Genomic DNA, 62,549 nt, shown 5'->3' on the forward strand with positions numbered 1-62,549 from the left:
GCGCATTTCATGAATAGCCCAAGCAGGAACCTGTTTGTTTTAGAATTAAAAGATAAAGCTGCCTGGTGGTGGTGGCTCACGACTTTAATCCCGGCACTTAGGAGGCAGAAGCTGGTGGATCTCTGTGAGTTTGAGGCCAGCCTGGTCTCCAAAGCTACACAGAGAAACCCTGCTCGAAAAACAAAAGGTAAAGCAACTTGTAGCATATGGAAACTGATAGAAGGAACATTGTTGCAGTGGGTACCCAAAGTATAATCATGGATTGACATCTCAGTCTTTCATATCCTGCCCCTTAGGTCCTCCTGCCCCTGGCCAATGTGGCGCTAATTGACTACACTCTGGAATTTCTGACGGCCTCAGGTGTGCAAGAAACATTCGTCTTTTGCTGCTGGAAGGCCGCTCAGATCAAGGAACACTTATTGTAAGACTCCACACTTTCCCTTGCATGTTTCACCATCTTTTCCCAGCCTCCCCCCCCCCCAGGATGTTTATGACAATGTTAAGATGTTGGAGGAGATAAAAAGCTACATCTAGCCAGGCACTGATGGTGCACACCTTTAGTCCCAGCACTTAGGAGGCAGAGGCAGGCTAATCTCTTTGAGTTCCAGGACAGGCTCTAAAGCTACAGAGAAGCCCTGTCTCAAAACCAAAAAAAAGGCTACATCTGTTCAGATCTCATATTAGGCTTAGTGTTTCTCTCGATTTTCCTGAGGCTTACAAAGTCTGGTCCCCTGAGTTTTGCTTTTTATCTGATAGCTGCAGTGTGGAGGTCACTAGAAGAGCATCTTTATTTTTCCACTGAATTTCTGAATACTGTCTGACCTGACCCCAAGGACAAGAACAAGCTCTTCACCCTTGTTCCCACACTGGAAAGTTCTTAACATGTGTTTGTTAAAATCCTGGGAGACTGAGTCACAGAATTTATGAGTTTGGGAAATAAAGACTATTAGCAGGCATTCTGTGGTACAAGAAAGATGGCATGAAGAAATGTGTTCCCAGGGTACTTTCATGCTCTGGATATCAGCAAGATTCTGAATTCATTTGAAGACAGGAGTTGAGGTATAGAAAGGAAATAGCCATATTTGTGTAACATATAAATCTAATGATACCAGGTGCTGAAACCATTCATTATAGTTCATAAGTCTCTTTGAAGCAAGGACGCTGGCAGGGACCCAGAAAAGTCATAGAGAAGTTTGAATGCCAAAGGGAGGTTGAAAATCAAGTCTGTGATCATTTGCTTAATTTACCATTCCTCTCACCACCTTTTCTATAGGAAATCCAAGTGGTGCCATCCTACATCCCTCAACGTTGTTCGAATAATTACATCAGAGCTATACCGGTCACTAGGAGATGTCCTCCGTGATGTTGATGCCAAAACCTTGGTGCGCTCTGACTTCCTTCTGATATATGGAGATGTCGTCTCAAATATCAATATTACCAGAGCCCTAGAAGAACACAGGTCAGGGTAGGGACAGTGGCAGGGACAAGACTTAGGGACAAGCAGAGCCCTAAGACTACTTACTCTGTCTCATGTTCTTTATAGGTTAAGACGGAAGCTAGAAAAAAATGTGTCTGTGATGACAATGATCTTCAAAGAGTCCTCCCCCAGCCACCCTACACGCTGCCATGAGGACAATGTGGTGTTAGCTGTGGATAGTACCACAAACCGGATTCTGCATTTCCAGAAGACCCAAGGCCTCCGGCGGTTTTCCTTTCCCTTGGTGAGTAGGTATCTGGGGAACCACAGGTAGGAGAGGGCTGAGTTTCCAGAAGAAGTAAGTTAGAGCCTGTGACCTCTCCCACAGAACCTGTTCCAGGGCAGTAGAGATGGAGTGGAGATTCGATATGACTTACTGGATTGTCACATCAGCATCTGCTCTCCTCAGGTGAACTCTCCAGAACAGGGCTGCACATCCAAAGACTAGAGCTCCTGGGGGGGGGGGCAATATCACCCCCTTTCAAGGCCAGGGATTATGTCTTCTTCTTTCTCGTATCTGTTGTATAGGAAAGAGGCACTATTACGCTATCCCCAGTATATTGAGAACCAAGTTTATGGGTTTGTTCTATAGCCAGTTATGGGTGTGGTGGCTCAGTCTTTGTTTCCTGGGAAAGTACTTAGCCTTAGCACACCCTGTCTCTCCCCATAGGTAGCTCAACTCTTCACAGACAATTTTGACTACCAAACTCGAGATGATTTCGTGAGAGGCTTGTTAGTGAATGAGGAGGTAAGAAGAAGCTTCCAAACCTCTAGAGGAAAGTGTTTATCTTGCTCTGGTAACTTTGGTTCTCTTTTATGTTTCATTCAGCCTTCAGAGGGAGAAAGTTAGCTAGGAAGCTGAGGAGGAACAATCTATAAAGAAAACTTGGGCCATTGCTGAGCCACAAAGAGGCACTAAAAAGGTTTAGAAGGTGTCCTGCTTTGAGACTGTCACCCTGTCTTGCTTGACTATGTGATCTTCCTTTCTCTTCCTTTAGATCCTAGGAAACCAGATCCACCTGCATGTGACAGCTAAGGAATATGGTGCCCGGGTCTCCAATCTGCACATGTACTCAGCTGTCTGTGCTGACATCATCCGTCGATGGATCTACCCTCTCACTCCAGAAGTAAACTTCACTGACAGCACTACACAGAGCTATACTCATTCCAGACACAACATCTACCGAGGGCCTCAAGTCAGCTTGGGCCACGGCAGTGTCCTGGAAGAGAATGTGCTTCTGGGGGCCGGCACTGTCATTGGCAGCAATTGCTCCATCTCCAACAGTGTCATTGGCCCTAACTGCCACATTGGTAAGCACAGGTGGGGAATCCAGCAGCAGGCCCACAGATGCAGGGCTGGAGTATGTCTCCAGAAGCTAGGAAGGGAACCAAGGGATAGTCCTTACGAATAAGGAACTAGAGTGGCTATCTTAAGAAAGGAGGAGAGAGTCTGGGGAGATTGCTCCATGGTTAAGAGCACTTGTTGCTCTTGCAGAGGATCTGGGTTTGGTTTCCAGTGTTCATGGTAGTTCACAACCATCCTTATTTCCAGGTCAGGGGGTTAACTCCTCAGGCACCAAACACAGGCATGATATGCATACATACATGCAGGCAAAACACTCTAAATTAATAGATCTTGGGGTTGGAGGTGGGAGGAGAAAGAAAGAAGAGTCTCTCTGCTTATTGGGACACACTTTTTGTTTGTTTTTCAAGTCTGCTGGCCTTGAATTTACAGAGACCCACCTGTTTTCACCTCCCAAATGCTGAGATCAAAGTCATGAGCCACACACACACACAGTGTTGGCCCTCACTTATAATCCCACCTAGAAGATGGAGGCAGGAGGATTACATGCTTGAGGCCAGCCTGGAACTATATATTGAACCCTGTATTAAGCAAAAAAGGCAGGAGGAAGGAAGTTAGTTTGGCTATAATCCCATCTACTCAGGAGGATAACATGAGTCAGGGCTTTGAGGCCAACTTGGGCAGCAACATGACCAGTCTTAAAAACAAAACAAGACAAAAAGAAAGAAAAGAAAAACAGAAAAGGGCGTACAGGAGAGTATAAGAATTTGGCAGCTAATATGTGGTCTATGACTCTTTTTTGCCGGTGTGGGATCATTGAGACAGGATTTTTCTATGTAGCCCTGGCTGTCCTGGAATTCTGTAAACCAAACCTGCCTTTTCCTGTGCCTCTTGAGTGCTGGGATTAAAGGCATGCATCACCACCACCTAGCCTAGTGAGATTCTTAAGATGACTCTTTACACTCTGGAATGTCCTCTACTATGTTTTCATTTGGAGCCAAGTGAAGAGTGAGCATGTACTACTAACCTCTGTTTAACCATTACAGTTTACAAAGGGCTTTTGCATGTATTAGTTCATTTAACCCTCAAAGAGGTGGTCTTGCCTGGGTAATATCTAATGTGAGGCGATGCTGGCTATTCTGGTTGTGGGCTCCACGTGGTCTTTTCCTTCCTTCCTTTCTCTTTTGGTTTTTTGAGACAGGATTTCTCTGTAGCTTTGTACACCAGGCTGGCCTCACACTTACAGAGATCTGCCTGTCTCTGCCTCCTGAGTGCTGGGTTTAAAAGCCACCACTGCCATGCTTCTCAGCATTCTTTTTGCTGTTCTGTAATGTGACTTTCCTCTTGACAACTCACTTTGGTTGAAGAATGTGAGACTGGTAATAGTGCCAGCCCCTTGAATCTAATAGTAAGATTCAAGATCTGTGATGCACAGAGAGATGGAATAATTTGGTTGTCCTTACAGGTGAGATGTGACTATAATAAGGTTATAGTTCATTCTGGGAAATCTTGAAGGCTCTCAGGTTAAACCATGTGTGTACTTGGGAACTTAGAGAATGGTCAGTTTGCTCTCAGGCTGATCTGGAAAGGGACTTGATGTTTCTAATGTTGGCAGGTGAATATCAGAGCCAGGTGGGAGCAGGGGCTGATGTCATGGGGCTTGGCCTCCATGAAAGACTGTTTTGGAGGTGAAACCCGAGTGACAAAAATTCTCATTCTGAGCCAGGTGACAATGTGGTACTAGACCGGGCCCACCTGTGGCAGGGAGTTCAAGTGGCTTCTGGATCACAAATACACCAGTCTCTGCTCTGTGACAAAGCTGAGGTCAAGGAACGAGTTACCCTGCAGCCACACTGTGTCCTCACTTCCCAGGTAAGGCCTGTTCCATCCTATGAGGGATCCCGGAATTGAATAGTGATTGTGGCAAGTGAAAGGGAACCACATTTCCCTATAATTAAACCTGAAATTAGGACCCAAGTTCCTTTGACCTTCTATTTAACTTACTATAAAATCAGAACAAAACAAAAAAGCATTGTTTTGATTGTCAAGATAGTTCTCGGTGCATTATTAAGTCTGGGCCACTTGGTCCTTTTTCTCTCTTAGGTGGTCGTGGGCCCAGATATCACACTGCCTGAGGGCTCGGTGATCTCTTTGCACCCTCCAGATGCAGAGGAAGATGAAGATGATGGCCAGTTTAGTGATGATTCTGGGGCTGACCAAGAAAAGGAGAAAGTGAAGTTGAAAGGTGTGAGGCTCAACAGGTGTGGGGCATCTGCGCATTTCTCTGCCCCATAGAAAAGCCTGTTTCTTTCCAGAAAAATCAGTGCTACTGTTGGGCCTTCTCAAAAGATCAATGTGTTTCCCAGGTTATAATCCCGCAGAAGTAGGCTTTGAAGGTCAGGGTTACCTCTGGAAAGCTGCAGATGTGAGCATGGAGGAAGAGGAGGAACTACGGCAGAGTCTGTGGGGTGAGCTAGACCTTATAGTTTTAAGAACTTTGAATCTGATCATTATTAGGTCCTCAGTTCATACTGATAGGACTCATACTGCTATCTGTTATTGCCTGGGTTTGGTTTATTTTTTTAACTTTGTGTGCGTGTACCATGTCAGGATAGTAAAGGTCAGGATCCACCATGTGTGCCTTTACATGCTGAGCTATCTCATTACTCCCCTCCTCTACATATCCCTTTTTTTGAAAGATAGGCTCTCTGTAACCCAGGCTAGCCTTGGGCTCGCTGTGTAGTTGAGAATGATCTTCAGCTTCTAGACCCTCCTGCATTTCCTCAGTGCTGTATTATGGCATGCATAGCACACCTGAATCTGTGTGGTACCAGCCTCTGTACATGGGGAGCAAGCACTCCATCAGCTGAGCTGTCTCTCTGACTCTGACTTTGTTTTTAGGACTCACAATCAATATGGAAGACGAGAGTGAGACTGAAAGTGAGCGGAGTGTGGATTCTGAGGAACTGGACAGCAGAGCGGGGTCCCCTCAATTGGATGACATCAAAGGTGTGAACAGAGTGGGAAATGTTACTGTTTGCTTGCTTGCATCTGCTAGCCAAAGGCTTGAGTTTCTCCCATCAGGGAGGGCTTTGCTATAAAGTCAGAACTAGATGACTTAAAGCAAAGCATTCTGGAAAGTTGAATTTCTTTCCTTTCAGTATTCCAGAATGAGGTCCTGGGAACACTGCAGCGAGGCAAAGAGGAGAATATTTCTTGTGACAATCTAGTCTTGGAGATCAACTCTCTCAAGTAAGAGTAACCCCTTCCTGTTTTCTTCTCTGGGTTGTTCTCTCCAAGTGTTTCTTCCCAGAGGAGGAGACTGGATAGGAGAAGGCCAGGAGTGTTTGGAGCAAGTAGAACATTAGCATCTAGCCTTGAGTATTTCCTCCAGTATTTCCTGCTCTTAGAGCTGAAAGGCAGTGAACCCTGGAGCCATGCTGTATTAGTTACTTCCACTCAGGGAAGGAAGGGTTTGTTTTGGCTCACAGTTTGAGAGTATGGTTCATGGTGGCAGGAGCTGGGAGCCACTGGTCACATGGCATCTGCAGCAAAACAGCAGAAGTGAATGCTGGTCTCAGCCCAAAATTCTACCCACATGTCCAGAGATTTGTCTACTGGGGTGATTTCATCACTATTAACCATAACATCTGCCAATCTCCCCACAGGTATGCCTACAACATTAGCCTAAAGGAAGTGATGCAGGTCCTGAGCCATGTGGTCCTGGAGTTCCCCCTGCAACAAATGGATTCCCTGCTTGACCCAAACCGCTACTGTGCCATGCTGCTTCCTGTAAGCAAAGACTGAAGCCAGGTGCAAGGGATTGAGTAGAGGCAGCCAAACATCTTTGCAGTGCTTGTCTTAAAAAGAAATTAGGAGTTGGTGGGCATACTATGGGATATAAGTTGCTTCTGGGTCCGTTCTCCTTGCCTTTGGAAGGTGGTTAATTTCTAGACCAGCAGTACCGGGCCCAGGGTAATACTTAATACTGAATGGTCTTTGACAGCATTCCAGGCCCCAAAAAAGATACTCAGAAATAGTACTGGCAATCAGGTATTATAGGACACATATCTATAGCTTAATGCTTCCAGGAAGTTAAGGCCAAAGGATCACTGGAGTCCAGCCAGGATAACAGCAAAATTCCATCTCAAAGACAAAGTCTAAAACAACATGAAGAATAGCCTTGGTGCTACAGAGCCCACCATGATTTGACCCAGAACAAGATTAACCCTGGCTGGGGATAGAGATTTTGAGGCAGTCAACAGCATCTATGTGACCCACTTTTCCCTTCCTGGGAAATCTCATGCTTTCCCCAGACTCTTGTTGGAACAGGTCCTAAATACCTATTACATGACTCTATAGTGCCTATGTCATCTCCCTCTTATCCTTCCACGTCAGCAATATCAGTTGTCCCTGCTGTTCAGCTTCAGGAGCACACTTAGAAATAAGTCCCATTTCCCCTTCCCCTTCTTTTCCCATAGCTGCTCAAAGCCTGGAGCCCTGTTTTTAGGAACTACATAAAGCGTGCAGCTGACCATTTGGAAGCACTGGCAGCCATTGAGGACTTCTTCTTGGAGCATGAAACTCTTATTACTTCTATGGCCAAGGTGAACACCATCCCACACTTTGTGTCCTACATGTGTGTTGAAGGAGGCCTTTGTAATCCCTACAGAAACACAGAACTGAGGCTAACTTTGGCCTACCTGAAGTTTGTTCACCACACCATCTGTCCCTATGATCATGTTTAATGCTGGTGACACAGCCATTGGAGGCTGGCCTGAGCTAACCAGGCCATTCAGCAGGAGGTCTATGGGTCATGCCCATCTCAGCACCAAAAGATCGGTTCACTCCTGTTCTTCTTTCGGGTGGGTGGTGGTGATGATGACTTGACTTGGCGTGTGTTTGTTTTCCTCAAACTGGCCTTAAACTTGTGGTACCAGTGAGTTTAGATTCCTGATCCTCCTGCCTCCACCCCCAAGTATTGGCATTACAGGCACTAACCACTCTGCCTGCTGTTTTGTCTGTTTTCAAGGGGCTCCTTGGAACATAGGAGGAAGCTGAGAGCCTGGAGGTGCTAAGGTCTCCTCTCAGTGTTAGCCATTATTGCTTTTATATCACTACTAGATCCAAGAGACCCTGAGCCTCCCCTTTGCTGACTTTCTATAGGTTCTGATGTCCTTTTACCAGCTGGAGATCTTGGCTGAGGAAACAATATTGAGCTGGTTCAGTCAAAGAGATATAACTGACAAAGGCCAGCAATTACGCAAGAATGGACAGGTATGACAGGCTGCCCTCTGCTCCTCGGATGCCCTAGTCCTCCATCTTAAATTCTGGGGGCTTTGTGATCAGAGCTGTTTGTCCAATAACAAGAACAGGGAATGCATGTTTCTCTCCCAGCAGCTCTCCCCTCTGCTTCCTTACAGCTGCAGAGATTCATCCAGTGGCTAAAAGAGGCAGAAGAGGAGTCATCCGAAGATGACTGATGGGTACTGCTGGCTCTCATGTGTGGTATTGGTTGCCCACCTAACAGATTGGGCGGAACAAGAAAGCTAGCTACAGAAGCATGAGTGACCACTACAGAATGAGACTTAACAGAATAGAAGTTGCAACTTCAGTATTCTTCCTACTGCTAGCAACCATGTGCTTCTCATCCTGACTGAAGTTGGGATGCATGAGGTTTGACTGAAAAAGACTCTGGGGAAAATCTAGACAGACCCTGCAGCTGGAGGTAGGCCAGAGGAAGCGCTTTATGCTCCAGCCTTCCCTCAGGGAACAGTAAGGAGCAGCTGTCCCTCTCTGTTGTTTGTATTTGTTAATATTAAAAAAGAGGGTGTATTGGGCTTCTCGTCAACTCTGCATCATCAGCCAGGAGAGAAAGTAAGTTTATGAGCTGACTTAGCTGCCTTTAGCCAATGCCTGGAGGAAGGGAGAAGGGCTGCAGTGACCACAAGGTGGTGCTATGCTACCTGATTAATTCCATTCCCCTGGCACACTGGAAGTGAATGGTCGAGCTGCCTTCCCAAACTCCATAGACTAGTCTGTGGTTGTAGGGTGGTGTGCCAGAGCCTATTTCCATAGGCTTTCCTGGTCTGAACACCCTCTACCCGAGGATGATGGTGACAGGCATACATGAAGCCACTGCCACTCTAGCCTTCTTCAGTTGACCCAGTACTGGTTCTGTCAGAGGTACTGGGCCAATTCTTACAGAAATCCACATGTCTTTAATCCCAGAACACTGGAGTCAGAGGCATGAAAGATCTGAATTCAAGGCCAGCTTGGTCTACAGAGTGAGTTCAGGACAGCCAGAGCTGTTACACACTAGGGGCAGTGGGAGAGTAAGGAAACCCACTTAAGAATCTTATGAATCTTATAGGACATAACTAAGGACTTTAACCTTATAGCCCAGAACTCTGCTTCAATGAACTGGAAACTGTCCCAGAAGCAAATGAAACCCAAAGCCAGGAATGGACACGCTAAGAACATAGAAATTCCTATAAAGTATGCTTTCACTTATTCTGAGAGTTTAACATGTGGCAGGAATCCTAAGTGTCCGTGTGTTCTTTCATTTGACCACCATCAACCCTGTAAAGTAGTTCTTGTCATTTTCTCACGAGATGTCTGCAGCTCATAGAAGCATAGTTTGCCACTGACCCTACAACTGGACTTTGACACTGTGCTACGCAGCTCCTGTAACCTCAACATTCTCCTTTTGTGAGGTCTCCCTGGCCTTCATACAGGGTGAATCAGTAAGTTTCTCTTTTGACACTCACCTGTAGTAAATGTCACCCCACACACACTTGGCATCATAGACAAAATAGGTGCCTTTGTTTCAGCTGAGTAGAAAGGAATAAGCTGAAGACGGGCCCACTGAACTCTATTGGAGGGGTGCAGAGGCATTTTTGAAAAGGAAAAAAAAAAAATCTTTGCATGGTAGTAACACTTGTCAGTATTCAGAAAGTCAAGAGTTCTAGGCTAGCCTGGGCTACTAGAGACCCTAGCCAGGTCCAGGGTCTAATACCTGGAGAACATACAGAGATGATGGCCTGTACCTCTCTTCCAGATATCGACATAGATTAGAAGAGACAAAACTTTAAGAAGTGACCCTTCTAGTTAGGGTAATAGAGAAAGAAGACTTCACCAAACTGTAACACTAAGTCAGCTTAGGAAGGAAGGAAAGTTAAAGCACATTCAAGCAGAGATCTCCAACTTTGTATGGAAAAGTATCTGTGAAGGAGGTGTAGGAAGGCATGCGACTCCATAAGGAATTAGATGTTGCAACATTTAAAAAAAATGGAAATGGAATAGTAAGGGCTAGAAAGAATGGCTCAGCAGTTAAGAGCACTTGTTCTTACAGAGGATCTAAGTTTGATTCCCGGCACCTACTGGGCATAACTCCAGTTCCAGAATGCATGTGATGCACAGACATACATGTGAGCAAATCACTCATTCATTTGAAATACATCTAAAGTAAAAATGTTAATGGAGGGGTTGGAGAGATGGCTCAGTGGTTAAGAGACTGACTGCTCTTCCAGAGGACCTGGGTTCAGTTCCCAGCACCCACATGGCAGCTCACAACTGTCTGTAATTTCAGTTCCAAGGTACCCAACACCCATGGCTAAACACCAATGCACATAAAACAAAAATAAAATTTAGAAAAAAAAATGTTAATGGAATAGTAAAAGGTGACTTAGAATAGATGATTCTTCCTGCTGATGTAGAGTGTTATTAAAACAAGCCAGTGTAAGGTCTAGCACAGTGGTTCCTATTGCTGCAACCACTTACAAAGAAGACTCTGTGCACACACCGTTGCCACTTATAGATAGGTGACAAGCCTCTCCTCCGCAAGATAAGGACAGTTAAGTCTGTGAGCAATGGTAGGGAGGAAATCACCAAAGAGAACTGTTTAAGAAAGTCATAAGAAACTAGCATGGAGCATGACTGTTATCCCAAGATCTGTATGGGGCTTACTACTAAGTTTCACTGTGGTAATGGAGCACTTGAGAGGTGGTCATCATTCTCAGCCATACAGAGGTCAGTCCGGCCTAATTGACATCTCATCTCAGGAAAAGTCACAAGTTCCCAGACTTAGAGGGCCAATGGGTTCCCAGCATGGTGAAAGTCCCACAGGATTTCAAGATGTCAGCCTTGATTCAGTCAGAAATATGGTTGGGACGGGGTATTAAGTTGACTTTGAAGAATTAAGGAAAACTGTGAGAGTGCTGGAACCCTGCATTTACTTGAACCTCTGGTCTAACACAACTACAGGAAGAAAAACTGGCCTTTGAATGTTGACATTTTCCTTTCCTTGACCATCCCAAAGAAAAACTCCCCCACTTTACCATCCTGCAGTGAAACTTATGTATTAGTAATCCTTTACCTAGAGTTTCCGACCTGCATTTTAGTGCCTTTAGTGAAAGCCAAGGCATAAACATTTGAAGAGTCCTCCATCATGAGACAAAAACAAAACACATAAAGGGAAACAGGAAGCTCAGGTAAAGGAGGATACTCCAAAAATCTAAACAGAAAGCTACAATTAGGATTGTGAAAACTGAAAAGAGAAAATGCTGTGTCCATAAAGAAAGATGTCATAAAGGGGGAGAATTGGAGGGAAAAAGTTCTTAGACCTCAGTCTAGCAAAATGACTGAGCTTACCACACAAGGCACCTAACCTGGGTCCAAGGGGAAAGTTCAGTCCCCAGAACCCAAAATGGACGGTGAGAACTGATCTGTAACAGCCCTGGCTATCCTGGAGACCAGACTGGTCTCAAACTCACAGAGATCACCTGCCTTTATCTCCCAAATGCTGGGATTAAAGGCATGAGGAAATCTTACAGTAAGATGAAAAATAATAACAGAAGAAAAGATACAAAGAATAAATCCAGAAAGTTTGACATCCAATAAGAATGGCAGAAAGCAAGAAAAAAGGTTAGGACAGTATCCATTCAAGACATTGTTGCATTTCTCCCAAATGCCTGGCACAGTTAATGAGGAAAGATCCCTACTAAACAAAGCCATTACATACCTCTAGTCCCAGCTTATCCCACACTGAGACAGGATGATGATTTGAGCCCAGGAATTAAAAACTAGCCTGGGCAACACAGAGTCCCAAAAATAAAAAGAATGCCCCAAGGAAGCCAAGACTTGAAATGGTATTGAACCAACCCTATATTAATGGAACTAGAAAACAAATGCCTTCAAAATTCTGAAGGGAAACTATTTTGCGCACGTGTGTGTGGGCACGTGTATAGATGTTGGGGAGCACACATGTATTAGTGTGCCTGTGGAAGCCAGGATTGTAGGAGTTAGTCTTCCTTGTGGATCCTGAGGATCAAACTCAGATTGTAACCCTCAGTCATATATTAGATAAGCAGCTCAAAAACAAGCTGGGCTTGCCAGGAGTTGGTAGCAGGTGGATCTCTGTGAGTTCAAGGCTAGCCTGGCCTACAGAGTAAGTTCCAGGGCAGCTAGGGCTGTTACACAGAGAAACTCTGTCTCCAAATACCAATTTGGGCTTTAGTGGTACAAAATCTTGTCTACATTCATAGAACCCTGGGGTGGGGACAGGGGTGGAGGATCCTTCCTTTCCAGGTATGGTGGCAGAAGCCTGTGACCCTAGGCAGGACTTCCAGTTTAAGGCCAGCCTGAGCTACATGCATTCCCAGCCACAGACAGCTGGTCTTCAAAGAACAAAATCAAAATTATGTTTTCATTCTTCCTTACAAAGAGATTTGTTAAAGGCTACAACAAGCTTTATTAAAAACAGGAATAAAGTATCCAGGAAACAAATCCAGATTGGCGGGGAAGTAAAGGGAAATCAGGAGATGTAGAAAAATCCCAGGATGACAGTTGCATAGATGGAGGCAGCAAGCATTGTGCAGCACAGCGAAAACTTGCAGGGACAAGTGAACCTGGGTTACCTAATAGATTGAAGTGGGTGAACAAAGTGCAAAGAATAAAAGTTAAAATAACCAAACAAAGAGAAGAAAATATTATGAAAGAAACAAGTAACATACCGCTTAGAAGTAAAATATTGTCAGTATTAAGTACTATCTAGTTAGCAAGTGTGACTTTAGTATTTTAAAGTAAAAGGTGGATCATCACTAGGCAATGTCTAGAATGTGTAAATCAAGAAATAGACAAGCATCATGTTACATACCTGTAACCCCAGCCCCTCCAGAAGCAGAAGCAAGAGACTAGAAAGTACAAGGCCATACTGGATTTTTTAATACTGGGTCTGGAGAAATGGCTCAACTGTTAAAGAGGGCTTGCAGATCTTACAGAGAACCTGAGTTCAATTCCCAGTATCTCCATCATCAGCTGATGGACCACAGCTTCCTGTAACTAACTCCAAGAGATTGATACCCTCCTCTGACTACCTCAGATACCTATAATATGTGCATATACACACATATCTAAATAAATCTTGCTGGGTAGTGGTGGCACACACCTTTAATCCCAGCATTTGGGAGGCAAGAGGCAGGAGGATCTCTGAATTCCAGACCAGCCTGGTCTACAGAGTGAATCTCTGTAGAGATTCACAAAGAGAACTACACAGAAACCCAGTCTTGAAATTTTAAATAGATACATTGTAGCAGGCTTTTTTGAACCACCAGCCCCCAAATCATGACTTCATATTAGTTATGAATGTTTGGTGTCCCACTAGCTCTTACAACTTAATTTAACCTGCTTTTCTTTATCTACGTTTTGCCTCAGGGCTTTTTACTTTTCTTATATTCTGTATGTCCTACTCCATGTCTGGCTGGCTGGCCTGCCCCAGGTGTCTTACTTTCTCCTTGTTCTATCCTCTTCTTATTCTGTTGACCAGCCCTACCCATCCCTCTACTGCCTAGCTATTGGCCATCCAGCTTTTTATTAGACCAATCACGTGCCTTAGGCAGACAAAGCAACACAATTTTACATTGTTAAACAAACACAGCATTAACCAATGTAGCATTTTTACATCCTTAAACAAATGCAGCATAAACAAAAGTAATAAATAAGCCAGGAGTGGTGATGCATGCATTTAATCCCAGCACTTGGGAGACAGATGCAGGGGGATCTCTGTGAGTTCGAGGCCATCCTAGTCTACAGACCAGAACAGGCTCTAAAGCTACAGAGAAACTCTACCTCGAAAAACCAAACCAAAAAAAAAAAAGTAACACCTCTTCGCCTAGTTAAAGTAATATTCCACAACAATAAATCTTGAAAACAAGTTGTAAAATTGTTTAGCTATGCATACACATTACTTGGAGAAAAAGATTAAATGAAGGCTATGAACTTAAAAACGTAAGTAACTGCTACTGGTTATGTAGCCTATAATCAAAAAATTGGTTATGTAATGAGAAAAACTATAGAGGAAGATTGATATTAGATTATAAAGGTCCTGTGTGTCGTGTTGAGGGTATTTGAAAGGTATATTTGGTAATATGAAGAGGTCTCTGAGCAGAGGAGATCCTTACATTTCAGATGACTGAACTAGGTCCTGAAATGCAGGCATGATAGCAGATGGCTATCCCAGAGCTCAGAAGCCTGAGTCAGAAGAACTCCCAGGTGTTTCAAAGCTATCACTGGTATACATTGTTGCAAAGTATACCACAGAGAAACTGAACCACAGACTGGCTTGACCCCTGCTGTTTCATGGTTTCCTTTTCTTTTTCTTTTTTTCTTATTTGGAGAGAAGGGTTCAAGACAGGATTTCTCAGTGTGGCTCTGGCTGTTCCTTTAACTCGCTGTGTAGATGCATAGACCAGACTGGCCTGGAACTCAGAGATCTGCCTGCCTCTGCCTCCCGAATGCAGGCATGCGACACCAAGCCTAACTGCTTGCACTTTTTCTTCTTTCCTTTTTTTTTTTTTTTTTTTTTCCTTTTCTTTTCTTTGTGTGTGTGTGGGGGAGGGGGTCGAAAGAGGGTTTCTTTGTGTAGCCTTGGCTGTCCTGGAACTCACTCTGTAGAACAGGCTAGCCTGGAACTCAGATCCACCTACCCCTCTCTTCTGCTTGCTGGGATTAAACGTGTGCGCCACCACACCTGGGCAATCCCATTCCTCAAACTACTTGCGCATACTAAGGTTATAAGGATAAGAATGTGAACTTGCTCAACCCTCAAGGAGCTCAGTTTAGTACTGTCCTGTGACAGCAACTGTTTTGTCAGCAGAACCCTAAGACCCACGCGGAAGTCATCCTCCTCCGGGGATCCAGTTAGGTCTTCAAATCCATCCTCTTCCGCAGACGGTGGTGTTCCATCTCTCCACGATTGCACAGGAGCCAGCAAACTGTTCCGTAGTGCCCACCGGGTCGAGACTTCTGCAGCGGCCTGAACCCGGAGCACCAAGAACCGAGCGCCGCCCGGCGGGTGGGCGGGTAGTCCGCAGAGAGCAGCCAGCGCGGCTAGGCGGTGGAGCGGGGCGGGGCAGGGCGGGGCCGCGCTGGGCTCAGCCCAGAGCCGGGAGGGCCTAGGCCACCGGAAGAGTCCCGGTCGCCAGCGGAGCGCCGAGAGTGGGGAGCGGAAGCGGTGGCGGGCGGCGCTGGGACCCGGGAGCGGCCGGAGAACAAGGGAGCTGGCGCCCCGGTCGGCGGCTGAGCGGGGCTGAGGAGCGGGCCGCGCCGAGCGCCGCCGCAGAGAGAGCCCCGGCCCCGCTGCCCGAGCAGGCCGCGCGCCGCGGGGCCGAGGCCGGAGCCATGGGCGAGACCAAGATCATCTACCACCTGGACGGTCAGGAGACGCCGTACCTGGTGAAGCTGCCCCTGCCCGCCGAGCGCGTCACCTTGGCGGACTTTAAGGGCGTTCTGCAGCGGCCCAGCTATAAGTTCTTCTTCAAGTCTATGGACGACGATTTTGGGTGAGGATAGCCCCCGCCCCGCCTCCAGGGAGCCCCTGCTAGGGGCCAACGCGGCCAGTTCGGACTTCCCTCGCTGCACTGGTTTCTAGCCCCGCTTGCAGCAAGGGAGCGACTTGGTCACTTGGGACCCAATAGACTTTGAGAGGGACTCCCGATCACCTCTTGGAGGCCTTGCCTCCAGAGGGACCCTAAAAAAATCGGTTCTTACCATTGAAGCCCCCCTCACTCTCCACGGATCAGCGACCCCCATAGACTATCTCCTTTCCACTCCAAAGTGGAAAGCCCTCTTCCCAGGTGTCACTTTTTAGGCATAGAGTTGGGGTGTATTGACACCCAGCCTGCCTTCCCCCATCCTCTGAACTCTGCAAGTCAGAGCCTTATTTGGAGTGTGCTGTATCTAAGGCCGAAGCTGGTGGGACTTTGAACTGGAGAAGGAGTTGGGGGTTGGGGGGATATTCTACCAGGATGCATGCTGGACCTGATGTCTGTTGAGCTGTCTTCCCTCTCCCCTGGGCCTACGGGGTGTTGCCTGACCCACAGGAGGAGTCCTCACTAACCAGGTGCTGGGGCCTTTTCTTGCCAGATGGTGATCCTAGAGGAGATGTTGCACAGGGCTTCAGAGCTTGGATGGGAAGGCCAGGAAGGGCCTATTTGTGTTCTCTTGTCTTCCCCTCCCTGCCCAGCTGCAGTTTGGAAACAAGGACTGCCCCTTTAAGGGAGGTTGGAATGTTGGAGCCTGAGGGTTCTGTAGCAGCTGGCCTGAGAGGGGACACACACACACACACACACACACACACACACACACACACACACACACACACACCCTCTCCCAGGGGCTGCACTGGACAGTGGGTCTAGAGGCCATGGAGAACACACACACACACACACACACACACACACACACACACACACACACTCACTCCTAGGCTCTCCAGGTTTGAAGGTCCCTCTGATGCATTTGCCTTAGGCTTTCACTGTGCTTGCAGCCGAGGCCCCAGAGCTGGGTGAGGGGAAACATTCTTTTCCCCAGTGTTCATTTAGTCTGGGTTCTCTCCCAAGGCCCACCCTCCAAGTCCCAGGAAGCAAGCACCTTCTGTCTCCTGCCTGGCTTATTTGTCATCTTCTGTCCTGGAACTCAGCATTTAATGGGCTCTTGAAACACTGTGTGTGGCAGTGTTTTGTACAGTGGAGAATAGATCTGACTGTTCCTGATCCCGTTCTTCTTGCCCCGGGATGAGGACTCCAGTGTGGTAGTGATTATCTGTCTTTAGAGCAGGCATCCCTGGTTGAAAGATCTTTTGGGATCTGATTGAAGAGTTGGGGATAGGGGGTGGATGTCTCAACCTGGCTTGAGTGAAATATTGAGGGCCTGAAGGAACTGAGCTAATATTTCAGGGTATGCTGGGCCAGATGCCTTGAGAGATTAGAATAGTCCTGTATCTCCACCCCCACTTGCCTCTGCCTCCCAAGCAGACAGACCACTGTGGGCTGCTTCCTGCCTTCCCAAGGTTGTTGTGCCAGCAGGCCTAACTACAATTATAAAAGGCTCCATTGCATCTGTTCACTGTTCCCAGAATATTTTTCTTTAACTCAACTGTCTACTCTTTTTTTCTTAGCTGACTAAACTAATAATGTGATATCAACTACAGGCTTGATTATCTGTTTCTATATATTTCTGAACCATGTTACAAATAAATATTAAACTATTGAACTAAGCAACGTTTATCATGTGCCGCCTGAAGCCATCTTGTATCCATCCATATTCTTTTGCTAAATAACAGTTGGCTGTTCTAGCAGGGTTGAGAACAATGCTAAGAATGAAGTGGATGTGATTAATTGGTTGGTTCCTCTTCCCCCCCAACACACACACCTCGAAGATAAATGAGCAAAAGACCCAGTGGGGCTCTCCTATTACAGAGGACTAGTAGCGAGGATCCTGTTCACAGTTTATTTCATTTTTTTTTTTTTACTTTACAAGCTCATCATCTAGTACTTACAGTCCACCTGACAGTGATGCCATTCTTTGTGCATTTCATCTCTGAATCCTCATACCAGCCTGTGAAATAGGCACTAATACCCCCACTTTGCAAATGAGGAAGCAAGAATGAAGAAAGCCTAAATAGCTGGCTATATGTCACATGGCTAGTAAATGACAGAGATTGGTTGGTATGGGGGGAATCTCACTCTAAAACCTAAAGTCTTGATCACACCACTGTGATCACACCACTGTGGGGGCATATGTCTGTGTGTCAAAGAGAGACAGAAACAGACAGAGACCAGGGAGACATAATAGTGAGGAATACTATGTAAATGACCATTTTGTAGCTTCAGAATGGTAATAAGCATTGGCACACTGGGAAAGTAACAGGGTGCCTCAGCTAGCCTAGACCAGTGACCCCGTGTCAGGGGAGGACACCTACTACATCTCAGCCTCAGAGGTTCAGAACGTGAGGCCTTAGAAATACCCACTCCCATCTGATCTTCAAAATATTTGTCAAGCTCAGGGTAGACTTAACTCTCTTAAATTACTTGGGAAGAGCCAGTAAAGGCCTTGCCTTGGTGAAGCCTGATGATCTGGGCTCTAGCTCCAGGACACAGGGTGGAAGGAAAAATCCAGCTTCCACAAGTTGTCCTCTGACCTCCATACACCTGTATACACAAATACACACACTAAAAAGTAATAAAAATATTAAAGGGGGGCTTAAATTTAATGAAAGAGTGTGGACCTTACTAAAACTAGAGAGCACCAGTAACTAGTTTTTGTTATATTCTAAGGATCCAGGCCAAGGCTTGGATAAGTTAAAAGATATCTGTAAGCTGGGAGAACTACTAAGGTCAGAATGGGGTTTGAGCCCAGTTTGTTTATCTGACTCTAATCTGAGTAAAAAGGGAGAGAAACTGCTATGGAGCCATGACTACCCAGCTCTACCACAACGGTACAGCTAAGGGTCCCCCAAAGCTGCTGAAGTCCAGCTGATCATGTGAGTCAGCAGAGGCTTGTGGACCTGTAGGTGACCCCCAGAAAGAGAAGAAACATCTGGAGTGTAGAGTGGTGGGGAACTCAGTTGCACTTTCCCACCACAAGGACATAGAGTCTATGCTATGTGTCACGTGTACCCTCTTTTTTACAAGTTTGGGGAACCCAATGGCCAGGCTGCCTGGTATGTCTGGGCTGCTTTCCTAGGGTTGCCGTGGGATTAGCGATGGTAGGAGCTAGGTGGAAGGGAGGACAGTGGGCTTGGCTTGGGTGCTTTAGTGTAAGTTCAAGAATGTGAATATCACTAAGAAACTGCTGTAAGAGTGAGGGAGTCTAAGCATCACAGCCCCTCCCTTTCTGTATTCCCAGAACTAAGCATGTGTCCTCCTCTAACCTATGGTCACATTTATCTAGCTCTGTACTCCTGGGATGAGTGATAGTGTGATGGTCCACAACAGTTTCCATTCCTATCTCTGGCTCCAAACCATAACTGGTATTCAACTCCTGGCCCTGTCACATTCCCAAAGCCAGACTGCACTCTGTGACCACTTTCTGTGGTCCCTCATGCCCCACACTACTTTCCCCCATCCCTAATAGACCCCATTACCTGTCATCAAACGGAAAGAAATGTGACAAGAGAATTGAAGTCAGAGATAGCCCAGGGTTCAATTCCAGCTAACCATTAGTTATCATCAGTTTCTTAATTCATGAAATGAGAATTATATCATCTACCTAATTATATATTTTTACATATACATGTCTTTTTGAGTCAGGGTCTCTCTGTGTATCCCTTGATGTCCTGGAACTCTCTCTCTGTTATAGACCAGACTGGCCTTGAAGTCAGAAATCTGCCTGCTCTGCCTCCCAAGTGCTACAACCATCCAGCCCTCCTCCTTTTTTTTTTTTTTTTCTTTCTTTTTTGACAAAATTATTTGTTCTAACTATAGTAAAAGACGATATAATAGATAAAAATACAGAGTCACACAGACTAGGATTCAAACACCAGCTTTTTACTTAGTGGTATGTTTAGGTAGACTGTTGAACCTAGGCTGTTTCCCATTCTCCTTTCCTTATAGCATCATTGTGAGTGAGAATGATACCATACTACAAGTGCTTAGCATAATGCCAGGCCCATAATGCATGCTCAGTAACTAAAACCAATTGTCATTGATAATTTTCTTCCTTTTGGGTGGTGGTGGTGGTGAGCGTCCTCATGTGTCCCAAGCTGGACTCAAACTCATTCTGCAGCTAAGGATGACCTTAAACTGATCCTCCTGCCTCCAGCACACTAGTTCTGGGTTACAGGCATATAGACTTGCCCAGTCAAAGGGCCTTGTGAATGCTGGGCAAGCATTCTGCCCTCTGAGCTACATCTTCAGCCTCCTTTCTTCCTTATTGTTTGTCTGTGACAGAGTCTCATTATATTGCTCAGGCTCATCTCATAATCTGCCTGCCTCAGCCTTCCCAGTTGTTGACTGGGATTACAAATACCTACCACATGGATGCTTATGAATGCCTTCTCTATACTCTTTCCTACTTCCTTCAACTCCTTGCCCACAGATGACAGAACAAAGTCAGGATTCCAAGTTGAGAAGTGAAGAACGTTAAGAATTGTGGTACCTTTTCCCAATTGAAGGTCAGAAGGAAAAGGAAAGCTGTGCTGGCAACAGGTCAAGTGTTCTGGAGGTTCTGATGTGTGGCTTGGGGCCATTGTAGTTTCCAGTCACCTGATGACTGAGTTGATGCTCTAGCAAGGCAATTGGTCCAGATATGGCCCTGCCAGAGGGGTGGCCCAGAGCACAGTGTGTGTTCCCCGACTTCTGACTCCTCCCTGAAGCTCCTTCTCTGCCCTACTTCTTGGAGGTGCTAAGAATATGTTGCTAGTCCCTCCTCACAGCTGAACAGTCTTGTGTTGATGGCTTGATCTCACACTTAGGACAACTCAGATTATGGGGACCCTGCATTCCTCCATCAGATACTCTCTGACATCCCCTTTTCCCTGCAGAGTGGTGAAGGAAGAGATCTCGGACGACAATGCCAAGCTGCCCTGCTTCAATGGCCGGGTGGTATCCTGGGTAAGGAGCCATCAGCCTCCAGCTGGATCCCTGTGCTGGCTAGAGGGAGGAAAGGTTTAGTTAAGGTTGCAGCTAGTGGTGTTATGCCTCCGTATCTGAATCTGCCTTTAGTTTTTCAATGATTTCTTAGAAAATAGTGGAAGGAGGAGAGGGGAGAAACAGGAACACATGATGGAGATTCAGAGGTCTACTATGTCCATCCAGACACCTGCTGCCTGTGGGCATCTTGTCATTTGTGCTGTGCCCAGACTCTGCTGCCCACCAGTGCCAGCCCCTCTCCCTCATGCACCTGCCCTGGCATGGGCCTGTCTCCTTCTCCATCTCACTCTCCAGTCTTTCATGTCCTGATGGAAGCAACATCTTGCTTTTCCATGGCACCCCTATGACCACTCATTTTCTTGGCAGCTGGTATCTGCTGAGGGCTCACACCCAGAGCCAGCTCCATTCTGTGCTGACAACCCGTCAGAGCTGCCACCTTCAATGGAACGCACAGGAGGCATTGGGGACTCTCGACCCCCATCCTTTCAGTAAGTATGACTTAAAGGTGGGAATGGCCCATAGGGAAGGGGGACCTCAGCTCAACCCAGGGCTGGCGAAGGGAGCCCCCAGCCTGCTCACTTCTCCACCAAGTCCTCTCTACCCTTTAGCCCTCATGCTAGTGGAGGTAGCCAGGAAAACCTGGACAATGACACGGAGACCGACTCCTTGGTGTCTGCCCAACGAGAGCGGCCCCGACGGAGGGATGGCCCGGAGCATGGTATGTATATGCCACTTCCAGGCCCTCCTGCAGCTTGCAGCCAGTTCCCTGCCTCTTTACCCTATTTTCTGAGTTATGGGTGTGCCTGACTTCCGATCAGCCCCTGGCTTGCCCGCCTCATACCCCTTCTTCCCTACTTTGGGCCTACCTCCCTTGCAGCAGCCCGGCTCAATGGAACTGCGAAGGGGGAGCGGCGGCGGGAACCGGGTGGTTATGACAGTTCATCCACCCTTATGAGCAGTGAGCTAGAGACTACCAGCTTCTTCGACTCAGATGAGGACGACTCCACCAGCAGGTGGGGCTTGACTACCTTAGGTCCTGGGATGGGAGTGAGGGGGACAAGTGACCCATGAGGAGGCCTGAATTCTGCTGATACTTCACCTCTGGGAGGGATGTGGGCATTATATTTGGGACCAGGGCTGCGCAGTGCCTCCCACGGGGCCAGGATGGGCCAGCCTGGTGGGGAACGACTCTGGGCCCCACAGGTTCAGCAGCTCCACGGAACAGAGCAGTGCCTCGCGCCTAATGAGGAGACACAAGCGGCGTCGGCGGAAGCAGAAGGTCTCTCGGATTGAGCGGGTGAGCAGGGCCAGAGCTCTTCTTCCGAGCCCTCTGTTTGGTGTGGTGTTTGGAATCTTAGTGGGTAAGGATGGGTGGTGGGCTGAGGAAGACCCAGGGGGCATGCCCACTCTGCCTGCTGCTCACAGCCACTGTCTCTTGCAGTCCTCGTCCTTCAGCAGTATCACAGACTCCACTATGTCTCTTAATATCATCACAGTCACTCTCAACATGGGTGAGTCTGCTCAACACGCTAAAGCGCCTCTGCTGGGAAGACAGAAGGGGTTTCTGGGAAGTACAACATACATTTTCTGGGGCTTGGGGTGGGATCTCAGTGGCAGAATACAAGGGCCTGGGTCCCGTATCCAATACAGGAAGAAAAATATGTGTTCCCTGTTCTCCTGTTGATTTTTTATAAATACTAACCGACATAATATAATCATTTCGGTATTTCATTGTCAGGGCTATAACAGAGAAGCAGAGAGCTGTGTGACCTGGGAGTTTTCCTGGGGGAGGTGACTTCTGAGTGCTCATCTTATTGTGTCTTTAACTCTGACTTCTGACCCTTTACAAGACAGCTGGTGCCTGGTGGCTTAGCAGGTGGTCCTGCCACTGAGTCTGATAACAGACCAGTCCTCAGAACCTACATGGTAGAAGGAGAAAACTGACTCCCACAAGTTGACCTTTGACCTGCACACACACAAACACAAAAGAGTGCCCTCCACAGAAAATTAAATAGATAAAAATGTTAAAGGCAGTTTTTTAAAAAAGGCTTAACAAGTCTGATTTTTAACTCCTGCCACTTACTGCTTAGGAAGGGCACTTAGTTCTTGCTGCCCCATAAGCAGTAGGAAGATGGAAAGCATGTTTAAGTGTATACTGTACAGTAATATTTACCCGGTTAGTATGTCAGTAAGGCCTCTTTCTGTGTCATGCTAATAAGGGGCTGGAAATCTGCCTTGAACTAATGGGTAGGGCCCTGCCCTTCTCAAGATGTTAAATTATTTCCTGCAGAAAAGTATAACTTCTTGGGCATCTCCATTGTGGGTCAAAGCAACGAGCGAGGTGATGGAGGCATCTACATTGGCTCCATCATGAAGGGTGGGGCTGTGGCGGCCGATGGACGCATTGAACCAGGAGATATGCTGTTACAGGTATGATTGCCTACCGTGGGTGGTAGGATAGTGAGAAGTCTCTGCTGTCTAGAAAAAGACCCTCAACCCAGCTCCCCTGTCCATCTCCTGAGCCCTCTGTTATCTCACCCCTCACCATCTTTCTCAGGTAAATGAGATCAACTTTGAGAACATGAGTAACGACGATGCCGTCCGAGTACTTCGGGAGATTGTACACAAACCAGGGTATGAGTGGAATGGGATTCTGGGGAAGTTGGGGAAGGTATTTCTGGAAGGAGGCTTGGTCTGGCCTTCATTCATCCTGCCTTTACTAGGACAACCTTGTTTTCAGGCCCATCACTCTGACTGTAGCCAAATGCTGGGACCCAAGTCCACGTGGCTGCTTCACATTACCCCGGAGTAAGTAGACAAGGGACTCAGCCCTATAGTTGGTGTTGATATAGGTCAACTCTGTTGAGCACCAAAGTGGGCAGGGCCGGCAGCCTGTGACTTCTCGTCCTCCTTGCAGGCGAGCCCATCCGGCCCATCGACCCTGCAGCCTGGGTCTCTCACACTGCAGCCATGACAGGCACCTTCCCTGCCTATGGCATGAGCCCCTCCCTGAGTACCATCACCTCCACCAGCTCCTCTATCACCAGCTCCATCCCAGACACAGAACGTGAGTATTCGAGCCTGTTCCTGGAGCCCAGCAGACAAGGCCAGGCAGGAGGACTGATGACCCACTTATGTACCACAGAGGGCCTCTGAGGGGCTCTACTCATTCAGATACCTCACACTGCAGCCCTTCTCCAATGGGCACTTAGAGCCACCCTGAACGTTATTTGCTTCCTCGAGTATGGTGAGTGCCCACAGAGCCTGAGTTTCCTCTCCTACAATGGGACTACCAGTATATACTTCACTGGGTCCTTGTGGAGTTTAATAAGAGGGTTTAAATAGAACGTTATTGCTATGTGGCATGAAGTAAGCACTCATTTTTATTGTCACAACATGTATATCTGTACTATGCTAAGTACCTTCATAAAATTATTGAATTATTCTTTTTAATGTGTAGACGTTAAAATAGTCACTTTTCCAGAAGGGGAAACTGTCTGAGAAGTCATTGTTGAGTGGCAGAGCTGGGACACCTCTCTTGTCTTCCTAACTCCACGGTCCTCTTTTTTGTCTCACTGTTCTTCCCCTCCCCCCAGGCCTAGATGACTTCCACCTCTCCATCCACAGTGACATGGCAGCCATTGTAAAAGCCATGGCCTCCCCTGAATCAGGGTTGGAGGTTCGAGACCGCATGTGGCTCAAGATTACCATTCCCAATGCTTTCATTGGTAAGAGAGCCTGGGTGGGGAGTCATGGAGCAGGGCAAGGGTGGGGGACCCAGCCTCCAAGCTTCTGTGAAGCCAGAGGAACCCAAATCAACTGGCAGCCTTATCCCCAGGCTCAGATGTGGTGGACTGGCTGTACCACAATGTGGAAGGATTCACGGACCGGCGGGAGGCCCGCAAGTACGCCAGCAACCTGCTGAAAGCCGGTTTCATCCGCCACACCGTCAACAAAATCACCTTCTCTGAACAATGCTACTACATCTTTGGTGACCTCTGTGGCAGTACGTGCCTCCCTACCACCTCTGGGGGTTTCCTTGCTATGTAGATTATATTGTCCTAATACCTGCTGTGTAGCCAGCTGGACTTTGAACTTGCAGAAGTCTTCCTGCCTCAGCCTCCTGAGTGTTGGATTATAAGTGCATGCTGTTACTGTACCCAGAATCCTCCACCTTCTTGTCTCCTGGATGGGAGTTAGGATGTGATATGTGATATGATAGTTGACCCCAGGAAACCTAGGTAGAATCAACAATGCTGGGGTCTGGTTCAAAGCTTGAAGGCCTTCTAATATAAGCAGCCCAGTCTAGCCTCTTCCTTGGTCTTCTACCTCTCTGTTGAGCCTATTTGGTGACTGAAAGGTGCCAGTGGTTTCTGAAGTGCCATCCTACTATCCCACTCAGTCTTCACCTCTAGGCAGAGTAGAGGATGGGTATTGTCCATGTTATCAAGTGAGGAAATAGATTTATTGATGTGAAATAGTCTACCCTAGCCAGGTGATGGTGACACACCTTTAATCCCAGCACTTGGGAAGCAGAGGCAGGTGGATCTTTGTGAGTTTGAGGCCAGCCTGGTCTGCAAAGCAAGTGGCCAGGACAGCCAGGGCTACACAGAGAAACCCTGTCTCAAAAAAAAGAGAGATTGACCCTGAGAGGGTCCTTGGAGCATAATTAAGCTGAACATCCTGGGGAGGCCCTCCTCTCAGGAGCCTCCAAATGTCCTCAGACAGGCATTGCTATTCACACCAGTCCCAGTGCTCACAGCCACCTCTGTCCAGAAGACCTTTCCCTCACACCTGTGCTGCTGGCTGGCATCCCCAACGACTAACTCAGAGTGCTTCTGGGACTAGAGTGACCGATATTCCACAACACTGTCCCTTCGTAGAGGGTGGGGTTCCTGGCCATCAGCAGCTCTTAGAGTCGTGATGGACTTTAAATTCTGGCTGTTCTGGTTCAAGTGTTAGCTCTACCCTTACTGTGCACATCAGTAGGTGCTTCACCTCCTACGTCAGAGGCAGAAGGAAGAGTAGAACCTATCATAGGGCTGTCTCCAGCATAACATAATGTATGCAAAACACTTAGAACAGTGTGTGCATCACAAGAAGTGCTCTGTAAAAGCTGCAGTGTGTGTGTGTCTTTTCTTTCTTTTTTTTCTTTTTTTTTTTTTTTTATTTTTCAAGACAGGGTTTCTCTGTAGCTTTGGAGGCTGTCCTATAACTCATTCTGTAGACCAGGCTGGAGTTAAACTCACAAAGATCCACCTGTCTCCCTTCAGAGTGCTGGGATTAAAGGCGTGCTGTTTATATATTTAATTGATTATAAGGAACACTTTTTTCACATTCAATTATCTGAAATTGGGTCTATCTTCCATCAATTGTTTAGTAGACTCAAAGAAACTGGTTATTATTGATATTGTTAGCAGACAGGGCCCCTTGGGAACTCTTGGGACATACAAAGCTTCCAAGACAGCTATGGCAGTTTTGCTCAAAAGATGCTTCCTAACTGGGTCCTTTACCAAGGCCACCCAAGGCTCAGCCCAGGATGTGCTGACAGAAAAGCCTTTTCCTTTGCAGAGCTGGGAATGTGTCAGGTTCAAAGGGGAACTGTGTGCTCACCTTGCCTGGAGTATACTGTTGGTCCCCAGGATAGCAACCTACAGGCTAAAGACATCAAGAGCTCTTTTCATTTGAGCCAGTACAGGTCACTGCTCTCTTTATGGCCTGCATGCTCCTATGGGCCTCTGAACAAGTTAGTGGCTTGGCTGTCAGGCTCCATAAGTGATTTCAGAGCCTGGCTTCTTCCTTCAGGGCTGGCTGGATCATCTTGGGCCTTAGAAGAAGACCTAATGGCCTCTACAGAGCAATTACAGCTTTCTTAGACTTCAGGTTCATGTGAGCAAAGGATGCCCTAGGCAGGTAATCTGCCCTAGTTGCCCTTTCTACTTCCTTCAAGGAAGTTCTAGTTCTTGTGAGCATAGATTTAGTAAACGCAAAATTTCAAGAATAGAAGAAAGTCAGGAAGTAGTGTTGATGGTCAACTGGTACCAGTCTGGCTACAAGCAGCATGGGGAGTTCTTTCTGGCCCCTCCTATGCCATCTCCACTCTCCACAACACACCAGGAAAATGCAATCAGAAGGCAAGAGCCTTTTACAAAAGCCCCTAAAAAACCATTGTGCTCATTTAGAATCCTGCCACTCCTCTTTCTCTTTTAATTTACCCCCTCTACCTGTTGCTGTGTATTGGTTTGGTTGACCTCTCAATCCTGCTGAAATGACATAGATGCACACTTCCAACCCAGCCCATTCGGGACTCCTCTTTTGAGACAGGGTCTTACTGGCTAGAAGGATAGCTCTGGCTGTCCTGGAGCTTACTATGTAGACCAAGCTAGTGTTGAAGTCTCAGAGATCTGCCTCCTGAGAGCTGGTATTAAAGGAGTGGGCTACCACACCCATTTCATTCTAAACTTTTATTTTTAAGGATTATTTTTATTTTTTGGTGTACATGTATGAGAGTCCTTTGCCTGCATGTGTGTCTGTGCACCATGTGCATGCATGCCCAGGAAGGCCAGAAGCTGCTGGATCCCTGGAACTGTAGTTACAGATGGTTGTGAGCCACCATGTGTGTGCTGGGAATCAAACCCAGATCTACCAGAGCAGCAAGTGCTTTTAACTGCTGAGCCATCTTTTATTAGTGGGGGGCATTAACCTCACTTTTCCCAACATCCCCCTCCTGACTGATCTGAGAAGGTGAGTGTACAAGCATTTTCTGCTTCTGTCTGCAGCTTAGGTTAACTCAGGCTGCTCATTTAACCTCTGGACTTTTGTTTCCTCACCTAGAGAAGTGATGATTACCCCTTTGTGATTTGCCATGTAGTATGCTTGGTTTGGTTAGGGTTTTTTGTTTTGTTTTGTTTGTTTGTTTTAATGTGCATTGGTGTTTTGTCTGCCTGAGGAACTGGAGTTACAGACAGCTGTGAGATGCCATTTGGGTGCTGGGATTTGAACCTGGGTCCTCTAGAAATGCAGCCAGGGCTCTGCTGAACCATCTCTCCAGTTTCATGGATAGTGTGCTTAATGAATCATAGTACAACACCTAGAGGCTTCTAATACTTCAGCCTTCCACATTCCCTGACTTTATTTCCCTCTCAATATAAGAGAAAATGGCTAACGAGGTGAGAGTGAGTGGTTGGGTGGGGTTGTTTTTGTTTGTTTTATTTTTGTTTCATTTTGGAGTTTTCATTTTTCAGGTTTTTAAAAACTATCTGATAATGGAACCTAGGCAGGCTTCAAACTTACCATTTAGCCCAGCTTGGGCTTGAACTCATATCAAGTCTCTTGCCTCAGCCTTCTTGGTACTTAGTGGAACCATGAAGGCATTGGGAATTAGATGTGGGGATGGCTGTAGAGCTTTTGGGAGTGGCCAAGTTGATCTTCAGGCCTCCCATTCTGGCGGTAAACTTAACACTGTTGCCAGCTGTTTATCTTTAGCTAGAGACCTCTGCTTGTGGGCAGGGGACACAAAATAGACTCATTTACCGAGTCCTCTTCCCACAGACATGGCCAACCTGTCACTTCACGACCATGATGGCTCCAGTGGCGCCTCTGACCAGGACACACTGGCTCCTTTGCCGCACCCAGGGGCTGCCCCTTGGCCTATGGCTTTCCCTTACCAGTACCCGCCACCTCCGCATCCCTACAATCCACACCCAGGCTTCCCAGAACTGGGCTACAGCTACGGCGGGGGCAGCGCCAGCAGTCAGCACAGTGAAGGTAAGTCGGAGAATCAGCCAGAAGGCATCTGCAGGGAACCCAGGTCACCTCTGTGCCTCCATCCTGGCCCTGTCTGTTCCCTATAGGCAGTCGAAGCAGTGGCTCCAACCGAAGTGGCAGTGACCGGCGCAAGGAGAAGGACCCAAAAGCTGGGGACTCCAAATCAGGTGGTAGTGGCAGCGAGTCAGACCACACTACACGTAGCAGTCTGCGGGGGCCACGGGAGCGGGCGCCAAGTGAGCGCTCAGGCCCAGCGGCCAGTGAACACAGTCACCGTAGCCACCATTCGCTGACCAGTAGCCTGCGCAGCCACCACACACACCCGAGCTATGGCCCGCCCGGAGTGCCCCCTCTGTATGGTCCCCCAATGCTTATGATGACCCCACCGCCTGCAGCCATGGGGCCCCCAGGAGCCCCTCCAGGCCGTGACCTGGCCTCGGTGCCCCCGGAACTGACAGCCAGCAGACAGTCCTTCCGCATGGCAATGGGAAACCCCAGTGAGTTCTTTGTGGATGTAATGTGATCAGGGCCCCTCTCCCGCTCCCACCCTCCTGAGCCGGCTGCCTCCCTTTCTCCATCAGTCAGTCTATTTTTACTTTGGTACCTAAAAGGGAAATAAATGGAACTAACTGCTACTGCTTGCTGGTAGCAGCAAGGATGAGGGGGTTTCTACTCATCCATGCTACAGCCCCCTAACCTGTCTCTGGCCCAGCTGGTGCCTCTGCCCACTAATCAACACCATTCCACCCCGTTCGGGCTTCCCAGGATTTTTCATATCCCTGGCTCTGCACTGCTGGTCTTACTTTCTGTTGCCCCACTCCCATGTTTAGGAACTGACCCCAGTGGTATCACGCCCTTATGCTCGCTCCTCCCCACCTCTCCCCCAACCCTTTTTCCTACCTCCTCAAGCATGTACGCAGAGATCTTGATTTTACCCCACCATAGACACCAAAACATGGCCTTTCCCTTCCTAACTGCCCTGCCCACGGCTTTAGGCCTTTACCTTACAACTGTAGCCACCTCTAGTAGGCATCCATGCTATCTGTCCATTCTTGGACCCAGTCCCAATCAGAAGCCCCGAGAGCCCTCCCCTCTGATGCCAGGGAATATCTGCTGGGCCTGGACCCCCATCCGTGCCTGTCCTGTGTGCTGGTTCCTGCAGATCTAACCCTACTAACCAACAGGCTCATCTAATTTCTGGGCCTGAAACATCTTTTCTTCTTTTTCTTCCTTCAAATTTCCCTGGGCCTGGAGCAGCCAAGAATTTCGGGCTCTTTGACTTTCTGTGAGTCCCCAGGAAAGGGAGGCCCAGCCTCCAAGGAGACCAGGAACTGCTTCAGCAGCCCCTCAGGGCTTCCCAAGGATGTCCAGCCCTCACACCCACACTGCAAGGTCACTAGGCTTCTTGGAAGGACCACAGCTTCATCCAAGCATAAGCATGGCAGACCACGTTCTTTCCAGAGAGAAGTAGAGAAGCTTTCTCCCCACCCCTGAGACAAACGCACACGCGTGTGCACACACACACAGACACAGACACACACACATACATCTATGCAAGTTTTCATGAGCCTCAGGGCTGGTCCCTGCCCAGAGGGCTGGACCCTTTCTCCAAGTCATCTCCTAGATAGTGGGGCTGGTCCCTGACTGCCCTCTCCCCTGCCTGCTTGCCCTCAAGTCTCCCACATGCGTTCTCAATACCTTGGTACTGGGATAAAGCCCTTAAAAGCTGGGCTCAGCAGAGGGTTCCCCAGGTAACTGACAGGTGGTTCTCTACTTCAGTGTTGCCCCACACATGTCCTTATCTGCTGCCCTGCCTGCCTTCACCAAGACACCTGAAAGCCAAGGCAGGCAATGCAGGTCAGCTGAAGTCATACAAGAGGACCACTGGGACTTCCAGACAGTTCCAGTTCTTCATTGTTTTCCTCCTTAAATCACAGTTTCTCTTTAAAACAACACTACAAACTCTATTGACTTAACCCAGACTCATATTTTCAGGGCAAGGGTGTCAGAGCTGGGGATTTAGCTCTGTAGTAGAGTGCTTGCCTCGTTCGCCCTGGGGTTCAGTCTCCAGAAAATGCCTCCCCCGTCAAGATGTCCTTAGCCCATGCTTGAGGGCAAGCTGAGGTGGGGATATTTTGACATTCGTTCATTTAACAAATATTTCCTAGGGTTTTAATGAACAAAGGGCTATGTTGGAAGCACGAGTCGCTTACGTGTCTTCAGTACCTCTGACTCTGCCGTGTCCTATTGGTGAGAACCCCCCACAGTGCTGTGCGTCGGATGCCAGTGTCCCCGTGATTCCATCTTTGATTCCTTTTTCTTTGCCAAAGTAGTGTCATCTATTCTCTTTTCAATTGGTATGCTGGCCATTTCTAAATATGAATTTCCAGCCCCGGCTTCCCCCACTCTTTAGATCTCTTTATTACCCACTGGGCCTCTCCATAGGCATGTCCACATGTCCCTAGCCCAGTATTATTCCTCTTGAATTCCTGTCCTAGTGACTTTCATCACAATCTACATAGGCCCACCAGCCAGGAACGCTCATGGGCTTAAATTCCTTCTTCCTATATGGTATTAGTCAGCATATCACACCCTTTCACTCTGACACTCTCTGAAGTTCAGCTGTTCCTCTCCCCCTCCTTAATTTACAGAGCACGGGATTTGGAGTCAGGTTGGTTTGGGTTTGAATTCCAGCTCTTCCATTTTTGGTTGTGTAATAGTTATTTAACCTCTCTGGAGCCTCAGTCCTGTATGTAAAATGATGATAATAATACCTACCTCACAGGGTTGTTGTGAGGATTTAAATTAGATATTGTACGAAAAGTGCCTAGCACAGTGCCTGGCACACAATAGAATAGGTGCTCAATAAATGGTAGCTATTATTATTACTATCATTACTAATTTATTCTAAACTGGCAAACATTTAGGGTATGTTAGGAAGGGAAAGCTTTTGCAAAGATAAGCATGAAACCAGTGGTTCAAGGGTTAGAAGTATCTGGTTTTGATCACTGAAGAATGTCCCAAAGTGATGGTCTTTTGAGAAATATCAGGTCTTCACCCTGCTATGACCTGGCTTCTGGGAATAGTAAGGTTAGTAACCAGATTTCCCCACCCCACCCCAACCCTCTTCCCTTTCCACCATAGCAGTCTTGGGCCTGCTCAGCAACAGGATGTCTCTGCCTACTGAGACAAGAACCAAATTTTCTTGATTTGGCAAGACCCAGGCAGGCTGTTTGTGTTCAGGGTTGGCTCCACCTTATTCTCTCAATTTGGATAGCATGAGGGATGGAATTTCATAATTCCATGCCCATCTGAATTGGGGTGGAGTCGAAATAGGGTCTCTTATGTATCCCTGGCTGTCCTAGAACTCCCAGTGTAGACTAGGCTGGCCTCGAATTCGCGGAGATGTTCCTGCCTCTGCCTCTCGAGCACTAGAATTAAAGGAGTGTACCACCAACACATAGTCACAGGTTTAGCTGAGAAAAGTGTTAACTATAGTTCTTCCAAGAATTCGTTTTGTCAAGATTTGCCCTCCCCACCCTTTCTCTTTGGATAATTATCCCTAGGAAAGGGCTCAGTCATGACTGCAATCCATGCATATACCTTGAAAGAATCAGTCCTGGTGTTAAAAAGCAGTGAATTGAGCACTAACGGGCTTATGCAAAGTTGTGTTTGTCAAGTGAAGATAGCCAATCTTCGGAATCTGAAGACAATTAAAGACTACAGTAATTCAAAATTTACAACTGCTTTCGACAAAGCTTTGATCTCTCAAAGCCTACCGAAACAATTTAACTGGGAACTGGAAGGATTTCAGAGACTACACTTCCCGTGATACTCCGTGAAGCAAATGAATGGGTGGAGTGCACTATGACGCGTGTTGCAAGCAAGACTCTCTAAGGCCAGTGTCCGCTCTCTCGAAGGCAGTCGGTAGTTGTAGTTTTGCTAAACCTAGGGCGCTCTGATTTAGCAGTTTGAAAGCTGCGGGGGCTGACGGGACTTGTAGTCGCCTCTGGAGGCAAGCGCGCAGGCGCAGCTGAGATCGGGGCGGGGCGGGGCGGGGCGGGAGCACTGCAGTGAAAGCCGAGGCAGCGGACAGGCGAGCAGGGGGTGGGCGGACATCTTGGGATCCGAGAGTGGCCAGGCCGGCCTTGTGGGGGCTGCTGACACCAGGTGAGCTGGGAAGCTGTACTTACGGGTCCTTTTCGGGCCGGCGAAGGCTCCGTGGTCTCTGGCCGTGCCCTGCACTGTGCTGGGTGCAAAACTGTCCGCACCCGGGAGTGGCCTCAGCCTTCAGACCCGGGAGGGAGCGGACGACCGGGCGGAGATGCCTCGGGCGCGATTGCAGCAAGGGCGGGGAGCGACGCCCTCCAGTGACCCGCCGGGCGTCTCTGGGGAGACACAGGGGCCCGAATCCTAGAGCCGGGACGCCGCGCGACGCCCCGACCCCTAGAATCCTGACAACGCTCAGCCCTGAGGCTTCCCATCCCCCCCCCCCCCCCCCAGGACAGTGACATCCCCTTGTGCCACTCCCTTGGACAGTGACAGGTCTCGAACCTTGCGATATTCCTTCCTCCTATTTACCCCCACGGCTCTTTATCGTCAGACCTGTGACATGCCGCGGTGCCATCTCCCCGGCCTGGATATCTCTTCCCTAGGCTGAAAGCCGGCTTCTCAAGCCTCACTAACCGCAGAGTAGGCCTTGTCTCTCAGCTTTCCCTTTTTCTACTGTCAATATGTCTCCGCCGATTTGTGCTCCTCAAAAACTCCTATGACCTTTGCCATAGGAGAACTTCTTTAGGGACTCGCACAACCGTCTTTGCTGATGTGGGGTAACCCTACTATATTGCTAGCAATTAAAGCTAACCTTTCCCTTAACTAAATACTTCATTTCTGCCCAGGACACACACACAAAACTACCTCCAACCCCCACCCGCGGTTCCAGTGCTCTGAGCCACCTTCTACTTGATACCTGTGGACTTAGTCCTTTGCTCAGGAGTCAACCTCCATTCTGCATTTTTTTTTTTTTTTTCTCTTTCAGCTTCATTGGTCTTAGGTTTATTTTCCAGTTTCAGAAAGTCTGTTAAACTAACCCCCATGAAATTAATACCTGGGCTAATTCAGAAAATCTAGAACCAGATTAACCCCTTTTCTCAAATAGTCTAAATTAGTTTTGACCCAAATAATTTGGACAGTTGTGGCATTCTACTATCTCTGCCCATTGCATATAAATACCAGGCCTGAAGTGAGTTACTGGTAGATCACAGTGTAGATGGCAGGATCAGTGCTACACACAGGCCTTATTTTTATTGCACTTCGAAATTTTGAAAGGACAGTGACCAGAAATAACTGTAATGGGGACTCAGCAATTTAAGAATACTCACTGCTCTTCCAGAAGACTTGAGTTCAGATCCTAGCTTCCATACATAGAACACACACACTGGCATGTACATGAAGGAAAAATGACAAATTTAAGAAGAACAGCAGTAAGAGACTTTTGGATCATAGTGTGTTTTTGTCAACACTGCAGCCTCTGCTTCTTTGCCTGCTTGTCTCACTGCCTGGGAAAGATGCGCTGCTTCAGCCACTTTCCTGGCTCCATGTTAGAGCCTAAGGGCCTGCTTTCCCTCCCCCCACTCCCCCCTCACCCTGCACACCCTTTCCTGGAATGTGTAGACTTCTAGAGGTTCATGCTCTGCTGCCTTCTTGGAAAGGTAGTGCTTGCTCTAAAGGTTGTGCTTGGTGGAGGCCCCAGGCCCAAGCCAACTAGAGTAATTCGTACCGCCATTCCTGCATCTGCAGGCAGGCCTTCTTGGTGAGTCACTGGAAGGAGCCTGACTGAGAGTCTGCACAGCAGGGGGTTGAAAAGAATCCTTGCTGAGCTCAGCGCTGTGAAGGAGTGGGCGTTACTCTGGTCCAACCCTTAGAAAAGGCTAGATGAAAATGGCCTTAAATCATGGGCTCCATGATTAAGAAATCGCTTTCTCCTATCCAGTGTGGAATAAACAGGAACTGGAGCTTCCTAGCTGAGGGGGGGGGCTTCCCTGGGAAAGCTGCAGGGTCACTTGCTAGGGGACTGAGCCAGGAAAAAGCCAAGCCTGTACAGTCCCACTTGGGCAAGGGCTCTGAAGATTTCCCTTATCTTGCCCCCACCTTTCCTTCCTAGGTCTGTTCTCAGAGCAATGGGTCACAGAGACTAAGCTGCCACCATGATTGGAGGGTTATTCATCTATAATCACAAGGGGGAGGTGCTCATCTCCCGGGTGTACAGAGATGACATCGGGTAAGTTCCTTGGCTGAGCATGCTGTGCGCCAACCTCCCTGTCACCTCAGCCTGAGCATGCAATGTAGCCTGGTTTCCATTAGCTGTCGGCCTAGCAGCAAGGCTGGGGCCCTCAGAATGACAGTCCCCCCAGCCCCCAGCCCCCTGCCCCCACCTCCAGGCTTAGAAATGAATCCCCCTGCCCTTGCTCCTGTAATCTCTGAGGGTTAGATCTTGTTGCTAATGATGAGTGCTTTCCCAGTCAGGTTGATTCTTCCTTTCAGGAGGGTGCCCTGTCTCCAATGGGTGTAGTTAGTACCAGGGTGGACACTAATCCATCTAAATCTTGCTTTCAACATGCTTCTCATACTGAGAGCCTTCCCTAGATCCCTGTAAAATCCTCTTTGGTCTGTTGACTCAGCTGTTTTCACTTCTTCTGGGCCCTTCAGTTGTGACCAGGCTTGAAGTGCTCTGTGGGTCCTGCTGCCTTTGTATTTCACTCCATGTCCTAAGTCTCTTAGACCTCACAGAGAGCTCCCTGCAGCCTTCCTTCTCACTCTGCCTCACACTGTGGCACTTTGCTGACTACACTACTACACTGCTCTAAGCTGAGGCTAGGCTCCGCTGGTACTTCCTACCTTGTGTTCCTTTCCCAAAGAGCTTGAGAGAAATAGTCACAGAATAGACCTGTCATGGCTCTTGTCTTGTCTCCCTGGCTGATGGGCTAGCTCGGTATGGCCTCTGAGCCACACTCATTGTTGTAAAGCTGAGCTAGACTTTGTGGCAGTGCCTAGCCTAAGTGAGCATGGCTGATCCCACTCACTCCTTCCTGTTCCTCCTACCTCTGATGGTCCTGACTGATGCTGCAGCTAGGCCACATGACTCCCTGCATGCCTCCATGCACTCTAACTGCTGCCCCTCATGCATGAGCTGCGCCCCCTGGTGTGTTGTGTCGTCTAACCCTATCTTTCCTTGCTGTCACTCTCCTCCTGTTGCTGGCGTCATTTCTCTCATCCCATCTCATTGGCTGATGTAGCAATAGGTAAGCAGCCTGTCACGCTGCCACTCAGGTACAGGCGGGTAGGGGGTCCTGCTCCCCATAATTGTTTCCTTCATCATTTTTCATCCCCTTAACTACAAAAGAATTGGGTGGCACAGTCCGTAATCCCTCCTCACCCTATAGGATAGAGTCTTCCCTGAGGTCATATTGGCTTTGTCCAACTTCCAGAGGAGTTGGCTTTCCCCACTGGTGGGGCCAATAGGGATTTTTCTCTTCAAGGCCTGGAACTTCCTGGAAAGCTAGAGAGGTAACAGCTGGGCTATATCTAGGAAGTTGAAGTCAGACCTGGGAGTTACTTTATTAAAGCTACACCTACCTTTCCGTCATTATCATTTGACTCCCCTATTTCTTATGGCCTTCAGATACCAGCCCAATGCAGTCCTTCTACCCATGGCCTTACTGGCTGCTATAAGAGGGGAGCCCTGGTGGTTTAAGCCTTGACTTTTGAATATATGTTGTTTCAGTAGTAAGAAGGGTGGAGCTGCCAGCATCTGTAGGTGACCTTTTGTGGTGAGGTCTGCCTAGATGCTGAGCAACCTCTTTGAATCCTTTTCCCTCAGGAGGAATGCAGTGGATGCCTTTCGGGTCAATGTGATTCACGCACGGCAGCAGGTGCGCAGTCCTGTCACAAACATTGCTCGCACCAGCTTCTTCCATGTTAAGCGGTCCAACATCTGGCTTGCAGCAGTCACCAAGCAGAATGTCAATGCTGCCATGGTCTTCGAATTCCTCTATAAGATGTGTGATGTAATGGCTGCTTACTTTGGCAAGATCAGTGAGGAAAACATCAAGAACAATTTTGTGCTCATATATGAGCTTCTGGATGGTGAGGCATTTGGGGACTGATGGTCTTGGTGGGGATTAACCTAATTGGGAGGGATCTGTAGACTCCATCATACTCAGAACTTTGTTTCCTGAGTCTCTGATCTCTTAGGTGATGATCTCTGTCCTTGATACTGCCTGTCCAAATCTACATCTAAAGACTGTTTTGAAGTAGAATACAAAAAATAGGCCAGTAGGTGGGGTGGGGGAAGATTTGGTCTTCAATGGGCCTGGGAACTTAACTATGAGAGGTTTGACAGTTGAGCCACTGTATTAGCCTCTCCTTTTCAGTTTTAGCCTTAGTTCACAGACTGTCTCCCCAGCTCTCATCTCACTACTACAGAGCCTGGAGAAGAGGAACTCTTAGAGGTCCCTTTGGCTGTCCTCTCTTAGAGTCTGTGACTGCTTCCCCTTTAACAACATCTGTTTTCTGGTGAAAACAAGGACTCATGATTCTTTTAGCCTCTTAGTCATATGACTCGTCTGTGGTTTTTTGTTTGTTTGTTTTGTTTTTTGTTTGTTTGTTTTTTTGTTTACATTTAAAAAACTTTCTATTTTCTTAAAAAGAGCAAATCATAAGCTGGGTACTTTAAGCTAGAAGACCTTACTGCAGATGGTTACACACAGGCATCAGGACCTGTGCAGGCCAGGTATACCCAGGCTATAGGAAGCACTGGAATGAAGGAAGGAGCCTTTGGTTTTCTCTAGAGGCTAGTAATTCCCTTCTTTTTGTCTTGTTTTTCTGTTTTTGAGACAGGTTTTGGGGGGAAGGGTTGCATTCATGTGTCTGTCTGTCCTTGCCTGTCCTGGAACTGGGTCTGTAGACCAGGCTGGCCTTGAACTCTGAGGTCTCTAACAGCTATAATTCCCTTCTTTTTGCAGAGATTCTGGACTTTGGCTACCCACAGAACTCAGAGACAGGCGCACTGAAAACCTTCATCACTCAGCAGGGCATCAAGAGTCAGGTACTTCAACTGTGCAGAACACAGAGAGGGTGTACCCCAAACCCCTTTCCTGCCAGTTGGTCCCCAGCTTTATCCTAGCTAACTCGTGAGCCTGCCCTAGACAGGAAGTTCTGGTCTCAGCTTCCTGTCATGACTGCAGGCCTGTTTTGCCCTGGGTAGCTCTCCTACCCCAGAAGCTGCCGACTCAGCCTCTCTATTACCAGGAATACAGCTCAGTTGGTTTCTTCTACACCAAAGGCAGGGGGTATAGCTGCTCAGGAGGCCTTGTGGCCCTCAGAAGAGCATGTGGGCTCTCCTCCGACTCAAGCCTCATAGCTTTCTCCTTCTTTTTGCTTCCTGTGCTGCTTCCTGTGCATCTCCTGGCTCCTCTGCGGCCTCTAGCATCAGGTACGTTGTTCTTCACAGCTACCATTGTAATTTTGCTGTTCTACAGACTCTGCCCTGTGTAGGTTGTGAGGGAGGGTGGGTTACAGAGTAATGAACAGAAGAAGAGTGTTGAGTTTAGAGTGGGGAGAGGGTAATGGAAGGGGGAGAGGAGTGAGGTCATTGGCCACCTTTACCCCATATAGACAAAAGAAGAACAGTCCCAGATCACCAGCCAGGTGACTGGGCAGATTGGCTGGCGGCGGGAAGGCATCAAATATCGCCGAAATGAACTCTTCTTAGATGTTCTGGAGAGTGTAAACCTGCTAATGTCACCACAGGGTAAGTGCCTTCTCATGATGAAATTGGGGGGGGGGGGGTAGAGCCTGGTCTTTTTGCTTGCCTTAGCTGCCCTGTGTCTCTGTTCTGTCACCAGGGCAGGTACTGAGTGCCCATGTGTCAGGCCGGGTGGTGATGAAGAGTTACCTGAGTGGCATGCCTGAGTGCAAGTTTGGAATGAATGACAAGATTGTCATTGAAAAGCAGGGCAAAGGCACAGCTGATGAAACAGGCAAGAGGTACCTAAGTGTGGGAGCTCAAGGGAAACAAAGCTGCGTGGGCCTTTGAGAGTTCAATGAGGCCTTTGGACCTCATTTCTCCTGGAATTGCTAAACTCTTTCCAAGAGCATCAAATGATAAGATAGATGTCATTGTCCTCAGAGAACAAGCTCCTTTGTTTGTTCCCCAGCATCAGGGTACTCAGGTGATAATGAACCTGAAGGCTCTCCCTTACCTCAAACTGTAGGGCAGGGACTCCCAAGTCAGAAAGCTGTTCCGATAGCTTCCCATAACCAGAGTGGCTAGCCTGCTGTGGCATGGTCTCTTAGTCTGGCACAGACTGTACCTGGGAGAGTTCTGCTTCTGTTGCAGCGGCAAGCAATCAATTGCCATTGATGACTGCACCTTCCATCAGTGTGTGCGGCTCAGCAAGTTTGACTCTGAACGAAGCATCAGCTTCATCCCACCTGATGGAGAGTTTGAACTCATGAGGTGCCACTGGGGTGTGAGGAGGCAGGGAAGAGTTGGGAGGAAGAGCGTGGGACCAGCTCTGAGGTATCCAATCTGTTCTCCCCTCCAAAGATACCGTACCACCAAGGACATCATCCTTCCTTTCCGGGTGATCCCATTGGTGCGGGAAGTGGGACGTACCAAACTGGAGGTCAAGGTGGTCATCAAGTCCAACTTCAAGCCCTCACTTCTGGCCCAGAAGATTGAGGTGAGGACAAGGGACTTACAACAGGGTAGACTTGACTCAGAAGTACGGACAGCTCACAGATGGCTGTTTCACTCCTAGGTGAGGATCCCAACTCCACTGAACACAAGCGGGGTGCAGGTGATCTGCATGAAGGGGAAGGCCAAGTACAAGGCCAGCGAGAACGCCATTGTGTGGAAGTGAGTCTTGAAGGCCACAGCCAGGCTCAAGATGCCATAGTGTACCTTCTTGTTAAGTTTCACCTTTTGTCCTCTTCTGTGGATTATGCAGTGAGAAGTGTGCCTACTTTTCTAGGAGCCTGTGTTTGTATTGTCAGCCGAGGGGGCGGGGGGGGGGGGGTGGGAGGGGAGAGAGAGAGAGAGAGAGTCCCTGCACTTGAGCTTGTATATTTGTCTATTTTTCAAAAGTATTTCCCACTGGCCCTTGTCTTGTGTCTGAAGCATACAGTCTGGGTAAGGGAGAGCTCACCCATACGTATAAGAAGAAATTGAAGCCCCAAGTGCTGAAATTGTAACAACAAGTAGTTCTCAGGGCCTTGAGCTCTCATCCTTCCCATGACACCGCCCATAAGCTCATATGCCTTATTCCCTCTCCCTCTCCATGCTTGAAACAAGCAATCCCTACTTTGAGATTGAGAATTCTTCAAACTACCACAGGCCCCCTACTGCTCATTACCCCTGTGTTCCTAGGATCAAGCGCATGGCAGGCATGAAGGAATCACAGATCAGTGCAGAGATTGAACTTCTGCCCACCAACGACAAGAAGAAGTGGGCTCGACCCCCCATCTCCATGAACTTTGAGGTATGGGGGGGGGAGCCTAGTGCCATGGCTGGGTGTGATGGTAGTCAGTGATCTTTCAGGTCCGTCTCTGCTCTTAGGTGTGAGGAAACTGGGAAGTGTCTTCACTTGATAGACCTATCCTCTTTAAGCCTCTCAATAGAAGTCAAAATTTAATCTGACAGAAAGCTTTGACTTCTCTTGACTTGTCACAAGAGTTCTTAAGAAACATGTAGGTTGTTTGAAAGACAGTTAAGAGAATATTGTTAGAGACGACAACAAGCTTGACTTTGCTTTGTGTGAATTGGGCATATCATTTGCTCCCTTCATTTTTGCAGTCCATAGTGTTGACAAACATAAGTATGTCAAAGGTAGTTAGTTCTCTGATTACCTCCTGACATTTGAGAAGTGATTATCATCACAGCCAGGGCCTTGTGAGCTTCCCCACCCCAGCCATTCAAAAACACCTGTGGTAGATGAAGGAGCCACTGTGATAAGGCCATGTTCCTAACTGGCTGTCCTCTGCCCAGGTGCCATTCGCGCCTTCTGGCCTCAAGGTGCGCTACTTGAAGGTATTTGAACCGAAGCTGAACTACAGTGACCATGATGTCATCAAATGGGTGCGATACATTGGCCGAAGTGGCATTTATGAAACCCGCTGCTAGCTGCCTAGTTGCAGCTGGCCCGCCTCCCCACCCACCCTTTTCCACAGGTCCAAGTATCCCCAGTGGCCATTCGTCAGTCTTCCTCCCTCCTGCTTTGCTGCCTTTCCTTTGCTCTAGCCCCTGAGTATAGGTCTGAACCAGCCACAGTGGGAATGCTGAGGCAGTCCCCAGCTTTCTGGGCAGGGTGGTTTTTGAGGCTTCTTTTCCATCTGTCTGTCCTGGCTTAGTGCCAGGCCCTGAGTTTTGTGACCAAAGCCAGGTGGCCTCCTCTCCTTTCTACCCTTGTGGCCACACCTCTGCAGTGGGAAGGTTAACAACCCTCACCTCAGAGCTCCCCCAAAGGCCAGTAACAGATCCCCCAGCCTGTAGCCCCTGCTCTGCTTTGGGATAGTATGCTTTGTTTTGTACACATGTGACTTTGTCCAGTTATAAACCCAATAAACTGTAGAATGGAATTGTTGGCTAGTGTTAATGGGGCTCTCAGGGAGGGTCTGTTGGGACTGTTAACTCTGTGTAACCCTGGCTGTAGTAGAACTCTGTGTGTAGACCAGGCTGGCCTCTGCCTGCCTCTGCCTCCTGAGTGCTGGGATTAAAGTATACACTGACATGCCAGGCTTTGTTTTGTTGGGTCTTGCCACATATAGCTCTGGCTGACCTAGAACTTAACTATATAGACTAGACTGGCCTTGAATTTTTTGGTGATCCCTTTGCCTCTGCCTCCTAAGTGTTGGTATTACAGACATGTGCCTCCACTCCAGGCTTTGTTTGCTGAGGTGGTTTTTCACTGTGCAAGCCCAGCTGGCTGAATTCAGGATCCTCCACCTCCATCTCCCAAGTCGAGTGTTACAGATGTGCAGTCTTCTAATTAGCACACATCAAGGAAGATTTGTATTTGTTCTTGCAGCTACCCTGAAAAGCTGATGTCTTAAATCCATCCATTTCCAGTCTCACTGTGTGAACCACCAGAAGAGAGATGTTTGTTTTCCCAAAGGAATTGTGGGCTAGGACAGAAAAAGAGTAGGTTTGCCCTCACCAGTTGGTATAGCTTGCCAAGTTTCAGCTTTTTAAAACTTCAAACAAACAAAAACTACCAAAGTAAATTTGAAGCATAAGCAGAATAATGTAACAAACCTGTCACCCAGCTTCAGTAGCTAATCGACTCTGGCCAACTCCAGTGTGTAACTTAACCTAAGGTATACTATAAAATTGTCTACAATTGCATCGGGATCCAGTTATGGTATCAGATGCCCTGCAGCTGGAGTTATAAGCAGGTATGACTTGCCTGATGTAGGTGCTAAGAACTAAACTTGGGTCTTCTATAAGGATGAGCAGTATGTGCTCTAACTACTGAGCCATTTCTATCCCCTAATTGTTTTAAGACCATGAGTATTTTGCCTGCACCAAATGCATGCAGTACTCTTCAATGCCAGAAGGGGGCATTGGGTCATCTGAAACTGGGGTTAGAGCTATGTGAGCCTTCCTGTGGGTTCTAGGAAACAAACCCCAATGCTTTGAAAAAGCACAAGTGTTCTTTACTTCTGAGCCATCTCTCCCAACCTCTGGATTTTAGTGTGGTGTGTGTATGTGTGCATGTAGAGGCCAGAGATCAGTGTTGAGTGTGTTTCTCAATTGTCTTCCACCTTATTTTTCAAGTTGTATCTCAACTGAACCAGAACTCTGATTTGGCTCAGCTGACAGCTACTAAGTCTCAGGGATCTTCTTGTCTCTGCCTGCCCAGCAAGGGATTACAGGTGTGTGAGAAAGAGAAACGAGTCCCTCACTTCATAATACAGGTACTAGAGACTCAGGTTAGCAAAGCAAAGCAGTTTATTTTTTGTGTTGTAGAATCAATCTGTCAACATGTGGAGAAGAGGCAAACATGGCTGGCTGATTTGGCACCAAACAGTGGTTTATAGAGTCCCTGATCTAAAAAACCAAAAATCAAAATACCTGCTTGCTCCCCCCCTCTTTTCCTCCCCCCCCCAGGTTACAGCCTCTCCTATTATCTCCAACCCCAAACCCCATCCTCCTGGGCTGCAGATCCCGCTCACTTTCCTAATACATAGGTTCAGTTATGTAGCTGATTGACTTCTCAGCCCTGAGGTAAACTAAGATGCTAGCCAGGGAAAGAAGAACTGTGTGCCTCTTGATTACTCGATAAGCACTAAATATACCTTATACTGAGAATTTTTTACCGGTGACTTTTACTTGGATCAAATCCAGGTCCCTATGCCTGCATAGCTAGCACTATCCTGAATCATTTCTCCAGCCCCTAATCTGTATTAACTGTAAAACGGTTATTAGACTAGATTTAGAGGCTCAATTGCTGGTTTTGTAGCTATGAGTGACCTTGCCTTTGTTTTTTCTTTTTCTCTCTGAGACAAGGTTTCTTTGTGTAGTCTGAGCTGTCTTGGAACCCACTCTGTAGAACTTGCTGGCCTTGGACTCACAGATATCTACCTCTCTTTGCCTCCTAAGTGCTGGGACCTTGAATTCTTGATCCTATCACTGCCTCCTGGATGTTGGAGTTACAAACATATGCCACTGTGTCCAGTTTTATGAGGCACTGTGGATCAAACACAATGCTTCAGGCATGGTAGACAGGCACTTTACCAACTAAGTTATATCCTCAGGCATACTGATAGCTTTTCTAAACTTAAACACCAAGACTGGCTCCCCATTGCAGTAATGCTTAATTAAGATGGATGAGTGGGCTCTCTTTCCCACTGTTCCCCTGGGGCAAACAAGACTTTTCATGTCTCCCTCTTTTCTGTCCTCTCTTTGTCTCTTTACCTCTTTTGTTTTTCCTTCCCAACCCCCTTCCCTTTCTAATAAAACTTGTCACTTAAAAAAAATGGATGAGTGGGCAGTCCGTTGTAGTGGCACTTGCTTTTTAATTTCAGCATTTGAATGACAGGCAGGAGGCTAAGGAGTTCTGGGTTAGTTTGGACTGCCTAGGGAGGTTCTCATAAAAATTAATATGGGTGTAATTTGGCCATATTAGGAAGGCAGTAGTGTTACAACAAGGTCTACTTGAGAAAAATCGAAGGGTGGGGGCTGGTCTTTTTACAGAACCCAAGGTTCAGGGTGTAAGAAAATCTGCTTTGTCTATAGACTTAGAATAAACATTTTATAAAGGTCTTGTTGATCGGGTTTTCTGCCTTGGAGTGGTGGAAGAACAGAATAGCCTGTTTCTCAATGACCTGGTTTAGTACCTATGGAACTGAGCACAGAGCAAACAGGCAGGTGGAAGGCTGGAGCTGATTCAACTAACTGGACAAAACGCAACCAATAGACTCAGGACTGAGCAGAATGCCCAGCGCTGGAGAGTTGGCTTGAGTCAGGAAAACGCCCCGGCCTAAAGGTTTGGGTGGGCGCTCAGCGACACCCGCCTGGCGGGGAAGGCTCCGAGCTAGCAAAGACAGTCTGTGTCTAGGTGGGGCTCCCCTCACGGCACCTCCTGTGCTCCTCACCCTGATAAACGTAGGGCGACTCTGCCACATCCTTCGATTCCCTCTACCTTCCAGAAAGCAGCTAAAACCGTACAGGTGCTTGATATGGTCGTGAAACAGGGATTGCGCAGGCGCAGAGGTCGCCGTGCCTGAGGGACGCCGCAGCGCTTGCGTGCAGTTCCGATAGCCACGCCCCCTGGACTCCATTCTGGCTTCTGCTTTCTTACGTCATGGCTGCGCATGCGCCTTGGGAGACAGTGGGGGGTGCTATTCCAGAGGGGGAAGGGCAAAAAGGCGCTCCTAGGCCTAGATCTCATCACGACTGCGCAGACGGGATCCCGGGTGAACATGGCGACTTGCGCCGAAATCCTGCGGAGCGAGTTCCCAGAAATTGACGGGCAGGTCTTCGACTACGTGACCGGTGAGCGAAACGGAATTAACTGCCCGGGGAGGCCGAAGTGGAGATCGCGGGGGAAGACTGAGGGTGGACAGTGTAGCAGACCGCTACCTGGTCTCTCTGCGTGACCTCCTGTCTTGAGGGCTGGTGGGGTCTGGAGTCCCGAGTGGGCTGATCAGACACTGAGACTGCTTCTTGTTCTGCGGTACCCGGCTCAGGCGTCTTGCATAGCGGCAGCGCGGACTTCGAGTCTGTGGATGATCTGGTGGAAGCTGTGGGGGAACTATTGCAAGAAGTGTCTGGGGACAGCAAGGATGACGCGGGCATCAGGGCTGTCTGTCAGCGCATGTACAACACTCTACGCCTGTAGGTGCCAAGGGAATGGAGTTGAGGGCACAGGGTGGCCAATGGAGTAGGAACGAGTGGGAACGTCTGAAGGCTGTAAATCTTTTCTCCCAACTGACTGCTTTCTGTCCCTACCCACGCAGGGCTGAGCCACAAAACCAGGGAAACAGCCAGGTGCTATTGGACGCCCCCATCCAGTTGTCAAAGATAATGGAAAGCTACGGTGAGAGTGAGGGACATTGAACTAGCTGCCTTCTGCCTGCACCCCAACCACCTGTTTCTTGCAGCTCAGAACTCCCTCCATCTCTTCTGCGACAAGGCTTGTAGGAACTTGTGGTATTTTGTGAATATAAAAGCTTGTGATGAACCAGGCAGTGGTGGCACATGCCTTTAGTCTGAGCATTCGGGAGGCAGAGGTCTGCCTTGTCTACAGAGCAAGTTCAAGACAGCCTGTCTTGAAGAAAACACAGAAAAGCAAAACAAAACAAAGTGATGAAGAGTAGGGTTGGAAGGTTCTCCAAGCTGTTGGCTATAGTAGGAGATATAGAGCCTTGGAGGTAATTTTGTACTTTAACCAATAGCACCATCTTATAAGCATACAGCAGCCTCTGTGTTTAAATGTGAGACCTCTTCTTTATTTCAAGGCTAATAACCATCTATTCCGGTGCCATAATACTATCTTCAAAACTCCATTCTTGGTTCTTGTTAGTCACTCAAAATCTTCATTTCCTTCCCTCATGGAGAAGGTGACTGCTTTTCTTATCACTTACAGACTGTGACACCAAACTTCCAGGACTGCTAAAGAGGGAACAGTCCTCGGTGAGGAAGGGGAAGGGGCTGTGTGTCTATGGTGGGTGTGAGAGCTGACCATCTAAATAGTGGTGCATCTTTGGGGGAACTCTCCATGTGTCTTTTCTTGAACCTTTGATTCTGTATCATCATGGGTAAGTTGTGAGGGTTTGTTCGAAGTGGTCTCTGGAGTTCCTTTTTGAACCTGTACCCTCATATAAACTGGTTGTGTTTGGAATTCACTCAGACAGTAAATGCGAAAAAACTGGAGAAGGCTGAAGCTAGACTGAAGGCAAAGCAGGAGAAGCGTTCAGAGAAGGAAACCCTGAAGACCAGCAGCCCTCTGTGAGTTTCGGAAGATGGGCTCAGAAGGAAGCAGGGCAGGCTCTAGTATTGAAGGGCTGTCAGGAGCCCTAAAAACTATCCATGTCTCCATTTAAAAGAGTCCTGGAGGAGGCGTCAGCTAGCCAGGCGGGCAGCAGAAAAGAGAGCCGGTTGGAGTCATCTGGCAAGAACAAATCCTATGATGTGCGAATTGAGAACTTCGATGTGTCTTTTGGTGATAGGTGAGAGAATGGCCAGTGGCAAGATCTTTCTAATTAGAGGAGAATCTGTAGCTACTGAGTGGGACCATAACAGTGCTAAAGTTCCTTTGCACCTGTTTCTAGACCACTCTTCATCTCTTTTACCACCCTTCAGGGTACTGTTGGCTGGAGCAGATGTGAACCTGGCCTGGGGCCGGCGCTATGGACTGGTGGGGCGCAATGGTCTGGGGAAGACAACATTGCTAAAAATGCTGGCCACACGGAGCCTGCGGGTTCCAGCCCATATTTCCCTGCTGCATGTGGAGCAGGAAGTTGCTGGAGATGATACCCCTGCCCTGCAGAGTGTGCTGGAGAGTGACACCATCCGGGAGGACCTACTACGGCAGGAGCGGGAGCTCAGTGTCAAGATTGCTGCTGGCAGGTGAAGGCTTCAGGCTAGAGGGTACAAGCAATAGCTGTCTGTCCTGTTAACTTTACCCATGCTAGAGTAATTTGGGAAGAGGTACTTCAAATGAGAAAATGCCTTCATCAGATTGATCAAGCCTGTGGTGTATGACTGATGTGGGAGGACCCAGCTCAGTTGTGGGTGGTGGCACCCCTGGGCTGGTGACCCTGAGTTAAATAAAGCAGGCTGAGCAAGCCAGGGGAAGCAAACCAGTAAGCGGCGCTCCTCCATGGCTCTACTTCAGCTCCTACCTCCAGGTTCCTGCCTTGAGTTCCTGCCCTGACTTTTCCTCGGTGATAGGCTGTGACCTGAGAGTTATAAAGGAAACCCTTCCTCCCCAAGTTGCTTTTTTGGTCTTGATGTTTTACCACAGCAATAGAAACCTGGACACTAAGACACTAAGCAGAGTGTCTCCATAATTCCTGAGGCCTCCCTAGTGAGCAGAGTTGGGAGTTTGGCCTGTGGAACTGTAAAGCCCTCAGTCTTCCCAGTAGCCTGCTTGCCAACTTAGAGGGGGCAAGACTGCCTCTTAGACTCTCTTTACACAAGCTGGTTGGGTCTTTTCCTTCCCAGGGCAGAGGGCTCAGAAGCTGCACAGTTGGCAGAAATCTATACCAAACTGGAGGAGATTGAGGCTGATAAGGCACCAGCCAGGTACTTAAAATTCCCACTTCCTCTCCTGTCTAGTTGCTCTCTCATTTGAACTGTTCCAATTGGATTCTTGTAATTGTCCCTTCCCAGAGCATCAGTCATTCTCGCTGGGCTTGGTTTTACCCCTAAAATGCAGCAGCAGCCTACCAGGTGAGTAAACTTGGCCATTTTTGGCTTTAAAGACTACTGGCTCTGGCCCTACTTGTCCTGATGAACACCAAGCCCTAACGGGAGTCTGTTGTCATTAGGGAGTTCTCTGGTGGCTGGAGGATGAGATTGGCCTTAGCCCGGGCTCTGTTTGCCAGGTGAGTCTCCTGATCCTGAGAATGTGTGACTGGAACATGATAGGCTCATGGAATATCATAACAAGTCTCTTGCCATAAAATCTCATGCTGTGTCTTCTTTTTCATAGGCCAGATCTTCTGCTGTTAGATGGTGAGTTTGAATGAGCTACCTTGACTTTGGAGCTAGACAAGGATGCTAACATCCTTGTTTCTAGTTCTCCAGCCCCTCATTCCAAGTATGTGTTTCTTCCTTCCTCTCCAGAACCCACAAATATGCTGGATGTAAGGGCCATCCTGTGGTTGGAGAATTACCTGCAGGTGAGTTTAGGGAAGATTTTACAGTGGATCTGGAGAAAGTCTGCCTCAAAGACACTGGGGGCCAGTTAACCTTCCAAACAGCCTGCTGTCCTGTTACTCCTCAGACGTGGCCCTCTACAATCCTAGTTGTCTCTCATGACCGCAACTTCCTGAATGCCATTGCCACAGACATCATCCACCTGCATAGCCAACGACTAGATGGTTACCGAGGAGACTTTGAAACCTTTATCAAGAGCAAGCAGGAGCGGCTACTCAATCAACAGCGAGAGTATGAGGCTCAGCAGCAGTACCGCCAGCACATCCAGGTGTGGTGGGAGAGGCAGGTCCACGGGTCCCATCCAACAGGTGTCAGGTGGTGGTACTGAGGGAGCTTGAGAGTACCTGATTCTCTTGTAGGTTTTCATAGACCGTTTTCGATACAATGCCAACAGAGCCTCTCAAGTGCAGAGTAAACTCAAGATGTTGGAGAAGCTGTGAGTACAAAGTCCTTGTCCAGAACCAACTCCTTTTCATTTCTTCCCTCGTTTTGGTTTTCTTTTGGTTTTGGTTTTGTTTGTTTGTTTGTTTTGTTTTGTTTTGTTTTGTGAGACAGAGTTTCTCTGCATTGTTTTGGAACCTGTCCTGGAACTAGCTCTATAGACCAGGCTGGCCTCTAACTCAAAAAGATCCACCTGCTTCTGCCTCCTGAGTGCTGGGATTAAAGGGATTAAAGGCACGTGCCACCAATGCCTGGTTTCTCCCCTCATTTTGTAAACTGCCCTTTTATCCTTCCATTCTGGGCCTCCCTTCAGCTAACAGCCAGCTTTTACTCCAATGTAGAAACAGTATTTTCCACTACCCTTGCCTAGGTAGCCACAAATTCAGATTTATTGTCTGTCTCTATATAGTTGGTTTGTCTCACTAGTGTCTAGCTTATTATTCTAATAACATGTTTTCTAAGATCATCCATTTGTAATGTTAATACCTCGTTCGCTTTCATGGTGGCACAATGCTCCATTTCATGACTGATACATTTTGTTTATTGAGTCATATGATGGACATTAGGTTATCCCTGATATGTTTTTAGGAATAATGAATGTGACTATGAACTTTCAAGGGGATGTGGGGAATTGAGACCAACCAGGTCTCAATCTGTAAGACTGCCAGTTCACAGCAATCCTCCTGTCTCAGCCTCCTAAGTGCTAAGATTACAAATGTGAGCCACCACAGCTGGCCTGCTATGAACATTTATGTATAAGTTTTTGTTTTTTCCTTTAAAGATTTTTTTTTAATTTTATGTGTGTGTGTGTGTGTGTGTGTGTGTTGCCTGCATATATGTAAAGGCACTGTGAGTCTGTGTCTGTGGATCTGGGCCTGGGTCTGGGTTTGTCTGGGTCTGGGTCTGGGTCTGGTCAGGTGCCAGAAATGGGAGGTGAGTCCTCTGGAATGAGTTAACAGATGAGTATAAGCAACTATGTGGATGCTAAAAACCAAACCTGGGTCTTCTGCAAGAACAGTGGGTGTTTTTTACCACTGTGCTGTCTTTCCAGCCCTCTATGTTTAAGTTCCTAAGCAGACATTTGTTTTAGTTAGGAGAGGATTTGCAGTGTTACATGGTAATCTAACTTTTGAGGGTTTTTTGCTGTTGTTCTTATTGTTAAAACAGAGTTTTACTGTGTGGCTGTCTGGCCATGAACCTGCTTTGTAGATCAGGCTGACCTCGAACTCACTGGGATTCTTCTTGTCTTTGCCTCCCAGGTGCTAGGATTAAAGCATTTGCCACCACAGTTGACCCTAATGTTTAACTTTTTAAGGACCTGCCAAACTAGCTTTGTTTGTTTATTTTGAGACAGTTTTATAGCTCAAACTTGCCTTAAACTCTTACTTTTTTGTTTGTTTTTGTTTTTGAGGCTGTTCTGGGCCTTTCTTTGTAGACCAGGTTGTGCTGGAACTCACAGAGATCCAGCTGCCTCTGCCTCCCAAGTAGCCTTGAAGTCTTGTGTAGCCAAGGATGACCTTGAACTCCTTCCTGGTCATCCTACCTCCACCTCCCAGGTGCTGAGATTATGGGCATATATCACCATATACCTGGTTTGTGCAGTGCTGGAAATTGGATCTGAGACTTGTACACGATGGGCAAGCAGTCTAGCGACTGAGCCGCATCTCCAGACCCCTTTCAGAAAGTCAATAAAAGTTTATACATTATTTTACATTGGATATACTTAATACAAATCTAACTAAAAACCAGACTTTTTTGTTATTTTTCTTTTTCATTAATTTTTTTCTCTTTTGGAGAGGAGCAGACCAATAAAAGTTTACATATTATTTTACATTGGACATACTTAATACAAATCTCACTAAAAATATCAGACTTCTTGTTATTTTTCTTTCTTTTTTTTTTTTTTTTTTTTTTTTTCTGTTTTTTGTTTTTGTTTGGTTGGTTTTGGTTTTTTGTTTGTTTTTTGAGACAGGGTTTCTCTGTAGTTTTGGAGCCTGTCCTGGAACTAGCTCTTGTAGACCAACCTGGTCTTGAACTCACAGAGATCAGCCTGCCTCTGCCTCCCAGGTGCTGGGATTAGAGGCATGTGCCACCAGCTGTATTTCTTTTCTTTTTCATGAATTTTTCTTTTTTGGAGATCATAATCAAATCATTTCTCCCTTCCCCTCCCTCCCTCCAAACCCTCCTTTATATACCTCCTTGCTCTTTTTCCAGTTCAGCCTGTTTTCATCAATTGCTGTTACATGTGCATATGTACATGAATATATTCCTAAATGTAACTTGTGCAGTCTGTATGTTTTCAGGGCTGATCGTTTGGTATTGGATACCAACTGATGTGCTCTCCCTAGGGAGGACTGTTCCTCCTGCTGTTGGTTCTCCTTGGTTGCCAATAGTTCTTGGTATAGGGTTTAGGCTTCATGTCCCCCTCTACACACACACACACACACACACACACACACGTGTCTATTGGTGTCATTCTTGTTCAGCTCATGTTTGGACAGTCATATTGTTGAGATTTTATGGGTGTACTTCTGACATTACTAGGAAACAGTCTTAAAGTAAACTCCCTGCTGCTCTGGCTCTTAGAATCTTTCCCATCTTCCAAAAGGTTCCCTGAGCCTCAGATGCTGGAGTGCTTTGTGTATGTATCCACTGGGACTCAGTTCTACAACGCTGCGTTCTGATTGGTTCTGTAATGGTGTCTTTCTGTTGCTAGACCTTAGAGAAGGAATTGGAAGTCTGGCTGGATAGAATATAGTTGGATTCGATGCAGAAAGGACCTTTGGGTGGTTGCAGCTCCCATCCAGCCTTTTTGTTTTTAGTTTGAGATGTTTCTCACTTTATAGCCCACGTGAGCCTTGAACTCCAGGTATGTCTGCTTCCCACGAGCTAGAATCCCTTCCACCACTTCTGGCTTGCCAGACTATTTTAAAACAGGTGCGTCATTTTATATGCCGCCTCCTGGCATGGGAGCTGTCACTGTCCATATCTTTGGCGGCACTTAACTCTCACAGTCTTGGCTGCCCTGGTACATGAAAAGCAACATCTCATTGTGGTCTTGGTGAGCATTTCCATGACTGATGAAATTGCCCATTGACCTTCACCTTAAAGGAGTCTTTCTAGAAATCCTGGGAGAGAGAGTAAATTCATAAGGCGTAACAGCTTTGACATGGGAACATTTACCACCGTGTAGTAAGGGTAAAAGCTACCAAGACAGACTGGAGCTGGGCTGGGGGCACAGACCCATAATCTCAGAAGGAGGGAAGGCTGAAGCCACGGACTTCAAGTTCAAGGCTGACTCAAGCAAGCTGCTGAGACCTTGCCTCACATGTACAACATAAGAGAATAACACAGATTTAAGTTTTTAAAAAGCTGCTGAAAGATGGATTTTTGTTGTTGTTTGTTTGAATTGGGGAACCACTCAGCTGGGAGACAGTATCTGTGGCAAACCTGTTGGTCTGCGTTTCATCCCCAGGACTCATGGCAGAAGAGACTTTTTCTGGATTTTGTTTTGGGTTTTGAGACAGGGTCTCCATGTAACCCTGGCTGGTCTGGAATAAATAAATGTCGTTACTATTTTTTTTTTTTTTTTTTTTAGAGTGGGAGAGATGTCTCAGCAGTAAATTTGTTGCTCTTGCAGAAGACCTTGGTGGTTTCTCAGCACCCACATGGCAGCTCACAACTGTCTGTAATTCCAGTTCCATACACACTGTATGTAGTCTTAGCAGGAACTCACTGTGCACAACATGTGGGGCTTGAGATCAGAGACATCTGCCCGCTTCGGCCTCCCAAGTACTAAGATCAAAGGCATGCACCACTCCACCTAGCTTATGTATTTTGCCATCATGGTTATCTGTGAGGGTGTCAGGGCCATGGAAATGGAGTTACAGACAGTTGTAAACTGCCATGTGTGTGGGCTAGAGAGATGGCTCAGAGGTTAAGAGCACCGACTCGACTGTTCTTCCAGAGGTCCTGAGTTCAATTCCCAGCAACCACATGTTGGCTCTCAACCATCTATAGTGAGATCTGACGCCCCCTTCTGGCCTGTAGGCATACATGCAGATAGGATAGGATACTGTATGCATAATAAATCTTAAAGACTGCCATGTATGTACTGGTAATTGAACTGAAAGAACAGCCGGTGCCTTAAACTATCATCTCTCCAGCCTCAAGTTAGTTTTTTAAGCTCTTTCCTAGAGATAGTAAGCTGGAAGAATACATTGTAGCATTAGCCAAATGAAGGACATGCAAGTCTGTTTTCTCCAAGCATTTACTTGTGCAAGAGGGTCAGATTTTTTTTTTTTTTAAGTTTTGTTAATTGTCATTTTCTTGAGTCAGGGTCTCACTACATGACACAAAATGTTTATGTATGTTGGCTTTGGCCTCCTAAGTGGCAGGGCTGTGGGCGTGTTACCACATTCACCACGAAGTTGATTTTTTTACTGCTTTCATTAGTGTGTTAATTATATAAGATGGGTTTGTTATGATGTCTTCATACACAATATACTGTAGTTTGGTCATACCCATCCCCCATTACTCTCTGTCCCCCTCCCATCTATCCCTTCTTCCCACCTCATTCCCCCTCTGCTTTGAAGTCTTCTTGGTTTTTGGCAAGTTTCATTGGCTTGCTTATAAGAGTGTGGGTGAGGTATTATTTACAAAAGCATAGGCAACTCACTAGTGGCTTCATACCTGCAGAAAATGTCTCTCCTTCCCCCAGCAACCACTAACTACCTATAAATCCCCAGTGGTAGGACCTCATGACAGGATGCTGACAGGTCCTGTCTCAGGCAGGTCTTGTGCAGGTAATCCTATCAACTATGAGTTTAAGTGTCGTGGCCATGTCACACCCAGAGGGCTGTCCCATAACACCTCCCATCCTCCACTCTCATTTTGTCTATACTCTCTTCCGACATGTCCCTGATCCCTTGAGAGAATGTCGCATCCTGTTTGTGGCTGGGCATTGGCCAGTCCCTTGTCTAAGCTTAGCACTCTGTCCAGTTTAGAGTCTCTGCAGTTAGAAGGCACTTTCATGGGCACACCGTGATGATTTAACTAACATAGCTGTAGCTTCCACCTTAGAGCTTGTGACCTCCCTGGCCACAGGTACAGCAGACACTTGAGTTCCTCCTATGGAGCAGGCCTCAATGTCCCATAGTAGACTTGACAATGGTCACACCTTGCTTGGCCAGTCAGTAGTGTAGCACAAGCTAAGGAAAACTGTTGATAGCAGTTCACACCCAGCAGGCTGCTCAGCACCTCCCAGCACTGAGGGCTAGCCAGCAGGGCAGAAGCTTCATCTCAGTTGTCTTGCTTTCTCTTTGCTGGAAGCAGCTTACATGTGTGTTCTGCATAAGGGAGTTGTGTGCGCCTCTCATCATGGTCTTTATACTGTGAGTGCGCATGTGCATACACAATAGGGTCCTGACCACTTTGTTCTGCTGGGCAGCTAACTATTGCCTGTGCTCCTGGGTCTTCAAAGGCCTTCCTGGCTTTTAGAGAGCTATACCAGCCCTGGCACTGGAACTTTCTTTAATAACCTGTGGCTTCTTGGAGCAGCTATAGCTACACAAACAGGGTACTTCGGTTTAAACTTTTTTTTTTTTTTTTTTAATTAGCTTGTAAAGTATCAGGTTTCCTTGTGACTTTTCCATACATCCTTAGTTTTTGTTGGCCCTCCCCTCATCTTCCTGTCTCCTTTCCCTGCTTAAACCTTTTGACCCCTAGTGTTCTCCTTTCCACTTTTATATCTTGCTAAATAATCATTTTTCCATCTCTCCTCTCAGACCCGAGCTAAAGCCGGTGGACAAGGAATCCGAGGTGGTGATGAAGTGAGTGCTAAGCTAGGGAGCTGATGGGGAACCTCTGCTCCTGGCTGCCTCCACACTCTGTACTTGCACCTCCTGCAGGTTCCCTGATGGGTTTGAGAAGTTCTCACCACCAATTCTGCAGCTAGATGAGGTGGATTTCTACTATGATCCTAAACACGTCATCTTCAGTCGCCTGTCTGTCTCTGCTGACCTTGAGTCTCGCATCTGTGTGGTATGGTCGCTCTTCTGTTCTGTGTCCTGGGAGTTGTCTACCTTAGCAACCTGAGACAATAAAAGAAAGAGTACAAAGAGAAATGGGTAGGGCCTGGACATCGTATTTACACTGCTGCTATCCTCTGTAGTCTCACAGGCCACCTCAGAGACGAGACACTTGCCATGTGACATTTTGTAATTATATATAGAGTAATTACTACTCTAGGTTCTTAATCATGTCAGTCATGAGACATTAAAGCAAAAACATAGGTTACAGGTCAGGATTTAGAATGTGTCATTCTATAGCTTGGTTTTAGGAAATTTTCTTTTCCTCAGAAGGGAGATAAAGGCTGAGGAAAGAGCTCAGCAAGGGCCAGGTGGTGGTGCACGCCTTTAATCCCAGAACTTGAGAGGCAGAGGCAGGAGGGATCTCTCTGAGTTCGAGGCCAGCCTGGTCTTCAAAGATAATTCTAGGACAAGCTCCAAAGCAATACAGAGAAACCCTGTCTCGAAAAACAACAACAATAAAAAATGGATCAGCAAGTAGAAGTGCTTTCTGCCCACATGCGAGGGCCTGAGTTCAGTCCCTAGAACTCATATTACAGTTGAATGCTCGTTGCAACCCTCATAATCCCTGTGTGCAAGGGCAGAGACAGGAAATCACCAGAGCAAGATAGCTAGCCAGCTAGCGCAATTGTGAGCTCTAGAAAAGATGGAGGAAGACATCTGATGTTATCTTGGGCCTCCACATGCACATGTCTGTACTCAGACATGTACCCATACACAAGAAAACACCACTTGTGGTTACTGGGAGGAGTAACCCTCGTCCCTTGGCAAGTACTCAAGTATCAGTTCCCTTTGTAACTTTGCATGTTCTTAGAGTTTTGGGTTGTTAGACGGGGACTACCCAGGGCCCCTCTCACTTCCTTCCCTTCTGTACCCTATACATGCACACTCATTAAACATGCTCATGTTTTACAGGTTGGGGAGAATGGGGCTGGAAAGTCTACTATGCTGAAGCTGCTCATGGGGGACCTGACTCCTGTTCGAGGTATCAGGCATGCCCACAGGTAAGGGGTCTCCACCCCCACCCCACCTCCCACCCCCCGAACTCTGTGCTGTCATGCACATTGACCTACCTATACTACTCCACAGCGGTGCCTTCTGTTTTCATTTTGCCTCCAGGAATCTGAAGATAGGCTATTTTAGTCAGCACCACGTGGAACAGCTAGACCTGAATGTCAGTGCTGTGGAACTCCTGGCTCGAAAGTTCCCTGGTATGTTAGAGATAAGGTTTACAGCAAGAGTGTTTTGGCTGATTCTTGTACCTAGGCCTGTCCTGGGTCATTATAAGGAACTTGATTCTAGATATAAAAACATGGGCATTGAAAGGAGAACCTAGGGAGTAGCAAAGGTGCTGGGCCAAGAGCCCATCTGATGGGGGGCCTTTTCCAGGGCGAGCTGAAGAGGAATATCGACACCAGTTGGGCCGGTATGGCATCTCTGGAGAACTGGCCATGCGCCCAGTTGCGAGCTTATCTGGGGGCCAGAAGAGCCGGGTAGCCTTTGCTCAGATGACCATGCCTTGGTGAGGCGTATTTTCTTGGGTTCTTCCTTCTCATTTCTCCTTGCCCAGTACAAAATGATTCTTTGATCTTTGGGCCATAGGAATTCATATTCTCCCATCTTGTAACTTCTGTGTTCTCCCTTCCAGCCCCAATTTTTACATTCTGGATGAGCCCACAAACCACCTGGACATGGAGACAATTGAGGCTTTGGGCCAAGCCCTCAACAACTTCAGGGTGAGCATGTCAGACCTGACTGTTCTTGCCTAGGCCTCAGCACACCTCAATATCTATTACCTCTGTCTTTCAGGGTGGTGTAATTCTGGTGTCCCATGATGAGCGCTTCATCCGGCTGGTGTGTCAGGAGCTGTGGGTGTGTGAAAAAGGCACTGTGACCCGGATCGAGGGAGGGTTTGACCAGTACCGTGCCCTCCTCCAAGAACAGTTCCGCCGGGAGGGCTTCCTCTAGAGCCGCTGGCTGAGTGAGGACTGTGCCTATGACATGGACTGGTCTCACAAGACCCCTGGGCTACCATGTAGGCAACCAACTCCAGACATAGGACTTCCCTACTTGGGGACAGCCTTATTTCCCAGACTTCTCTTTTCCTTTCAACTGGAGCATCCTCTGCACAATGTGGGGAGACCTGTCCAAGGCCTGCAAAGACAGTCCTGATGGAAAAGGTTGGGGTGCCATCTGGGCTTATAAACACCCTCTGCCCAGCTTGACAGGGCCCCACGTGGCTGCTATGTAAATTAAATATTCTCCTGTATCTCTCTTGCCTCATCTCTGCTCCTTCGTGGGCAGAACCTGCCATGGTATTTTGCTGTGGGTTCTGGGCTCTCTGATTGGTGTTTTCCTATTATGTAAATGTCAATCACACAGGCAGAGCACACGGATTAAGATACACAGGATGAGGATAAAATATGGGTTATGTATTTTATTCTGAGAGAAGTCACTTACACAAGAAACCAGTGACCTGCAAGTTCCTGCTCCAAGGATCCACACCCAGGTTCTCTGCAACCTGATCAGGAAGCAGGAGAGCAAGCTGAGATCTGGGACCCCAAATCTAGCCTTCCTTATCACATCCACACCTGTGCCCGTGCCTAAATGGGCATGATTAGTGCAACAGGTACGGCTCGGGTGGATATCTCACTATAATGCAAGCCTTCCTCTTTTGGGGAGATGTTTTCTGTCCACCCCTGGGTGGGCTTGAGCTGGAAGAATGGAAAGCAGTGTTGTGGGATCATGCGCTAGTCTAGACGGAGCCTCAGCTAAGAGCATCTTGGGCTCTGCTGTCTCATCCCCTGCTGCTTGGGAGTTTGAACTGCAATCTGGCCTCATACACATGGCTCACTGACTGCTCTCTCCAGGGGCTGTGGCCCAGTCTCCAGATCTTCAGGACTCAAGAGCAACTGTTGTTGTTCCAAGTTTGCATTAGTGGTTTCATGTCTGTTTTTTGTTTTGTTTTGTTTTGTTTTCTCTAATCATTTAGAAGCAGCCTGGAAAGTAGGGGATTGTCTAACTGAAAGAAATAGAATACTTCATTCTTCTCAAACCAAGCAGACTTTTTAAGAGGGGAAGACAGGTGCAGTAGCATGCACCTGTAGTCCCAGGCACCCTGGAGCCTGAAGGTGGAGGATTATTTGGATCCATTTAAGAGACTAGCTTGACTGTGAGACTCATCTCTTTATTTAAAAAAAAAAAAAAAAGAGGGATGAGGTGTAAGGAGTAGGGTTTTTTCTCCCACTGTCAGTCTTGTCCCGTCGCTGCGCCAGCCCTGATTAACACACAGAGACTCTGTATATGATATAATTTTGTTGGCCTGTTACTAGTTTCTTATAGGCTAGCTCTGTCTTAATTATTAACCCATTTCTATGTATTTTCATGTGGTCTTACCAGTGAGAAGCGGCTGCCTGTTCTATTCTCTCCAGACTCTCCATCTTGGCTCCTTACTCCTTCCTCTTCCTCCTTGTCTCCTAGTCCCTCCTATCCTCCTTTCCTATTGGCCAACAGTGCTTTATTTATTAACCAGTATGAGAAACATACACAGAATGACATCTCCCATCAATGAGGAGTGTTTTAGCAGGAATCTGGCTTGTAAATTAGTTCCAAGGCCTTAGATGCTATAGTCCGTCAGTATGTAGAAGACATTAAAATTGAGTCAATAGAGAGACTGTCTTAGCCTACCGGAAATTGTCAACAAAAGTCTCAACCTACTGAGGTGTGCTGAATTTAGTAATCTAGGTAGTTTGAGAAGAGAACCTTTGGGGTAAGGGAAAACGTGTGAGAGCCTTGTACTGGGACAAAGTTCCTTACAGGAAACCCTAAAACACAGAAAGGCTTATTTTTGCTTCATGGTTTTAGAGGCTGCAGTCCATGGCCACTCATGTTACTCATGTGCTTTAGTGGGATAGCTCAGGGTATCAATCTCAAACTTCCTGGAGTATGCCCCAATGACCCACTCCTTCGGCTAGATCCTCCCCACTAAGAATGCACATTATTCTGAAAGCCACAGCTCTGAACATTATGTACTGGGGTTTCAACATGTGAGCCTTTGTATGACAGCCTTTGCATGTCAGCCTAGACCCAGAAAAAGGCTCTAGTGTCCACAGTGCTGGTGCTGGGGGCCTGACGAGGCCTGTCCACCCCTCAGCTTCCCTCCTTCAAATCAAAAGCATTCCCTATCACACTGTTTGCATGGCTGTGTGTACCTCAGCAGGGATAGGAGCTTTTAAGCACCAAGTGCATTGGAATTCAAGGTGGTGTGAGAAACAGCTCAGAACTTACTGGTGTCAATGGAAGGGGTCACAGTAGAAGCAGAATAGAGCAAAGTTTTCCTGTTCTGCAGTGCTCTCCAGTAAACACATTGAGGCTTAATGTTTACAGATGCTTGGCCAATAGCTCAGGCTTGTTGCTAGCTAACTCTTACACTTAAATTAACCCATATTAAGCTGGGGGGTGGTGGCGCATGCCTTTAATCCCAGCACTCAGATCTCTGAGTTTGAGACCAGCCTGGTCTACAAGAGCTAGTTCCAGGACAGGCTCCAAAGCCAAAGAGAAACTCTGTCTCAAAAAACAACAACAACAACAAAATTAACCCATATTTCTATCTTTGCCATGAGGCTAATGCCTGTTACCTCATTTTCTACACACCCTGCTCCCTTGGATGGCTAACAGGCATCCCTCTGACTGCCCTTATTCATTCCATCATTCTCAGTTTGTCTTTCTCACCTAACTGTATCCTGTTCAGCTATTGGCCAGTCAGCCTGTTTATTAAACCAATCATAGTGACATATATATTTACACACTGTGTAAAGAAGGGTAATCCCACAGCAACCGCCTGACCCCCGGGTTCTTTGTGGCACTATTAGAGACTGGCCACCACACGGTATAAAAGCATTCAGAGTGGGTTTACTGAGTGCCCACACTGACTGGAAGGACAGAAAAGAAAACGTTTCTATAACTTCACAGACCAGTCTGGACTTAAAACAAATAAACCTGCAGACACCCTGGCTATCTTCACAGTGTGCTGGAGCCTATGGGAAGGAGATGGCACTAGGTGGTGTGTAACTACAGTTCCATGAACTGTGAAGAGCCCAGATGTATGGTGGGGCAAGCCTGCACATGCTGCAAGAATTCTGGAGATGAGATGGCAATGACTAAAAGTTAGTGATCCAGAGACATGGAAAGATGTCAGTGGCAACCAGCCTTGTCTGAGAAAACACGAGAGGAAAGGAGCCCTGCCCTGGAGGGTACCTGATGCTCTGGCTGATACCCAATGGGAAGTAGTCTCTGGAGCTGCTTATCCTGGAACTGTTCTGCCTATATCCGTCCAACCTTTGACCTGCCCAGGCGCTGGTCCCTGAAGGACCTTAGGCTGCAGTCTTCACTAACCTGGACTCCTTGCCTCTGTTGGCCTGACCATTCTCACCAGCACCCCTTGGGTAACTTGGCTGGTCCTTAGCCATGGGCCCTCAGCACTGTTCTTGAAAGGCATTTAGAGCAGTCCACAAGCTGTTCGCACCCATATGATGTTACTGCCTTGAGGTCTAGTAGACTTTTGCTAAGTTCCCTCTGACTTCCAGGCCAAGTTTAGCTTGAGCTTGCAGACCAGAGTGTATGCCAAAGCCTGTAGCTAGCAGGGTGGGCCCAGGCTGTGAAAGAATTTCACCGCCTTAAGAGGAGGCCTTGAACCTAGAGAGATGGGCAGCTCTTAAGTCTGCCCCATAGTTCAACTGTTTGCCCCACCCCTTTCCTTCCTCATTGTGATTCTTAGGCTTTCTTTAAGACTGTGTGGTGGCACACTCCTTTAATCCCAGCATTTGGGAAGCAGAGACAGATGGATCTCTTTTGAGTTTGAAGACAGCAACATGGTCTCCATAGTTTTAGGACAGCCAGGGGTACTTACAGATACCCTGTCTCAAAAAAAAAAAAAAAAAAAAAGTGGCAGTTCAGGAGTGGGTAAGATGACTTAGTGGGCCAAGGCACTAGACATGAAGTTTAGAGACTTGAGTTTAATCCCCAGACTGGCATAGCAGGAGGAAAATATTCCCATATGTTGACCTCTGACATGCACGCATATTGTGATGCACAGGTACACAGACAATGCTGTTAAAAAGCTAGATGATGTGGTACAAGCTTTAACCCCTACACTCTCAATGACTTTGAGGCCAGCCTGGGCTACATAGTGATAGCACGTCCTTCCTCCTACCTCCAAAAAAAAGAAGAGAGAGAAGAAAAAAAAAAAAATTCTTGCTTTGCCTAGATTCTTGAAAGCTAGACCAGCTTGCTATTTGCATTTTCTGTGCCCATTTATATTGGGTTTCCAGGGAGCACCTAAAAGTAGATCAGCATTCAGGGTGTGGGTTGGAAGGTGGACTGGGAAACAGGATAGAGTAGAGAGGGGTCAGCTATCTACTGCATACTGGCCTGGCAAGCTCCTATGGGTTAGTTTGAATTCTGGAACTGAAGTAAATATAGTTGGTCTGGGTTGAGCAAATCAAGCTTCCATTAAATGTGGGTTTTTTGTTTGTTTGCTTGTTTGTTTGTTTGTTTTTCTTTTTAAGACAAGAGTTTTTCTGTGTAGCCCTGGCTGTCCTGGAACTCACATTGTAGACCAGGCTGACCTGGAACTCACAGAGATCTGTCTGTCTCTGCCTCCCGAGTACTGGGAATAAAGGCGTGCACCATCACTACACCCAGCTGGGTATGATCTTGAGAGAGGCTTTCTTTTTAATTTTGTATGTGTGGATATTTTTGCCCTGTATACAGCTTTGAGTCCCTGGAAGTAGAGTTAACAGACAGACATTTGTGAACTGCCATGTGGATGCTGGGAATCAAACTCCAGTCCTCTGGGGACACACTAAGTGTGCTGCCACCCTGGACTTCAGTTTTATTTATTCTTTTGTGTGTGTCTGATTTTTAGATAGATTCTCTAGGCCCAGATACCCTGGAAGTCAATGTGTAGCTGAGGATGACCTGGGGTAAGAGGGTCTGAATGCTGCTGGGCTTGTGAGAATTAACTGAGCTGTGTCTTATACTAAGCTCTTTTTTTTTTTTTTTGAACTTTTACTTGTATGAGGATATTTGTGCAAGTATACATGTGGAGGTCAGAGGACAACTTCAGGTGTCACTCCTCAGGTTCATTGACCTTTTGTTTGAGACAGAATCTATCATTGTCGTAGAACTTCTCCAAATAAAAAACTAGGTTATCTGGTCAGCAGATTTCCAGAGCCAACATCACTCAAATTATAGGCACCACCATGTGTGGCTTCTTATGTCTGTATTTTGTTCTGCTGGGATTAAAGGTATGTGTCACTACCACCCGACAAAGAAATGCTTGTCCTGGCATGGCTGCTTTCAGTGACACTGTAGGGTCATCTTCCTGCTTGCTCAGACCAGGGTTGGCGTGTCCCAGGGGAAGTGTGAAGTGACTTCTTCACTCAGGCTGCCTCTCAGAATAGGCCATTTAATTATGACTGAGTGCAGGTGTTGGGACCCTCCTGTTCAGTATGGTTGTGACTGGGGACAGCAGCAAGGCTTGTTCTCAGGACACCTGGGGGCTGAGAAAAGAGCCTTCCCTCTGATTGGACATTTCCTAAGTGTTTGTGCTAGAGGCTTATTCTTCCCTCTGTAGTCAAGGGCTACATGTCTGCCTAGCAAGCTGAAGGCCCTGGATTCAATCCACAAAAAAAGGGAGTGGTTATGTCAAGTCCCTGTCTTTGCTGTCTGATTTGTTGTTGTCCAAAGTCAAGCCAGAGATGTCCCCTCATGTGACAACTCACACAGCCCCCACTTCCTAGTGATGGTTTCATGGACTGGTCATCATTGTGCCTCACAGTTCATTGGGCCTGGAGCTAAGGAACAGCACTGACTTACATGCACAGAGAACAGAGCAGACTGCAGGAGGCTTTCTCTTTTGGACCACCAACCAGCTCCTAAATTATGACACAGAGACTTAATAGGTTTGAGTGTTCTGCCTAGTTTAGGGCTGTTTCTGGCTAGCTCTTTTAACTTAATCTGTTTCTCTTTATCTACCTTTTGCCTTGGGGCTTTTTCCTTCTTTCTATATGTCTTAGTTTTCACCGTTTTTCGT

General features: G+C 47.4%; 4 protein-coding genes across 6 annotated transcripts in view; all 4 read left to right on the forward strand.

Annotated features, from left to right (window-relative positions):
* Eif2b5 (eukaryotic translation initiation factor 2B subunit epsilon) overlaps positions 1-8,619 on the forward strand; it is a 9,643-nt gene extending 1,024 nt beyond the window's left edge. The window contains exons 2-16 of one of the 2 annotated variants that reach the window (XM_051191144.1): positions 297-421; positions 1,274-1,459; positions 1,544-1,721; positions 1,806-1,886; positions 2,148-2,225; positions 2,476-2,788; positions 4,507-4,652; positions 4,884-5,041; positions 5,130-5,248; positions 5,682-5,789; positions 5,942-6,032; positions 6,449-6,572; positions 7,262-7,387; positions 7,947-8,057; positions 8,204-8,619. In XM_051191144.1, coding sequence (XP_051047101.1) covers positions 297-421; positions 1,274-1,459; positions 1,544-1,721; positions 1,806-1,886; positions 2,148-2,225; positions 2,476-2,788; positions 4,507-4,652; positions 4,884-5,041; positions 5,130-5,248; positions 5,682-5,789; positions 5,942-6,032; positions 6,449-6,572; positions 7,262-7,387; positions 7,947-8,057; positions 8,204-8,263 — 2,004 coding nt within the window. In that variant the 3' untranslated portion in view covers positions 8,264-8,619. The remainder of the gene's footprint in view (positions 1-296; positions 422-1,273; positions 1,460-1,543; positions 1,722-1,805; positions 1,887-2,147; positions 2,226-2,475; positions 2,789-4,506; positions 4,653-4,883; positions 5,042-5,129; positions 5,249-5,681; positions 5,790-5,941; positions 6,033-6,448; positions 6,573-7,261; positions 7,388-7,946; positions 8,058-8,203) is intronic. The other variant, XM_051191145.1, reaches the window with a different exon arrangement.
* Positions 8,620-15,272: 6,653 nt separating this feature from the next.
* Dvl3 (dishevelled segment polarity protein 3) lies at positions 15,273-31,365 on the forward strand. 2 transcript variants are annotated; one of them, XM_051191146.1, is made up of 15 exons: positions 15,273-15,619; positions 20,602-20,671; positions 21,077-21,198; positions 21,319-21,428; positions 21,588-21,723; positions 21,914-22,007; positions 22,152-22,221; positions 23,001-23,140; positions 23,268-23,344; positions 23,451-23,518; positions 23,628-23,777; positions 24,307-24,438; positions 24,549-24,716; positions 28,262-28,477; positions 28,564-31,365. In XM_051191146.1, exons 1-15 carry the CDS (start codon positions 15,459-15,461, stop codon positions 28,998-29,000), a joined length of 2,151 nt encoding a protein of 716 aa, XP_051047103.1. In that variant the 5' UTR covers positions 15,273-15,458; the 3' UTR covers positions 29,001-31,365. The 2 variants fall into 2 exon arrangements, with proteins under 2 accessions (XP_051047103.1, XP_051047104.1); XM_051191147.1 differs by having other exon boundaries at positions 21,591-21,723.
* A 1,138-nt stretch (positions 31,366-32,503) lies between these two features.
* Positions 32,504-41,116, forward strand: Ap2m1 (adaptor related protein complex 2 subunit mu 1). Its single transcript, XM_051191148.1, has 12 exons — positions 32,504-32,647; positions 34,641-34,757; positions 36,357-36,622; positions 37,501-37,583; positions 37,965-37,970; positions 38,153-38,288; positions 38,383-38,524; positions 38,877-38,996; positions 39,087-39,222; positions 39,301-39,398; positions 39,909-40,020; positions 40,527-41,116. Exons 2-12 carry the CDS (start codon positions 34,684-34,686, stop codon positions 40,659-40,661), a joined length of 1,308 nt encoding a protein of 435 aa, XP_051047105.1. The 5' UTR covers positions 32,504-32,647; positions 34,641-34,683; the 3' UTR covers positions 40,662-41,116.
* A 3,213-nt stretch (positions 41,117-44,329) lies between these two features.
* Positions 44,330-56,723, forward strand: Abcf3 (ATP binding cassette subfamily F member 3). The gene is made up of 21 exons (XM_051191149.1): positions 44,330-44,534; positions 44,729-44,876; positions 44,999-45,078; positions 45,628-45,674; positions 45,892-45,989; positions 46,088-46,210; positions 46,344-46,610; positions 47,208-47,288; positions 47,376-47,435; positions 47,534-47,590; positions 47,698-47,720; positions 47,832-47,887; positions 47,992-48,192; positions 48,284-48,360; positions 54,152-54,196; positions 54,275-54,407; positions 55,370-55,458; positions 55,574-55,665; positions 55,844-55,976; positions 56,103-56,190; positions 56,264-56,723. Exons 1-21 carry the CDS (start codon positions 44,354-44,356, stop codon positions 56,420-56,422), a joined length of 2,238 nt encoding a protein of 745 aa, XP_051047106.1. The 5' UTR covers positions 44,330-44,353; the 3' UTR covers positions 56,423-56,723.
* The last annotated feature ends 5,826 nt before the right edge of the window (positions 56,724-62,549 follow it).

The sequence above is a fragment of the Phodopus roborovskii genome, unplaced genomic scaffold (assembly GCF_943737965.1).
Source record: "Phodopus roborovskii unplaced genomic scaffold, PHOROB, whole genome shotgun sequence".
In the NCBI taxonomy this organism is placed as follows: Eukaryota; Metazoa; Chordata; class Mammalia; order Rodentia; family Cricetidae; genus Phodopus; species Phodopus roborovskii.

What these genes read in the sequence shown, in the direction of transcription:
- Dvl3 (XM_051191146.1), top strand. Translation starts at nt 15,459, where the DNA reads ATGGGCGAGACCAAGATCATCTACCACCTGGACGGTCAGGAGACGCCG. An exon ending in AGGTCTCTCGGATTGAGCGG is followed by an intron (nt 22,008 to 22,151) that starts GTGAGCAGGGCC and finishes TGTCTCTTGCAG; the next exon opens with TCCTCGTCCTTCAGCAGTAT. An exon ending in CAGGAGATATGCTGTTACAG is followed by an intron (nt 23,141 to 23,267) that starts GTATGATTGCCT and finishes CATCTTTCTCAG; the next exon opens with GTAAATGAGATCAACTTTGA.
- Ap2m1 (XM_051191148.1), top strand. Translation starts at nt 34,684, where the DNA reads ATGATTGGAGGGTTATTCATCTATAATCACAAGGGGGAGGTGCTCATC. An exon ending in TTCTGGCCCAGAAGATTGAG is followed by an intron (nt 39,223 to 39,300) that starts GTGAGGACAAGG and finishes TTTCACTCCTAG; the next exon opens with GTGAGGATCCCAACTCCACT. An exon ending in GAGAACGCCATTGTGTGGAA is followed by an intron (nt 39,399 to 39,908) that starts GTGAGTCTTGAA and finishes CTGTGTTCCTAG; the next exon opens with GATCAAGCGCATGGCAGGCA.
- Abcf3 (XM_051191149.1), top strand. Translation starts at nt 44,354, where the DNA reads ATGCGCCTTGGGAGACAGTGGGGGGTGCTATTCCAGAGGGGGAAGGGC. An exon ending in GGTCTTCGACTACGTGACCG is followed by an intron (nt 44,535 to 44,728) that starts GTGAGCGAAACG and finishes TACCCGGCTCAG; the next exon opens with GCGTCTTGCATAGCGGCAGC. An exon ending in GGTATCAGGCATGCCCACAG is followed by an intron (nt 55,459 to 55,573) that starts GTAAGGGGTCTC and finishes TTTTGCCTCCAG; the next exon opens with GAATCTGAAGATAGGCTATT.